This window comes from Alosa pseudoharengus, unplaced genomic scaffold, assembly GCF_046254945.1.
Source record: "Alosa pseudoharengus isolate Yale_2024_CS ecotype anadromous, Long Island Sound unplaced genomic scaffold, YU_APseudo_1.1 YU_APseudo_1.1_scf_15, whole genome shotgun sequence".
Taxonomy (NCBI): domain Eukaryota; kingdom Metazoa; phylum Chordata; class Actinopteri; order Clupeiformes; family Clupeidae; genus Alosa; species Alosa pseudoharengus.
This window is the reverse complement of record NW_027468620.1, coordinates 15,866,025-15,938,113: the sequence shown is the minus strand read 5'-3', so window position 1 is coordinate 15,938,113 and position 72,089 is coordinate 15,866,025. Positions and strand designations below refer to the sequence as shown.

The window sequence follows — 72,089 nt, the reverse complement described above, 5'->3', positions numbered from 1 at the left end:
TTTAAATATTATTATGTTGTTTTTTATTTATGTGTCGCTTTGGACAAAGGCGTCTGCTAAATCCATAACCATAACCATAAAAAAGAATTGATGTCCTATTTTTTTTTTTTAATTAAGGCATTAAGACAAAAGGCAAAATATGTTTTTTATTCCTCCCTTTAGCCAATTTCAGCATGGGTGTCTTAACTTTTGCACAGCACTGTATAAACTATATAGACTTCTCTTTCATGCCATTACACTGTATTGGTGCTGTGCAAGTCGAATTGAGTGCCTGTCACTTTAATGCCGTGACGGCCCGTGACGCTGGCTTGATTCTCACGATTTTAAGCTAACTTAGTAGCGTTGTTGTGCATGGTGCATAAGAATATGTGGATGAAATTAATTATGTTTCCCATGTCATTTGGTAAAATAAATTTGAAGAAAATCTATCTTGGATTATAGCAGATAAGTGTCTTGTATCATATCTATAATTTTGGTGAGCTCTACAGGAATTACAAACTATCTCAAATGTAAATGCTTGTGTATCCTATTACTCAAATTCAATTAAACCCACCAATAGGCTAGCTAGACCTTAGTTACACAGCCTAGGTATGTTCGCAACAGGGCTTGAAAGCATTGCATGTATCACAAACAAAAACAAAACAATGCGTGGAATTTATCTGGGAATAGGCTACTGAAGGTAGGGGCGAGCTATCTCGCTAGCTGTTTAATTTGGTTCCTTGGTTAACATAATGTAGGCTATGCTACGTTTTTTTGCACAAAATTGCGTCTGCTAATAAACTTAAACATAAACACAAACAATCGTGATCTCCTGTGGAATCCCTGACTGCGCCTTCAATGTTAGCCTACTATTATTTGTTGACATGAAACCTGAACGAACGGCAGCTGTTCCTGAAGTTCACTTGTCTATTTTTTTGTTTAATTAGGCAACTTCTTTTGCAGTGGCGCTTGAATTCCAGGAGCGGCGCTGCGCCGCTGATGAATACATTGTAGGGGAAACACTGATATAGCCACCTTCTTTGTTGTTCACCATAGTAGGACTGTCGTCATCCTGTTAAGCCCGCCTTAAGACTCTAACAAAATAGAGCGCTGTGATTGGATGACTTCCACGGCGTCATCCAATAGAAATTCCTATGGTTTGCTACTAGACGTACAGGCTGAGCAAATTAATTTGCCGCCGCTAGGGTGCGTCTTGATTTCTAGGCTAGTTCTAAGGGTTAATTGGCTTGTATGTTTATAACACAGACTAAAAAAAAGAGCATAACATAATTCAACAAAATTGATGGGTCAAATGAACCCAACTAAAGAATTTAATGTAAACCATTATTGGGTCAAAAGGACATGCCCATTTTCTGGGTCACTGTAACCCAACATCCCTGTCAGACTAACCCAATATCTGGATTGATCAAGCTACCCACAAGTTGGGTTAAATTACCAACCCAGCTTGTTGGGTCATTCTAACCCAACATGTTTGCAATTTGGGTCGTTTCCAACCCAGTGTTTTCTTCAGAGGCTCTCAACCCCACTGGCACCTCTGGAGGCGTGAATCTAGTGCACAAAGTAGCAACCTCCTAGAGACATTACACATTAACAAAAAAAAGGGGAACATGTAGCATTCAAATAATGTACATAGACTGAGGCAGAGCTTCAGTGGTCCACTGCTATTTTTTTTAACCCAGCTAGACACGCCCCTTTTCAAGACAATATAAAGATGATGCGTGTTATTAGTATGAGCAGAACTGCACATGTAGCAAACACACATATCAAAAGATTTAATCACCAAGACAAGGTAATTGTTTTCTTTGAATTAATTAATTTGTAACTTTTTTAATATAACTCAAATAATGCAAATAATTCATATGCAGTTTTGCCATTTTCTTAAGGTGTGCAGGCTAAGACAAAAAAAGAATAATTATAATGATAACAATAATAATAATATGAAGAATAATAGTAATAATAATAATAATAAAAATAATAATAAAAAATAATACATGTCAAAGACATGTCAACGTTTTAACATTTATGTCACTCATTATGGACTTCTATGTGAATTTAGCCCAGACATGAGAAACATTTGGACAGTCCTTGCTTCACTGTTCATGTAAGTATGAAATAAAAGGTGTAAGAAATTGCACTCTTTACTTTAGCAAATAAATATGAAAATATAAAAATGTATTAAGTTGGTTTAACAGTTTCAAGGTTGAAGCTTGTCTGCATTTTAATTGAATGAGAGTTTTGTAATATATGTATTTCTAACTGTTTATAATTAGTAGCCTACTGTATGTTACAGTCCTTTTATCAAACCATCTTTTTTTTTTTTTTTTAAATCTACATTTTTTAAACCTCTCTTTTGCAAAAATAAAAAAAAAGCCTTTTTCTAATTTTTTTCATCTGACAGTGCATTTCAGAATGATTGCTGCTGCAATGGACAACAAGACTTCAATGACAAAGCAGATCCACCCCAATCTAACGCCCCTGACTGGATGGCATCCATTGAAGACAGAAAGCTGGTCTCTCACATCACCATCCCTGGGAGCCATGACACCATGGCCCATTCCGGAGGTCCAGCGGTGATATGCCAGGCCTGGACTCTGAAAGATCAGCTCATGGTCGGCATACGCTATCTTGATATCAGGATGAATGGTCGTTCTGAAATTGTGCATGGAATATCTAAACAGAAAGCTCATTTTGCTGATGTGATAAAAATTACCCAGGAGTTCCTGAAAGAACACAAGAATGAAACTGTTCTCATAAGGGTAAAACCAGAATGGCCTTACAAAAAAAGGGTTAAAAAGGGAGTTCAAACAGTTATTCAAGGTTATGACAACATCATTATTAAGTCAAACATACCAACAATGGGTGAAGCTAGAGGCAAAATTGTGCTTGTACAGAAGGAGCAGTTTGACCTTGGCATTCCAATTCACGGTACTGATAAGGCAGGGGATTACAAGGTTGTTGATATTGATAAGAAAAAGGACAAAATTCTGATTCATTTGAAAGAGGCCATGAATCAATGTGGTAGGGATAAAGTAATACTGTCTTACTCAAGTGGCACAGGGTTTGGCACAATAAAGGGTATGTTATTATCACCTAAACGTGTAGCCAGGGAAGTTGATCCTTGGCTCTATAACTATCTGGAGGATCTGGAGAAGAATATTTTGCGAGAGGAATCTTGTTTTGGAGTCATTGCTATGGACTTCCCTGGCTTTGACCTCATACAAACTGTGATTAAGCTAAATCGTTGAACCATATATAAGCATAATTGTAAAGTCATTCTATGACTTCGATTTGAAGCCTTTGTATGCTGTATAAAATATTAAGTCCATATTCAGGAGTGTAAACTGCTTCACAAAACCTGTTGTATACATACAAAGCAAGTTGCATGGATAATCTACAAAACATTTTTTTAACAACTGAAACATGACAATCAAACAACTTCAGAAGCAATAAAGTGTTACATTAAGTATTTGTGGAATGCATAAATATAAACATTAGTAATTAAATCACACAGAATTGAGTGTTGATTTTGACCTCATGACAGTAGTCCGGGCCATGAATTAAAAATTCTGTAACCCTGTAGGCACTTTTGAGGAAAAGTTGCCATACATGATTTTTTGAAAGTTCAATGTCTTCTGAATTTAAATCCACTGTATAACATTGAAATAAAGGTTTTTACAATTGTTATTGAAACAATATGTGTATTGGCCATAGGCGAGACACTACAGGTGAATAGGGTAACATTATTAACGTAGGCCTATAGCTAATACCAGGAAACTTTCCTAGTTTGTTACTTACATTGATACATATTGGCGCGCGGTGTTGGTGATCACATTTTATCAGCGGATGTAGAGATGGAGGGCTATCAAACACAGTTCAGGTGCCAAGCGATTGATAATGTCAGCTCGAGATCAGAACTTCAGATGCAGAGGGAGACATTGCTGCGTCCTGACACTTATGAGTAGGCCTACGTGTTCTAGCCTACTCATGTTCTGGGAAGCTTTGAAGACCTGCTGTACATGAGCATTACCAATGGACTTGAGCCCTAGTAGCCTACAGGCCAATGTAGGCTATATGCTGTTGAAATTAATAAATGGATAAACGGATAAATTAGGCTCACTGTTGTGTCTTCGTTTAGCCTAATGAAACCTAGTCTAGCGTAAAGCGCTAAATAAGCAAAAATGCCATGTCAAACAGTGCTTGGGGTAGCCTGTATAGCCCGGTATAGCCAAGACTGACGTCGATGGGGAATTATTTGCTATGGTATGGCATGGCCATATTCAAATATAGGCTACTGTAGATATGTTCAACATAGGCTGAAACTGTGTTTAACGTGCCTTCTCCCAAAAAGTTTTAGTTATTAATCTCTAAAGTAATGAGTCAAAATAAAACAACTTCAGGCGGAGGCGGCGCTCTCTTCCACCATCTAGCCTGGCCCAGCTAGATGGTGTTCTCCCCCCGGTGCTCGTGGTTCAGTCCAACCATAGGGCAAAAAAGAAAATTAGAAAATTGACGCATCATTTCATTTTTTAACTTCTGAACAGAAAACCCTAACTGTGCTCAATTGAAAATCAAAATAAGCAACAATAACCCATTTACTGTGCCGTCCTAAAGAATGGATAACGGATTTTTAAGCCTATTTTTATATTTTTTCGTGTGAATTCTGCAAATGGAACATAGCACTGCAAAGCGTTACACGGACCGTTTCTATATGGAAATGAGTCATTGTCTATGTATGCAAACTTCAAAATGAATGTTTCATTTTGTTGACATTACATACAAAAATTTTACTAGGATAATTTATATCTCTTTTCATTATTCATTAAATAAAAAAATGCTGTCAGTAGTCTTAAAATATTGATTTTCGGCTTAACATAAAATGTTATGTAAGGGATAACGGCCGCCGAGGTGTCCTGTTATACGGAATTAATGGACGAGGGCGAGGGGCAAAAACTCCCCGACGCGCAGCCCAAGTCCATTAATTCCGTATAACTGGACACACCTCGAAGGCCGTTATCCCGCTTATCACCCGGTTGCCACTGTAAATAAACACGCGGTTCTGTTTAAAAAGAAGCTCACTAGTTCAGCTTGTTGTACAACTTTAGCATGGACAGTTAGCTTGTTTACAGTTGATTCCATTGTTGGGAAGCCTGCAACCAAAAGATTCTAGAGCGCTGCAACCGTCGTCCTACTATGGTTGTTATAGTTACCATTCATAAGCATTGATATGGAACGGTGTCCTGTTATTCAGAATTAAAGGCCACCCGCCAGCCAATCAGAAAAGAGTATTTATTCTCTCCGGGTGATAAAGCCTATTATTCAAGCTATGGATAGCCTATATAAACAAAACCCGCTGTAAAAGCCTTCAGAATATCCAATGGGTTGATATTTCTTATCATCCTCATGTAATAGCCAGATGTCAGATCCATGGTGGAGAAAAATACATTCTGGTATGGGCGGGCAAACAGGGTATAATCGTGCCAACGACTCCAGGCCTGGTGGGTGCGTTAGCAGAGTGCGAATTACCCCACCATAATTGGGGGGTACTGCTCCTTCACTTCTTCTGACCATCATGATCCATTACCATATCAATCCCCACCGTGATCGCCAAGTGCAACATGTGTTGTGCAACACACATACAAGGTCTAAACATGCGACAAACTGATAATCAGTAGGCTACAGAATATCTCATCGTTTTTATACTGTATATCCAAAAGAGAACTGTTTTGATCAACTCTGCCCTCTGCCCTCATCGTGTCGTCTCCCTGCGGTCTGCTCACGGCTTTTATCCTGTGCCTTTCCTGTCTGCTGGGTACCCCTTTACTTAACACATATGAACAGTGTATAAAAACCTAACTGCACCTACACTTTTAATGTAATTGTTTGTAGATAGAAAATAGTTTCGTTAAGATATCAGGGTTCTCGGATGAAACTACATTTGTCAAACTAAAAATAGGAAATAATAGAATGTAAAAACAATACCAACCAATTAAAAACAAATTCAATAGCACCTATTTAGCCTAGGCTACTTGGGTCTTTTTATGTTTCCACAGGTTTCACTGATATTATGTAGGCTTAGCTACATCAGACCCTCTGTGTAATATAAAAACACAGGATCTGTGCCAAACTAATTTCAAAAGGGCACAATAATTTATTCAAGATATAATGATAATGGACACCTAGGCTATGGAGTTCATCTCCTTGGAAATGACAATCGATTTTACCTCACCACAATGTAAAGGTTTATTTAAATAGAGAATTACCTTGGTAACTAACCAAGGTCCACTTTACTAGCCTCAGTGGGTAAGTAAGTAGCAGGTAAGTACAGTAGCCAGTAATTCAATGTATGAAGAGGTGACATGAGCTATGAAAGAACAAGCACGTTTATAAATGAAGGTTGTAAAATAACACATTTTCAACAAGCTAGACGTCAGTTAGCAACTTACATTTAGGCCTACCCATGCACGTCAGCAGCAAACCGAATTTAGCCTACTGGAGGAATTTACTTAGCGTTTTGTCATTCAATGTTGACACTTGCTCAGTTGCTTCTAGCGCCACGGTGGTTAAAAATGGTACGGTCCACAATAGGGGTTTCTGAAATCGCTTTACATTAAAATATTTCTACAGTGAAAACAGGAGTTGACTTGTATTGTAACTGTAATTATATTTTTTCAAAAAATATCGGACCCCCCCAAAAATATTTCTGTCTCTTTGGGGGGTACTGGGTCTTCATTGGGGGGTATAGTACCCCCCAGTACCCCCTGTAATTCGAACTATGTGCGTTAGTTCCAAACGTGTATCAATCCTTCAGTCTAGAATGAACTCACACACCAATGTTGCCGATGCAATTTATTAGTCCAGTCAGTGAAAATGCAAAGTGCTCCCAAAGTGCAAAACGTTTTCGGTCCAACTCAGACCATCCTCAGCGAAAACAATCGAAGAGGCGAAACGCCCTTAAATAGATTGCGTCTAGTTGACGCTAGATCTATCAATCAACTAGCCTAGTTTAGTTGAAGTGTGGTTGGCACTCTCTTAAAAGGCACTGTCCACCTAATAGGTGGTTGACATAGGTACAACATACATAGCCTAGATAATACAATGTGAGGTGAGAAATATAAAATAAAAAATGATATTGGAATGGAAATAACGAAAAATACACAAATAATAATGTTGGAACAAGAATGCAGATATGGAATATTCAACGGGATTTGAAATTACAATTTAAATACAAAGTTACCATAATGGTGTATAATGGAGTATGTTACAAGTATGTATGTATAAGGAAGGACTATTTAGTTCAGAGGAAACATGTCAGCAAGTCAAACTCGTCGTTTAAACCACTAGGATGCAGAGTTTTTAGATAAAAAATCCACCGCGCTTCAAGTTGGAGGAGAGCATGTGCTGCACAGCTCCTCCTGCGGGTGGAAAAGACTCTATCGATGCCCAAGAATTTTAAATCAGACACCGAGTGATTGGCCTCAGAAAAGTGTCGTGCAACTGGTGATTTCAGATCCTTTCTGTTGATAGCGCTACGGTGCTCATTGATACGAATCCTGAGTTGCCTGCACGTGCACCCCGTATACTGTAAACCACAAGGGCAATACAATAAATATATGACATTGACCGAGTTGCAGGTTATGAATTTCCTAATGTCATATTTTTTTCCCAGTGGAGAAGCTGGTGAAAGTCTTGTGTACATAGCCTAATTACATGAAGTGAAATTGCGACATGGGAAAAAAAACAGTCATGTCATCAAAGCGCTCACGTGGACGTTTGGAATGATCAAAAGTATCAGAGTGTACCAACTTATCCTTAAGGTTAGATGACCTAGAGTGAGTGAACAGCGGATCACTGGGGAAGAGCTCTGCGCATTTAGGGCCAGATGTACTAACGCTTTTGCGCCCACTTCTGGCGTATTTGTTTCGCAATGTGCGTGTAAAATCATTGCTAGGTATCAGTGTTGCGCGGGTTTGGTCACAAGCGGCCCGCGGTTGCCCGATATTTTAATCAACCCGACCGCAACTCGGACCGCGAATATTAATTAGGACAAAATTATACCCGACCCGCGATCCGACCCGCTTATTTACAAAATGTGTGCTTTTGGTTATAGGCTGCATGCAGTGTGACAGTAGGCCATTTCTGTAAAAACAAACAAATTTATTTACGAAACTTGATGCAGTAGAACTACACGCAGTAAGCATGCAGGACATAATGTTTGCGCAGGAGAAAGAATGAGAATAAGAGCGCAAGCACGCACGCAACGCACAAAGGATAAGAACACTAGGATAAGATTTGAAGGCCATGGACATACATCTTTCTTTCGAAAACAGAAATGGTGAGGCGAGGTAGGCAAGAGAGATACATTGCTGGTCAAAACGTTAGCGTAAGAACTGGTTTATAATGCTGAATGAAACACAAAGCTTTACTAAAGCACATCCACTGTTTAAAGTCACAAACACAACGAACTAAGGTAACTTTTATGCATGCGCGAACCTATACATACCGGTAGATATGGCTGTGTAGTCTGTGCCATAACATTTATTCCTGCAGGCTGCCCGTTTTGGCTGTCATACTTTTAAATGGCTTCGCAAGAAGTAGGCCTAGACCATAACCATAGCCTATATCGCTTTTCCTGAAGGGGTGTCTTTATTATTTTAACTCGCGTCTTGCTTCTTTACTGTTGACTTTACTGTATTGATGCTTTACTGTATTGATGCTAGCTTTCTCGTGATATTTTAAGTAGGCCTATTTGTAGAAAATATATATTTAATTAATTTTAACTGACCCGCCCGCAAATGACCCGAATATCATTAAAATATTTTGTTTATGACTCATAACCGCGGGTGACCGCGGTCATCCGCGGGCGACCGCTTAATTTCGGGCAGACCGCGCAACACTGCTAGGTATGTACAAACAGGCCGCAATGATGTAAAAGCGCAAACTGCCTGTCGCGGGAGCTGAGAGTGGCAGATTGAGTTTGTCATGTCATGCATATGCATTCTTGGGAGGATCCAGGGTAAAGTGGAAGTTTAGCGTAAAAAGATGGGAGGGGAAGAGTAAATAGCGCCTATGTATTCCGCGGTATGTACAAAGACTGCTCCTGCAGCCAGGCCCGTCGCTAGAAGGCAAGCAAACCAAGCAATTGCTTGGGGCCCCGAGCTGGCCAGGGGCCCCAAGACAACGACTGGTTAAAGATAAAATGCAACGACAAACTGTGAGCGCCCCTTTGATAGTCAATGCAGTAAAGTGCAACGACACTGTTACCGACAATACCGGGATCCCCCTCAAGGGGGCCCCTCTCAGTAGTCGCTGACAGCAGCCAGCCCTCTGCTGCTGCCGCGAAAATATAAAACAGGCAGTCATGATGAAGCGGAGTTATGCGTCCGGAAGCCAGAAGAGAAAGGAAGAGGATGACAATAAAAAACAAGATAGTGGTAAGTGATAAATTACACTGGATAAAATAGCTTTACTTGTCTTGTACAAATGGTGTAATGTCGCAGCAGGAAGGCTAGCCTAGCAAAAAATGTTTATGTTAACTACCTGCCTGACGGCCCATGCTGCTTGTAACAAACTAGAACAGTTAGCGCAACTTTTTTTTTCGACGGACGGAATATGGTTACATACTGTAATATGTTTATTAATAGGATAAGGAAGACGCAGATCTGTTCCAGAATCACTGTTTATCGTATATAATGACATAACATTGCTATAGCTTTGTAATAGGTTTTGATGAAAGTGGCATAGCTTCTCTGCTATACTAACTATTCGACCGTGATAATCTATTTACCAAATGGGGGTTAGGAAAACCACACGATAAATTCCGTGCATCAAAGCAGACTGGAACATTCATGTCTAGTAGTATTCATGCACGCCAGCTGTTTACTGTCTTTAAAGCATCAGGTGCGTCTGTCTAATTCTCAAACAGCAGAATGCTTAAATGCTATGTTAAGCTACAAGTAGGCCTAGGTCAATGTATAACATTAGCTTGGGATGTTTTTACAGTAAGCATTGGTAGTTGTGAAAGCAGCTGCATCCCTTCTAAACATCAAAATATGGAAATGCTAACATATCTTTTCTTTCTCCCTCAAGGTGCTTTGCTTAAATTTCTCAGCCCTCAGGCTCTTCCTAAGGATACCTCCACTGATGAAGATGGCCTGAAAGGTTAATCTTATGTGTGTGTGTGTGTGTGTGTGTGTGTGTGTGTGTGTGTACTTGTATTTATGTTGGATTTTCAAATTGCTATACAACCTGCACTCTTTATAGTTTGAACAATGCATCCTTTTTCTGCATAAGATGGCAGTGTTTTATTTTCTCACTTTGTGAGAACTGAAAAATGTTAATGTGAGTGTGTGTGTTTAAGTATGTTGGATTTAGTTATTGTGCACTTTTTTACATTTATATTGGATTTTGTGGTGGAACATGTGGTGTTTTTGCAAATGTTCAAATGTTCAAAACTAATGCACAGTATATATATATGCAACTGCAGTATTGCACTGTCAAAAGTTTGTATTTATATAAACTGTGGGTGAACTTAAACTGTATGGCTATGCGGTGGTTCCTGTAGGCTTTGCGTGCGGTGGGGGGGGGGGGCCTCCATGTCCATTTTGCTTGGGGCCCCCAAATTCCTTGAAACGGCCCTGCCTGCAGCGCACGTCTATTCTGCGCCTAAATACGTGCGCCTTGTAAAAGCAGGTGTTAATCCAAATTGAAGTTCAATGCTTCAATAAGAGAACCTTTCAAAGACAACAGAATCGCTATTTAGAGCACCAGTTTTGAAAGTCTTTGTAGGCTACTATAAAAAGCAACATTAACTTTCGTTGGCCTTTCGAATGTCTTACTTTCACTTTCACGTCATTCACTTAAACATTCCTACTTGCTAGATTTGACCAATCTTCCATAGCCTACGTTCACAAGTAGTTTGAGTAGAACTACTGATCTTCATTATCTCCCTGCTTGTTTACATCATGTAGGCTATAGTATTATTTCATGATCGTTTGATTCTTTTTAATGCTGTCATCAGTTTACTTCATTCAACTGGGCTTGTATAGGCGCTGCCATTCAGTTGTGGTCTTGACTTGGGTCTGACAGCGTTCGCAGTCTGCGGTGTGTCCATGACGCGGATACCGCTACGTTCGCAAATGTACGTACATCTGGCCCTCAGTGTCAGTCTGGAGAACATGCCAGTGATGTTAGATGATCACTGGAACACACTGCAACTCACAGCCTCCATTACAGGTGTGACCATAGAAGTTGTGTTCTGTAATACGTTACCCCTCTGTACCTTGTCATTCCTAAGAAACTCATCCAGGCGTGCCTGGACTTCACAGGTAGTTCACTCACTCTGAGGCTTACTGAAAAACATCATTGAGAGCTCTCTATCAGGGCAATGCCTAATGAACATGGCGGCGACTTCTACAGTCTGCAGCCACAACGCCCTGCTGTCATGTCCCAAAGACTGCTCTGCTACCTCAGCTGCCTTCCTACTGTAATCCAGTACTCAAGAGGTTGCTCATTGACATACGGCGTAGTGGAATAAAAATCAGCAAGAGGCATGCCCGAATGCACTGTCGAAATGCTGTCTGAGAATGCAAAAGACAGCATCCACGTTAGGCTACCTGAATCAGACACCTGCACATTATTACGAAGCCAGATCCAAATTACATCCCTGGCACGGCCCATCAGTCTGATAAGCAGCTCATCCACAGAGTCCCTCCCAGTGCAGGCACCCCTGTTCAGATACATTCTCATTAATCCCTCCCACTCACTCAGAGAGTATTTATCACTACCATAAAGAAAGGCGGTTCCTTCCTCTCAGACTTGACTAAACTTGTATTAGGGCCACATGAAGAGAAAATATTTTTGAAAATTCCGAGATAAAAGTCAAAATTTTCGAGATGAAAGATCAACATTTTTGAGAAACAAAGTCAGAAATAATTTCTGAGATTAAATTCAGAATTTCTGAGAAAAACAGTCAACATTTTTCAGATAAAAGTCAAATATTTTGAGATAAAAGTCAGAATTTTCGAGACAAAAATCAAAATTTTTGAGAAACAAAGTAAGAAATAATTTCTGAGATTAAAGTCAGAATTTCTGAGAAGAAAAGTAAAAAAGTTTGACATAAAAGTCAAAATTCTGACTTTAATCTCAAAAATTCTCAAAAGGTTATCTGAGGATAGAAAAGTTTCCATGACAACAGCACAACACCCAAAAGATAATTTTTTAGGATAAAAAGTCGAACATTTTGAGAATAAAAGTCAAAATTTTCGAGAAAAAAAGTCAGACATTTTGACTTTAAAGTCAGAAATTCTGACTTTTTATCTTGAAAATGTTGACTTTAATGTCTTTTGGGTGTTGTGCTGTTGTCATGGAAACTTTTCTATCCTCAGAAAACCTCCCTCTTACTTTGCTTAATTTTCTTGTTAAAGGTCCAGTATGTAGGAAATAATGGAAAATAAACTGTAACCATTCCAAAAATGATCACCATATGTTGTCAGAGAGTGAGGAAACACGATGAATTGACGTAATGGCTTATTTGACAACATTACTCTAACCCGTGAAACCCCGTAAAACCCATGAAAAAAAATCAGTTACGGGGCGGAATCTCTTGGAATTTTCGTTTATGTTTTGAACGATTAATTCTAGAATAGCGTATTAATAATGGGCTGGCGCGTCCTCCTATTTGGGTTGCCAAATTAGCCAACTGTCAACAGCTGTCAGTTGTAGTCATGAACGCCTACAAGAGGCAGGCAAATTTCCAAAATTAAAACAAGAAACAAATTAAGTGGACATCGGAGGAGCTTCCTGAGATGGTGACGTCTTCGTCAAACTAAGAATATCAAGTCTGACGCAGAGCTGGCCATATTTCTCCACAAGAGGTAGCCTATGCTAAACTTCATCTGCATCGCTAACTTCAGCTAAATATGTTACGTTGGTTAGAGAGGTATTTTTTGTTTTCACTGTTTCCATAATGTGTAGCTGGGTCATGGCTGGAGAAACGTTAAAGCAGCTGCAGGTCAACTAACGTTAGCTAAGTCTTCATTACATCTGGCAACCCAGAAGAGCCTTGCGTCTGGTAGTCTTGAGAACGTTCACCAGTGTTTTGATTTTGGCCTACAGAACGTTCGTAAACAATCCTACAAATCGCACCAAATATACATGTGAAGCTATGGTCACACCCCAATAACTGTCCGCAACTGCCATATTCTTCAGACTGCAATCAGCAAAACTAGATGTACCGCAGAGCGGTACAAAATATGACCGCCGCCCAGTCCAGCACATGTTTTCCACAAAAATAAGTCACGCTGAAAGGCATATATGATTCTAACTGTCTCACTGAATTGCATTATGCACACTCAATTCTCACTGGTATCTGCTAGACAACAAGTACCAAAACATGATTAGTTCATATATTTCACATGTAATATACATTTTATACAACCCCACCCCCATCTTGCCTGTTCATAATTCTGAGAAATTCTTGAATTGTGTGCATGTGTGCGTGTACAAGTTTATGTTTATGTGTGTGTGGGTGTGTGGGTGTGTGTGTGTGCGTGCATGTGTGTGTTTGCCTGTTTATGTGCCTGTGTGTGTGCATGCGTATATATGTCTACTGTGTGAGTATGTGTCATACGTAGGATTACTGTGAATGTATGTGTGTGCGTGTGTATCTGTTTATGCACATGTGTGCATATGGAATGGGTTTACATGACCCCTGGAGGCAAACATACGCAAAAAATTGGTCATCCTAGGCCCTACGGTTCTCAAGATATTCACAGAAAACTGTGTCTGCCCTACCCTCCTTTCGGGGGGTCCAGTCCAGCGGGGGGGCAACAGATCAAAACGAAAAGCGATGGTTCCATGCTATCCATGTGGGGTTACATGCCCACCAAGTTTTGTGTACCCCGGTCTTTCAGTGTCCCGGGAATCCTTGTTGGTGTACGGTCACTAAATGTACACATAAATTATTTTATTGTAAGGCCCCCCATGGATGAAAGTCCACGAAACTTGGCATGCATTCGGAGGGTGTCATAATGATCCTACACTTTCAATTTCGTGCAGTTTTGACCATGTCAGCCAGAGATATTGTGATGAAAACACCTAATGTTTTGCTTTTTAATTTTTAACTAGGTGGCGCTATACATGAAATAAGTGGTAATGGGATAGGTTGACATGCCCCTTTAAGACCAACATACAAAAAAAAGGTGGACCTCCTAGGCCCTACGGTTCTCGAGATATTCACAGAAAACTGTCTCCGGCCACCTACAGGCCAGTTGGTGTATAGTAACATAAATTAATTTATTGTGTGGCCCCCCATGAACGGAATTCCACGAAACTTGGCGTGCATTCAGAGGGTGTCATAATGATCCTACACTTCCAATTTCGTCAAGTTTTGACTATGTTAGGTCACAGATACCTGCGATTACAATACCTCATTTTTACTTTTTTGTGTTTAACTAGGTGGCGCTATAAATGAAATGAGTGGTTATGGAATGGGTTGACATGGCCCTTTGAGATCAACATACAAAAAAAAATGGTCCTCCTAAACCCTACGGTTCTCGAGATATTCACAGAAAACTGTGTCTGCCCTACCCTCCTTTCGGGGGTCCAGTCAGGCCCGTCGCTAGAAGGCAAGCAAACCAAGCAATTGCTTGGGGCCCCGAGCTGGCCAGGGGCCCCAAGACAACGACTGGTTAAAGATAAAATGCAACGACAAACTGTGAGCGCCCCTTTGATAGTCAATGCAGTAAAGTGCAACGACACTGTTACCGGCAATACCGGGATCCCCCTCAAGGGGGCCCCTCTCAGTAGTCGCTGACAGCAGCCAGCCCTCTGCTGCTGCCGCGAAAATATAAAACAGGCAGTCATGATGAAGCGGAGTTATGCGTCCGGAAGCCAGAAGAGAAAGGAAGAGGATGACAATAAAAAACAAGATAGTGGTAAGTGATAAATTACACTGGATAAAATAGCTTTACTTGTCTTGTACAAATGGTGTAATGTCGCAGCAGGAAGGCTAGCCTAGCAAAAAATGTTTATGTTAACTACCTGCCTGACGGCCCATGCTGCTTGTAACAAACTAGAACAGTTAGCGCAACTTTTTTTTTCGAACGGACGGAATATGGTTACATACTGTAATATGTTTATTAACAGGATAAGGAAGACGCAGATCTGTTCCAGAATCACTGTTTATCGTATATAATGACATAACATTGCTATAGCTTTGTAATAGGTTTTGATGAAAGTGGCATAGCTTCTCTGCTATACTAACTATTCGACCGTGATAATCTATTTACCAAATGGGGGTTAGGAAAACCACACGATAAATTCCGTGCATCAAAGCAGACTGGAACATTCATGTCTAGTAGTATTCATGCACGCCAGCTGTTTACTGTCTTTAAAGCATCAGGTGCGTCTGTCTAATTCTCAAACAGCAGAATGCTTAAATGCTATGTTAAGCTACAAGTAGGCCTAGGTCAATGTATAACATTAGCTTGGGATGTTTTTACAGTAAGCATTGGTAGTTGTGAAAGCAGCTGCATCCCTTCTAAACATCAAAATATGGAAATGCTAACATATCTTTTCTTTCTCCCTCAAGGTGCTTTGCTTAAATTTCTCAGCCCTCAGGCTCTTCCTAAGGATACCTCCACTGATGAAGGTTAATCTTAACTGAAAGGTTAATCTTATGTGTGTGTGTGTGTGTGTGTGTGTGTGTACTTGTATTTATGTTGGATTTTCAAATTGCTATACAACCTGCACTCTTTATAGTTTGAACAATGCATCCTTTTTCTGCATAAGATGGCAGTGTTTTATTTTCTCACTTTGTGAGAACTGAAAAATGTTAATGTGAGTGTGTGTGTTTAAGTATGTTGGATTTAGTTATTGTGCACTTTTTTACATTTATATTGGATTTTGTGGTGGAACATGTGGTGTTTTTGCAAATGTTCAAATGTTCAAAACTAATGCACAGTATATATATATGCAACTGCAGTATTGCACTGTCAAAATTTTGTATTTATATAAAGTGTGGGTGAACTTAAACTGTATGGCTATGCGGTGGTTCCTGTAGGCTTTGCGTGCGGTGTGGGGGGGGGGGGGGGGCCCCCCTTTCCCTTTTGCTCGGGGCCCCCAAATTCCTTGAAACGGCCCTGGGTCCAGTCCAGCGGGGGGGCTACGAGATCAAAACGAAAACAGGAGGTTCCATGCTATCCATGTGGGGTTACATGCCCACCAAGTTTCGTGTACCCCGGTCTTACAGTGTCCCGGGAATCCTTGACGGAAATTTGGACATGTGAAAAAGAAAAAAAAAAAAAAAAAAAATCTGACTAAACCTATATGACCGCCGCTTCGCTGCGTGGCGGTCATAATAAAGAGCAAACAAATGTCCATGACAAGTTAGAATTAAACTCATTCAAGTGTTTATGAAACATACATGCACCAACACACTACATGCTCAGTGTCTATTTCACAATGGCTTTTTCTGTTCAGAAGTACAGACCTTTTTGAATATTTACTACACTATCACTCTGACTGATCAGATGTGGAGCCAGTGGCGTAACTATAGTAGGTGCAGCAAGTGCAGTCGCACCTGGGCCCGTGACCTCCCGGGGCCCGTCGCTACCCCCGCCCTGCCTCCTTTTTTAAATTTTTTTTAAGAACTTTAGAATGTTAGAGCACGGAGAGTGAAGCGTCACTTTGACGATCTATCGGAAGATGAGCGCTTAAACGATGCAGAGAGATACTTCAAAGTGCAGGTATTTAATGCAACTCTGGACATCATAATCAGTAAGCTCTCCCAAAGATTTGCAAGTAGCCTATGCGGGAAACTTGTCATGTGTTTGAGTCTTTACGTCCTATGACCCTTCAACTCGCAGGTGATGATGAACTGCTTGAAAAGGCAAGACGTTTGTCAGACCATTATAGCAGGGACATTGCACCGACATCCCCAACACAACTCCTCTCATTCAGGTCTTGCTTTAAAGCAGAGATTTCACAGAAGTCATCTATTTTTCAACTTGCCAAAATGCTGGTAGATTATGACAGTGTAACATCCACATTCGGGGAAGTGTGTAGCCTACTCGTGTTGTTTCTGACATTGCCTGTGACTGTGGCAACAGCTAAGCGATCTTTTTCCAAACTCAAACTTATTAAGACCTATACCTAAGGAACAGCATGGGGCAGGAGAGGCTCCGTGGGTTAGCTATCCTGTCCATTGAAAATACGAGAGCCAGAGCATTAAATATTGAGAACATCGTTGACGATTTTGCACAACGAAAGGTTCGTAAGATGGCCTTCTTCTATTGGCCTAATTCACGCATATTGGGGATTGTATGCATATGAATGATTTTATTTGGTTTCTGGACGGTTAAATAAGTTAGGCTACATTAAGTTTTGTTTCTGCGCAGTGCGAGTTTATAAGCAAGCAATCTACGCTTGCAGTTTCAGCAGAGGGTTGAAGAGGCGCATTGAGTGTTCCCATAATTCCATGCGAGTTGATGTTAATGCAGTAATATTAGATTACCCTGGCCTGCAGGCTGTCAATAAAATGATTTTTAAATGTTTTCACATGTAATGGATATGTAGTCGTGTGTTTTTTATTTGAAATTGTAATCTGTAACTACTAAACTACTTCGGTGCCTCAGGCCCTTTGCATAAATAATTGAAGTCACCCTTAATGTGTATTGCATGTATCAGAGCTAATTCATCCTGGGCCTACGTTTATTAGTATGGGGTCCGCGTAGCGCTCTCGCACCTGGGCCCACCATTGGCTTGTTACGCCACTGTGTGGAACACATGATCTCCATATTCAAGTAGGCTATACTAGCAATTATGAAAGAAGACATAAGCTAGCCTACTTGCAATTTTGTATATTTTTGAGGCTTCTACATTGGTGTTATTTTTGCACAATTGGCACTAGGCCTACCAGCACCCGCCGCAATTTCAACTTACCTTCGAGTAACTATTTTGATACGCTCACAGAGTCCTGGCCCTGAGCCAAAATTGGAGGGGTGGGGCCTGACAAGAGCTGTTATTGGATCAGTCCAGTGTCAGTATGGAAAATTACCCAATGGGCCCCTGACTGTACTTCTTTTGGGCTGGTCGTTGGCCAAACAAATTAAATTATATATAGCCTATTTTATCCGTCTAAAAGGTGCGTCGGCCCACCTGGAAAATGCCCGGTATGTCAGATGTCCAGTCCGTCCCTGACGGTAGCCTACTGTTGGCCATTGACATCTAGACAAGGCCGATGAGGCTGTGATTAAAATTCGGGACTGGAGCTGTCCCTGACGGGACAAATCAAAATCACCCGGACAATGTCCCGGACAATTCGGGACGGTTGACAACCCTAACAACACCCGCCCCCGCGTGTGTTCTTAACCTATCTGCATGAGTATCAATCTTTATGATGCTCCACACACCAGACACAGATATGTGAACAAGTATATCCATTATACGGACCTATTGCAGACTTGATAACACCCGCCCCGTGTGTGCTCTTAACCTATCAGCGTGAGTATCAATCTTGATGATGCTCCACGCAGCTGGCGCAGATATGGGAACAGGTGTACCCATCATACGGACCTATTGTGGACTTGACAACACCCGCCCCGGACTTAAATGCTGTCTGGGGTAGCTTTGTCTACCCCAGTTTTGCCTCAGTTGACCCCACATGCAGCAACACATTTGGCTATTTCTTGCCTTTGCCTACAGTCCATAATACTCTGGCAAGCACACACCTTTGCACACCCCCACACCTCGCTACTTACATGCACAATCATAGGTACTCCAAATGATAATGCAAAAGGCTACAGTTCATTCAGTCCTACCTTCCACAATAATTCTACCCATGGTAGTGCCTCCTCATTGAGCTCCTGTTCTGAGACAGGAAATAATGAAACACACCACAATGAAACATGCCATCCACCCAGTTCCTGCACAAGACAGACTGAGGGTGTTTTACAGCAGATACTTTATTGTGGCAGAATATGGCAGCATCAAAGAATGCCAGCAGGAGTCTATATGCCCCTCTCATGCTCCAGCATACAAATCCTTTCTACCAACCTAAAGTGTTGACCTCACCCTTTAGAAGCAGACATTGAGCTGCGTGCCTTCTGTCCAAAAGGCAGGACCAGCTGTGGTTACACACATTATGTCTATAAAGAACTGTTTGTCTGTTTGAGGGTCAAGCAGAGGGCCATGCACTGTCAAAGCACACTGACTTGTGGAAGCTATCATCAGGCTACAGGCCCCATCACTTAAGAGCTGTGTTGTAGCATCTTGGAATAGTGTCTTTATTGAACATATCTGTCTAAGTGCAAGTGTCACCAGGTGGGGGGCGCCTGTGTGGCCACCTCTTTCACAAACTACTCTGAGGAGCAACCATGGACCTCCAAATATGTCAGGACACTCAAATGATTTAAAAAAATTGTTTATTAGAAAAGGTATTTAAAAGAGTCTTATGGTCACAAGAGTGACGTGGTCCTTCAGTAGAATCCCTCTGCGTGGCCACAAGGGGTCTGCAGTCAATCCAGACCTAACTCGGTTCAGTCGCCGGCAGGTTAGAGAAGTATGAGTGGACCCGCCACGGCCGCTGTCGTGCCTCAGATTGTTCCCAACTGGCAGGAGGTGGAGTTAGCCCATGAGCCGGTGCCCCTCCTGTCTGTCGCTGCTGTAACAGGGCAGATAATTAGCTGCTAGGTGGTGGTTGACTTGCCAATCCTACCAGTCCATATAGTATGTCACAGCACAGCACACAGTCACCACAGGTAATTGCACACAAGACCTCTCCTGTGTATATTAATCACTGCACAATATATAGCTCACAGTCACCACAAACAGTTGCACACCCCACCTTCCCTCTATATAATAATCACTGCACAATATACAACACAGTCACCACAAAAGAGACTACTACGTGGGAGGGCTATAGGCTACTAGCTAGTTCAATATGACAGCAACGCATTGGACCACAGTTCATTCAAAACGAGGACAGGGCAGCAAAGCCGGTGGAGGCCGGAGGGAGGAGTTAGACACTGGTGTTTTTAGTTAATAGGTTTCAGGAGGAGAGCAAAGTTTCAGTCAAGGCACAAACAATTTCACCGTCATAGAGAGGGAGGTTACAGTAGTCCAATCAGAGGGTTTTTTTAGTTTCAGTCACTGGAATATCAAAGTTCTTAGTAGCCGGAAAAGTTGTTACAGTCACGGGAATGTTTATAGTTACGGCACCAGAGGCAACGTTTCGTCACAAGCAGCTGATTCCCAGTGGCAATGATAATTCCTTTACGTTATGACAGCACAGCACAGGACACAACATATGCAGCCGCCTCTGTTCCTCCGAAGCGAATGGTGGTGGACAGAAGGCACTAAGCTCTAAGGGAAGGCACGAGTAGGACGAGTCCATGACCTTAGGAATATATGCCGGGTTCGGTCGTAATGAGATTTTAGAATCTCCTGGGCCAAACTGCAGGCATGATGGATGCACCGATAAGGCGTGTAAATCACCAACTCGCTTGGCTGAAACGCCAAAAGCAGTGCTGTCTTAAGTGAAAGCATCTTCACATCCACCTCCAATAAGGGTTCGAAAGGAGGTCCCGATAAAGCTTCCAGCACCAGTGGCAAATCCCATCCGGGAGACAATGATTTAGTCACCGGGCGTAAGCGGCGCGCTCCGCGCATGAAACAACAGACCAGGGGATGCTGTCCCACTGTCTTACCGTTTAAACCCACATGACACGCAGATATAGCGGTCAGATATACTTATACAGATATACTATCGTGGAGAACGCTTTTCCCTTGTCAAGGAGAGTTTGTAGGAACGTTAACACAATCCCTACAGAACACTGAAAGGGCACTTCACCAGTAGAAGTGCACCATTTTTCAAATACACGCCACTTAGCATCAAACAAAGTACGCGTGGATGGAGCTCTTGCACTCTGAATAGTCATGATAACATTTTCAGGTAGACCACAAGACGTCAAATTCAACCCCTCACGGGCCAAGCCCAGAGGGCCAGGCGCTCTGGATGGGGGTGAAAGATTTCCCCTTGTGCTTGAGACAGTAGGTCTCTGCGCAACGGTAGTGGCCACGGGTGTGCGTAAAGCATCTGTGTTATCTCCGCTAACCAGTGTTTCTGAGGCCAATTCGGAGCTACCAGAATGACCGTGAAGTTCTCATCCCTCACCCTGGCTAGGGTGGGGGGTATTAGAGCTAACGGAGGGAATGCATAAAGGAGAGTGCGCGGCCACGCGTGTGCTAGCGCATCCACTCCCAGCGGGGCTTCCGTGTCGTTCAGAGAGAAATACAGGGGACATTGTGCGTTCTCTCTGGAGGCGAACAGGTCCACTAACGGGCGACCGTAGCGTGACCAGATCTGTTTCACGATCTCTGGGTGGAGTGTCCATTCCCCGTAACGGGGGTGACCCCTCGATAGCAAATCCGCCCCTTGATTCATTACTCTGGGCACATGTGTTGCCCTGAGAGAGAGAAGGTTGGCATCGCTCCAAATTATCAGTTTGTGTGCCAGCCTGTGTAGTTGTGGAGAGCGTAAGCCTCCCTGCTTGTTGATGTAAGCCACTACAGTCGTGTTGTCCGTTCTGACCAGGACATGAGTATTGTGTACATACGGCAGAAAATGCCTCAGAGCCAGGAAGACTGCAATTAGCTCGAGATTCCATTGGCCATTCACAGATCTCCCTTCGTGGGTGGCACCCCATCCCCACAGAGATGCATCGGTGGTGATCACCTTCCTGCCGCAAATTGTGCCCAGTGGCACTCCCTGCGTCAGGAAGTGTGGCCGTTTCCACTGACATAGCGTCATCGCGCAGTCTGCTGACACAAAGATACAGCGGTGTGAGTGAGCTCGAGGGTCTAAACCGAGTGTTGTTACCCAGCGTTGAAATCCCCTCATATATAGCCTGCCTAGGTGAAGAGTGACCAGTGCTGATGCCATCAGACCCAGCAGTCTGTGGCAATTCCGTAATGTCACATATTTTCCCCTGCAAAACAAAGCGAGACATGCACGCATCGCCTCTGTCCTGTCTAGAGACAAGCGAGCCCTCATCGTGACCGAGTCTAGGGACAGGCCAATAAAATGTATTGATTGTGTAGGAGTCAGTACACTTTTCTTTAAGTTGAACTTGAACCCCAGCAATGACAGGTGTGTCATTAGGTGTTTGGTATGTGCGACTGCTTCCTGTTGCGACCTCGCAGCTAGGAGGCAGTCGTCCAGGTATGTTGCCAGACAAATTCCGTTTGTCCTGAGTGGTCCCATCGCAGCCTCCGTACATTTGATGAAGACACGTGGGCTGAGTGACAGGCCAAAGGGCAGGACTAACTACTCGTACGCCACGCTCCTGTAGGCAAATCTGAGATATTTTCTGTGAGGGGGGTAAATTCGCAGATGAAAATATGTGTCGGCTAGATCGAGGCTGGAGCTGGAGGTCTGGGTTGAGCAGTGGGACGCTTTGGGATCCTGTAGCTGGGCGGAGGACGAGCTACCGCCTGAGCGAAGGAAGGTCGAGGAGTCGGAGCGGGGGGCGTACCCCATATGTGAGATACCAAACGAATGCTTGAAAGAGAACAGCAACTCTGCGAGGGGTGAACGTTTTCACCCCCCTGAAATCCGATGTTGCAGTGCTCACAAGAGCGGATTCCAGCCAACTTGTTCGTCAGAGCCACCGGTGCAGATTCTTGCAGATTTCACTCACGACAGGCCTGTCTGCAGTCCAGCCACACTTCTGTGGCAGCTCGGCTATCCTCTGCGTTCCCCCAACGACATCCTCTCGACTGCAAATGGAGGCTTAAAAGTCCAAGCATACACCCCGTGCACCAATCACCAACCCGTTTATCTCCCGCTACACACCTGAACCCACTTTGTAAATAAAGTGCATCCAGACTTAGTACCCGTGTAAACCCAGGTTTCCCTGTTTTGGTTCCCTCCCCCATTTTTCCCTTACTTATTCTACCCCGTGACACCAGCAGGGCTTTGTGCGATACCTTTGCCCACATTTGTAGCCTGCATTGGTACCCTGATCTGTGCTTTCAACTTACCGCACGTGACTGGTGCTCAGTGTGTGTCACGTCTTGTCTCAGTCTCTAATGATTGAAATTAATGAAATTAGTCTCTAATTTCCCTCACGGGATCAAAAGAGTATATATACTTAATGTCAAGTGTGCTCAATATGGGCTACTGGAGCCTGTCAATTCACACTGACTGGTCTGTGTTGTCAGCCTCACGCCAGCACGCCAGCTATCACTGTTAGGGCCAAAGAAAGTTGTACAACAAAAGTCAACTTCTTTTTAAACAAAACCGCTTGTTTCCTTGCGGAAGCGGTTCTCGGCGGAGGCCTCGGCCTCGTACATTAACTTTGTATAATGGAACACCTGATGTGCTGTACCGGTCTTTTCTCTCACTCCCAGTATGCACCAGAGAAACACAGAGGAAGTAAGGCCTACAATGTCACAAGGACCGTGTAGTCACTGTCCTCAAAAAGCACCCCCAATTTAGAGGTGTAGAAATGCCTATTAAGGTTAAGGTTCACCAACCTTAACTATGCCTACTCAATAATCACGATCTTCAACTCCCCCTGCCACAATTCTAGCCTACATTCCAGTGATTTTAGTTGTGTCCAGTTTTCATGGAACCACATGAGCCCTCTCCTGTAAATGACTTAAATATGCACTTGAGCCTTTCGGCCCAGAAATCAATGGGAAAAAATTGATCTAGTTTTTCATTTTAGAGGTGAATGTATGAGACTGTTACCTGAACCTTTGTGGGATCTCTCAACTGGGCTCCCTAAGATAGATTGCTGATTGGCATTGAATGCATCAGGACAGAGATAGGCTATCATAGCAGAGGAAATGTGTGTAACAGACCTTACAGAAAAAAAATGGTCAATGAAGTGATTAGTGTGTGTGTGTGTGTGTTTCAGTGTGTAGTGAGCCTTTATGTTTGGGTTCCGGAAACTAGTGTTACCCTGTTTTTTTTTTTTTTATTATTTTTTTTTTGGGGGGGGGGGGGGTGTAAAAAGAGGCTTTTTATATCTTGTATAATGCTTATATTGTTAAAACATATATTACACTTGTATTATATTTATATTATATTTCATATCTAACAATGCTGGATGCAGGGTGTGTTTGAATCCCCCCCTCTCTCTTTCTCTCTCTCTTTCTCTCTCTCTCTGTGTGTGTGTTTGTTTCAAGGTGTGGTGGGTCTGCATGTTTGGAGGTGAAAACAGGAACTGGCATAAAGTAGAGAAAACTAGAGAGCATAGGGGAAAGAGACCGCTCTAGTTTATAAGAGTAATTTCACAGCCAGCCTGTCCTCTCCAGCATGCTAATATTCTCCTCTTTGGACTGCAAGTCTCTCCTCAGCACACCCTCATTCTCATACACACACACACACACGCACACATACATACACACACACGCACGCACGCACACACACACACACAGAAATACACACGCGCACGCACGCACACACACACACACAGACATACACCATACACGCACGCACACACACACACACGCACACACACACACACTACTCCATTCACACATGCTTTTGTTTCAACTGTTTTACCTTGGTAAATTAGAGGAGAATCATAGACTATTAAGCTTTGCAGTGAGAAAGACACAGGATGCAGAACTGACAGAGAAGGACATCTTTGAGTTTAAAACCATATACTGTAGATTCCGACGACAATTCTGACTTTCTAATAACAAGGTCCTCTTAGCTGGTTCAAGTTATGCTGACTTCGGAATGGCTACGGCAATATTTAGAACTTTCACTAATCTGCCTCTGAAAATAAAATGGAATGGTTTCAAAACAGATGGCGTTTATGCCTACAGACAACAGATCAACTAGGCCAGTGCTCATTCACCTCAATTCTGGGACCATCCTGAGATAGAGCTCTGCTGAGAGTTCTGTCTTGGTACAACGCTGCCCTCTTGCGGTCAGAAAATAATAACACTGTACACTACACAAGATGTCAAACTAAGCATTTTAATAGCATTTTCAAACTATTAGTTAGGCAGATTAAACATGGAACAAGACGAAAGGTTTCCCAGTAAACTGTAGGTGTAGGCTTTGTTCCTTACTCCACTGGAAAAAAAGTTTGCCACCTCCACAATTATGACATCTTTGCTTGAAGTTAAACATTTGCTAAGGGTAGTTGTACAGTTTATTCTATTATTACAATACTTTAATGCACCAAACCATTTTTGGCAGCATATTAAATAGTGCTTTTAATATAGTATTTAGAGGTTTATAATTCAACACTAATCACAGTACAATACTGACATACAAACTGAATTACATTGAGGCAACAGGGTGAAATAAGATGACATCATGTTAAAATTTTTATGCTTGACCGACAAAAGTAATAGTTCCCAAATCTGAAAAGTTCTGAGGTGGCACAGGGTTTTTGTTCCTTACTGGAAAGCTGACATGCCCTTTCAACAGTGGTGTAGCTCTGGTCAATCAAAGTATAATATATATATATATATATATATATATATATATATATATATATATATATATATATATATATATATATATATCAGGCTTGTGCAAAATTCCAGGGTAATGCTTTAAGATAATAACATGTGCTTATTAGGTATTAACAGTGCCTAATAAGCAGTTAACAATTCATTACTAACAGTTAGTTAACTGTTGTTATCCTTTAATAACATGAACTAACTGTTAACATGCGGCTTGTAAGTGTTAATAAGCAGCCTTTTAAGTTACTTACAAGCATATTTGTTAAAGCAACACCATATGCGATACCTTTGCCCACATTTGTAGCCTGCATTGGTACCCTGATCTGTGCTTTCAACTTACCGCACGTGACTGGTGCTCAGTGTGTGTCACGTCTTGTCTCAGTCTCTAATGATTGAAATTAATGAAATTAGTCTCTAATTTCCCTCACGGGATCAAAAGAGTATATATACTTAATGTCAAGTGTGCTCAATATGGGCTACTGGAGCCTGTCAATTCACACTGACTGGTCTGTGTTGTCAGCCTCACGCCAGCACGCCAGCTATCACTGTTAGGGCCAAAGAAAGTTGTACAACAAAAGTCAACTTCTTTTTAAACAAAACCGCTTGTTTCCTTGCGGAAGCGGTTCTCGGCGGAGGCCTCGGCCTCGTACATTAACTTTGTATAATGGAACACCTGATGTGCTGTACCGGTCTTTTCTCTCACTCCCAGTATGCACCAGAGAAACACAGAGGAAGTAAGGCCTACAATGTCACAAGGACCGTGTAGTCACTGTCCTCAAAAAGCACCCCCAATTTAGAGGTGTAGAAATGCCTATTAAGGTTAAGGTTCACCAACCTTAACTATGCCTACTCAATAATCACGATCTTCAACTCCCCCTGCCACAATTCTAGCCTACATTCCAGTGATTTTAGTTGTGTCCAGTTTTCATGGAACCACATGAGCCCTCTCCTGTAAATGACTTAAATATGCACTTGAGCCTTTCGGCCCAGAAATCAATGGGAAAAAATTGATCTAGTTTTTCATTTTAGAGGTGAATGTATGAGACTGTTACCTGAACCTTTGTGGGATCTCTCAACTGGGCTCCCTAAGATAGATTGCTGATTGGCATTGAATGCATCAGGACAGAGATAGGCTATCATAGCAGAGGAAATGTGTGTAACAGACCTTACAGAAAAAAAATGGTCAATGAAGTGATTAGTGTGTGTGTGTGTGTGTTTCAGTGTGTAGTGAGCCTTTATGTTTGGGTTCCGGAAACTAGTGTTACCCTGTTTTTATTTTTTTTATTATTTTTTTTTGGGGGGGGGGGGGGTGTAAAAAGAGGCTTTTTATATCTTGTATAATGCTTATATTGTTAAAACATATATTACACTTGTATTATATTTATATTATATTTCATATCTAACAATGCTGGATGCAGGGTGTGTTTGAATCCCCCCCTCTCTCTTTCTCTCTCTCTTTCTCTCTCTCTCTGTGTGTGTGTTTGTTTCAAGGTGTGGTGGGTCTGCATGTTTGGAGGTGAAAACAGGAACTGGCATAAAGTAGAGAAAACTAGAGAGCATAGGGGAAAGAGACCGCTCTAGTTTATAAGAGTAATTTCACAGCCAGCCTGTCCTCTCCAGCATGCTAATATTCTCCTCTTTGGACTGCAAGTCTCTCCTCAGCACACCCTCATTCTCATACACACACACACACACGCACACATACATACACACACACGCACGCACGCACACACACACACACAGAAATACACACGCGCACGCACGCACACACACACACACAGACATACACCATACACGCACGCACACACACACACACGCACACACACACACACTACTCCATTCACACATGCTTTTGTTTCAACTGTTTTACCTTGGTAAATTAGAGGAGAATCATAGACTATTAAGCTTTGCAGTGAGAAAGACACAGGATGCAGAACTGACAGAGAAGGACATCTTTGAGTTTAAAACCATATACTGTAGATTCCGACGACAATTCTGACTTTCTAATAACAAGGTCCTCTTAGCTGGTTCAAGTTATGCTGACTTCGGAATGGCTACGGCAATATTTAGAACTTTCACTAATCTGCCTCTGAAAATAAAATGGAATGGTTTCAAAACAGATGGCGTTTATGCCTACAGACAACAGATCAACTAGGCCAGTGCTCATTCACCTCAATTCTGGGACCATCCTGAGATAGAGCTCTGCTGAGAGTTCTGTCTTGGTACAACGCTGCCCTCTTGCGGTCAGAAAATAATAACACTGTACACTACACAAGATGTCAAACTAAGCATTTTAATAGCATTTTCAAACTATTAGTTAGGCAGATTAAACATGGAACAAGACGAAAGGTTTCCCAGTAAACTGTAGGTGTAGGCTTTGTTCCTTACTCCACTGGAAAAAAAGTTTGCCACCTCCACAATTATGACATCTTTGCTTGAAGTTAAACATTTGCTAAGGGTAGTTGTACAGTTTATTCTATTATTACAATACTTTAATGCACCAAACCATTTTTGGCAGCATATTAAATAGTGCTTTTAATATAGTATTTAGAGGTTTATAATTCAACACTAATCACAGTACAATACTGACATACAAACTGAATTACATTGAGGCAACAGGGTGAAATAAGATGACATCATGTTAAAATTTTTATGCTTGACCGACAAAAGTAATAGTTCCCAAATCTGAAAAGTTCTGAGGTGGCACAGGGTTTTTGTTCCTTACTGGAAAGCTGACATGCCCTTTCAACAGTGGTGTAGCTCTGGTCAATCAAAGTATAATATATATATATATATATATATATATATATATATATATATATATATATCAGGCTTGTGCAAAATTCCAGGGTAATGCTTTAAGATAATAACATGTGCTTATTAGGTATTAACAGTGCCTAATAAGCAGTTAACAATTCATTACTAACAGTTAGTTAACTGTTGTTATCCTTTAATAACATGAACTAACTGTTAACATGCGGCTTGTAAGTGTTAATAAGCAGCCTTTTAAGTTACTTACAAGCATATTTGTTAAAGCAACACCAAAGAGTTTTTTGTACCTTAAAATAATGTTTCCAAAATCTTTTCAGTGGTTCATCAACTCGTAATTGAGTGAACAGCACTTTCCGCATTCGCTTCGCGGCCCTCTATCGGCTATAACCGCACTATGTAAGTTTGCCGGATCGGGTAGCGATCTAGTTCGATGGATTGAGACATGAGAAACTACAAATTTGACTTGCATCTGATGTCGCAATACATCCTACTTTCATAAAATCATGCAACATATTCTACATTGTCTGTAGACATTGTTATTTGCAAAGCTGGTGCTGGATAAACAAATAGTCAGTGCGACAGAGGAAAAGTTCTTTGGTGTTGCTTTAACAGTTGTAAGTGTTAACAAGCAGCTTGTTAATGCTTGTTAATAAGACAAAGAGGTGGATAACTAATACGCTTATAAGACCTTTCTTACCTATTTGTAGTAAATTTTGCAGCCCCCCAATTTAAAGCGAGGACCATGTAGCCTAAAGCTCCACAAGCCTGACCTTCTATCTCTATATCTTAGCTTAATTTAGCTGTGAGAAATGCCCCTTCAAAATTGCTGCAGGAATCGAAACCCCGGTCTCCTGCGTCATAGAGTGCCCTGTTACTGGCGCAGGCTGCAAAATTGACTACAAATAGGTAAGAAAGTTCTTATAAGCGTATTAGTTATCCACCTCTTTGTCTTATACACCATTAACAAGCATTAACAAGCTGCTTGTTAACTTTTTGTTACTTTTAAACTTTTCAATTTCATTAGCATCTAAACATGCTGGGCCCTATCATGACATTCTAAAGTGCATCGTCACTCGTCAAAAGTCTATTCAAATTTAGTAGGATGTCCAGTTCACATTGGGAGGGGTTTCGTTCTCAAAAGTGGAGCGCATGGCGTAACAAGGTGTTCCTAGGTCTTTTAATCAGTCATATGGGTGTGTTTGGGGCGTAACATCATTTTAAACCAATGAGAATGACATCTGTCATTCCCTTTAACGGCGCAACGCGCGAAATGTCAAATAAATGCATTGGTATTTTGGCATTCAACGGCGCATTTGAAGGAGGCTGCTTGCAAGACCGTATGGAATAGTTATTCTTAAACCATGCTTTACTAAAACCTAGCATAGCCTTCACGCATTTGCACTCGTCTATTATTTGAACTCATTGGCAAAGTGAAACTAACTTCACCAAGGAGTCAGTCAACGACAAGACAGTTATATGCAGTTACTTTCACTATTGACTGACAATGGGTTACCATAGAAAACATAGGCTGGAAAAAGCAACACTTACCCTAATGTTGCTCAAATGACTAAATAAAACAACATTTATCCTGCAGAGGAGTTGCTTATATCTCGTGACAGTGCGTCTTCAGCTGTGCTCCATACTTGTCTCTCGCCTCTCCCCTAATCACTTTTAACCGTCATTACCAATTTGCAAATGATGGTGAATAACTACTCATCATGAGATGTACAGTATTTCGTAATATCTTTATTCTAATTATTTTTACCATTGTAATCGTGCAATTTGTAATGCTTTGCATGGACGTGCGCTGGTGTGCGTTCATGAATGATAGAAGGATGGTGCGTGCACCTGCCAATATGACTGTTGACATGCGCTCTTAAAATAGCATATGAACAACTCGCCATTGACTTCTGACCAGGTTTAGGTGGTGTATGATAGCGATTTTTAGACAATGCGCCAGGTCCCTCCCTAGGTTGTTAATTGCCACACCCCTGGGCGCAATGCTTAAAAAATAAAGGTGCAAAATAACGAATTCAACTTCGCGCCGGTGAATAACGAACTTTACGCCATGCGCTGGTGACCGAAAATACAGCCCGCTATATCTAATTTTTTTCCTGGACATATCTGTGAAAGTATGATTTAATAATACTTGCATATTTATATCGAAGATAAACTATTTTCGTCTCATGAATAGTTTTCACGTTTTTGTATTCATGTATGCCATTAAAAATGTATTTTGTGTGAGATTTTCTGGAATCTGGCAATATAAGAATCATGTGCTAAATACATCACCTGTTTGGTATGTTATGACTATGAAAAAGTGTATATGATCCAATAATCGTACTCTAAGTACATTTTAAAATCAAATTGAATAATACATGATCAATCAATCTATTGATACTGAACTATCAAACTACTTTAAACTGAGCAGAACATGTTGATCATTTCAAGCAAAGATATGTGAGCATTTTCTAAATGGAATCAAAGATCATGTGATGTCAATCTTCCTTGATGTCAAACTTCCTTTAGTGCAGTAGAATGGGGAACAAACAACACTTGTCGAAACTTGTCTATGATCACAATTTCAAGCTGCTGTTTATTGGGAACTGTCTTCCGCTGTCACTCAAACTCTGTTTTAAATCTATTCATCCATGTAAATTCTTTCTAAAATAATTCTCATCTTTATTTACGTGTGTATTTGTGTGGTGTTGCACTATGACAGGACCTTCAGCAGAACTCCATCTCAGGGTGCTGCTAAATTATAGTATTTGCCATTGGTCAATTACCTAAAGCACTAAATGTAGTGGCAATTTTAAAGTCAGCATAACTTGAGTAGACACGTACTGTTTATTATTCAAGTGAAGTAGTTGATGAGTTTAAAAAAAAAAAAAAACTTCTGTTACAACAAAGATGGAATGCGCATTTTTAAAGGCAATAGTTGACCTTTGTCTGATTAGAGTTATCATGTAATTGATCCTGTCATAATTCCAAACCTCATGCAAATAATTTTCATGCAAACAAGAGGTGTGATTTAAAAGACGAAAAAGGGCTTGAGTAGAACATCTCAACACTCAAAAAAAAGAGATGATACTTAAGACAAGTAAACCTTCGGTATGTTTGTTGGGTATGGAGTTGAGTATAAAGTTGTTTGTTGGGTATGGAGTTGAGTATAAAGTTGTTTGTTGGGTATGTTTGTTGGGTATGGAGTTGAGTATAAAGTTGTTTTACATCCTCTTCAAAGTTTAAAATTAAATGAGTTATTTGGGTATTAAAAACATGCCGTTTCTGTTAGCTAGCAGAAGCATTCCTGTATTATGGACTGAAATGTGGAGTTTGGATTTGTGTCGTATGTTATGCTTGTGCAGTCTGGTCAGGTCAGGCTATTTCCTCAGTTTCACCAGCTATCAGGGGACATGGCACTGAAATTGGGCACTCATGGTACTCTTGTTAAGGGCACTGTTAACAGATTGGATATATATAAACCTGTGCAGTAACAGAAATCAAAAAGAGCCACTATTGTCCACTATTGGACTGAGCCATTACTACCCTAATAAGTACTACTACTAATAAGGCATCAGTGTAAAATTTCCCTTTCAGTTTTACAAATAATTAGCCTGGAAAATCCAGACCCTGATAATCTAGAAAGATTAAGGGTCTGGCCACGAACAATGTAATGGCCCAACTCGAGGGGCGGCACCAAGCATGCATTTGAAAATCTCACTGCACGCAATTGGATAACACTAGACCAATGTTTACTCTGAATGATTCCGGACTTCGACACAATTGGATAACACTATGATCGATCAATGTTTTCAACGTTGCAGCGCTGTCGTCATTAGTTTAGCTCGCCTCTGGCCCACCTATATCAGATACGATTTGATTGGTTCCACGGGATGCAAGGGGAAAAAGTAACATGCATCCTTGCTCATTGCCAGAGTGTCTCGCAGAGACAAATCCATTGTGCTCTTGCGAGAACTCTGGATTTCCAGGGTAACAAATAATCAAATCAAAAACAAACAGTGAAAAGAGGCATCATTTTAGATAGCAGGTGTTTTTTGCAGATTTCTGGAAGTCTCTTGAATGAAGTATAAATCAGTTCAAAAAGAGATCAACACAATCACACCCTTAGATCCACATCTATCATCATCCTCTCTCTGAACTATGTAAGTTCTATAGTTCGGCAAGATTAATATGTCTAGCATGTGTAAAAGTTTCAGTTCCTAGCAATAATGGCTTTTCTGAGACGAGCCCAGAACCGGATATTGCTTAGAACGTTTCCCTTCCACTTGAGGTAGGTGTTCTTTTTCAGATACTTATGAAGTCCAAACAGTCTCCTTATTTTCTTATCTTCCACATCTTCCAAGATGATGATGATGATGCTGGCATTTCGCCTGAAGACAAGCCAGGATTGTGCCAGTTCAAACTCAAACTGACACCAGGAGCTGTCTAGGAAGTGCTGAGACACCACCACAATGACTTTCCGGCTACCCATGATGCCTTCATCCACTATATTGGAGGTAATCGACTTTCCTGCTTGGAAATCTCGCTCATGCAGGCAAAGCTGAATTGGAGGATGTCCTTTCTCAAGGTTTTCCACAAGCTCATCCAACACCCAGGTTTCATCCTTGCTTGAGTAGATCACAAAGGCATCATAGGAGCATTCTTGTTGTCTAGACATTCTGTAGCCTCTTAGCAATATGAAGCAGTAATGTATATAGAACTGGTACTTATACAACAATGCAGACAATAGGAGTACAATTATAGCTGCTAATATGGACACGGTTATTATCACTCTCTTTATGTGAACACAGTGTGTGGGGTCAAAGTTAATCACTCTGGAGTTCATGGATGAGGCTTTGCATGACATTAGATGAGGATCTTTTAGAACTGACTGATGATTAATGATCCAGGAAATAAATTCAGTCTGAGTACAGGAACATTCTATGGGATTGAAGGACAAATCAAATACCGAAAGATCTGCAGGGAGATTCTGAAGAACGTTTGGAGAGATGCCGGCTATGTGGTTATTATCTGCATGCAAAGACTTTAGTTTCGATAAACTAGGACCTGTGAGAAAGTCCATTGTGGTCAGTTTGTTCCCACTAAGAATCAAATGTTTTAAATGATGTAGATCCTGGAATGAAGTCAAGGGTATGTCTTCAATGGCACAATTTGTAATGTCCAGGAGCTCTAGAGCTGTGAGATTTAAAAATAATTGACCAAAAATGCCTTTTGCAAAGCTGTTGCCAGCAATTTTCAATTCTTTCAGACTGCTCAAACCATAAAAAATAACTATGCTTTTGAAGGTAATTTGTGAGTGGGAAAGGTCGAGAGTTTTTAAATTCTTAAGGTCTTGCATAACAGCTGATTCATTTTCAACTTCTACTTCTGTGCCATGAAGATCCAATATTTCTAGAGATGCTTGATTTGAAAGTCCAAGGAGTCTAATTCTAATCTTCGCATTCTCACTCAGATTTAGATACCTGAGTTTAGGGACATCAAAAAATTCATCATCACAGCAATTCATTATCAAATTATTATTACTTAGATCAATGTAGTCTAGACTAGGCAAATTAGCAAAGCTTATAAATTCTGGTGGATGTATATTGTCATTGATGACCAGTTTCTTTAAATTGTGTTGATGAGACAGTAGAACATCTGGTAGTATGGCCATTTTACCTTTAACAATAACAATCTCTTTGAGGTTTGGAAAATAAAAATGTTCCTTGTTAATTATGCCAACGCGGTTCAGAACAATTTTTGTAGAATTACTCATGCAACCAAGGATACGACTGGGTAGATTGAAATAGAAGGACTGATGAAAATATATCTCCTCGAAGTTTATGAAACAAAGGTTTTCCAAAGAATCTGGATTTATTTGGATCCTTCCCGTCTCCAAGAAATGTCCTATTTTCAACTTCTTCACATTCAAACCCCTAAGACCCCCAAGAGCTTCTCTTGTACTTGTGGATGAGGTTGTGTCAAATAAATTGATCTCTCGGAGATAAAGGCCATTACATGCTCCAGTTTCTATGAAGGATATTGGGTTTCCGGACAGTATTAAAGTTAAATTGTTACTCATCTGACGCAAAACAGAAGTGTGAACAGCTCTGATGACAGATATGTTGTTTGTATGAAGGTCCAGTAATGTGAAGTCCTTGAAACTAACAGCATACGTTGGAAGGGCCAAAGAAAATAATCTGTTTGTTCCAACTTTTAATTCCTTTAGGCTTGTTAAATTCTGTAAATTAAGACTGTACATGGAGAGCAGACCGATGTCGACTAGAACAAGCGTGTATATTTTTTCCAAAACATTAATGCTGTTTCTTCCAAAATATTTCACTGGATTTCCAGTGAGAATCAAAACAGACAAATTCCTCATATTAAAGAACGCCTCATTGTCAATGTGTTGGATGTGACATCTGTTCGAAAAAGAGACACAAAAACACAGGACAGTGTCACATAATCTTCACATTGTGTTTACAGTGTCAGTTCAAATAATCATGTCTAAGAAATGAAGTAAAACAAAGAAGCCCTCTTTTTACCTTGTGAGATCAAGATGTTGTAGTAATGGTAATCTCGGGAACATGTGTCTCTGCAATGTTGTGAGGTAATTAAAACTGAAGTCCAAATGTTGTGTGGAGGGAGGGATACTGGTTGGTATGTAGCTCAGGTTTCTCCTGAAGCATGAGTATTGGAGACTGGGGATGACCTGAAAACAAGAGAACATTTTTAAAGTCTACACATATGCTGTCACAGAATTAGGCATGTTATGCAAACATTACTATACCTCCAGGCATGCCTCCATATCCTCATTCATTTTGACTGCCCTTACAGTAGTAATAATCATCCACATGACTGGAAGTGTAATTCTGTGTACTCGGAGAGACGTCATTTTGATAAAAGCCTTCATTTGTTTGGACAATACATGACATAGGCTTTCCTGAAATAGCAATGAGGAACAAAAACCACGTGCCACTGATTGTGTGACTTCTCAGACATGAGAACAAAGGAACTATGACTCTTGTAACTGTCAGTGAAATGTAAATATACGCTTTTTAACTGTTACACTGTCACTAGTCTGACGTAATCTTATTTTACCTCATTTCTAAATGTTCAGTTTGGGAAAACTGAAAAAAAAAAAACATGTCTCATGTTATATGTATGTTACAGAGCTCACTATTGTGTGCATGTGTTGCTATAATTTCATTCACTGAACTGTCAGCAAGCAGGGGGGAACAAATCACATAATGTTCAGAAATTCTTTCTTACTATTGGGAGCTTTCTGTTACTCTTTGTTTTGAGTCAATATAGGTTTATTTGTACAATAGAGACCATTTAAAACAACAGCTGTTGACCAAGGGTGCTCTATGAGCCAGTGTAAGTGTAAGATTGCAGAACAGATTAAACAGGCATAAGACCGGCCCCAGCTGTGGCGCAACTGGCTGCGGCACCTGCACTGTATGCCGGCGACCCGGGTTCGATTCCCGTCCCTTGGTCCTTTCCGGATCCCACCCTGCTCTCTCTCCCACTCACTTCCTGTCATTCTCCAGTGTTCTATCAATAAAGGCATAAAAAGGCCAAAAAATATATACTTAAAAAAGGGCATAAGACCAAGGGAAGGGATGAAAAAGCAACCCCCCAATGAATAAAAATGAGTTCTGCTGCAGCCAAAATATCCATTCTGTTGATACAATTTCTAATTTCTGCCACATTACACATTGTGTGGAGTGTTACCCCTTTTCAACTTAAGAGGGCAGTGTTGCAATAGGACCCCCTCAGCAGAGATCCATCTCATTTCTGTTCTCATAACTGAGATGAATGACCACAGGCTTTATCTGTTGTTGTTTACCTATGGTTATGAAAACCACTAAATATCACAGAGCCATTCTGAGGTCAGCTTAAGTAGAACCAGCGAAGAAGATCTTTTTCTGTATCAGAAGTCCAGAATTTTAGTTGAAATCTTTGATTTTAATCTATGTCTTTACAATTGGTAAAATTGCTTTTCAAGATGGAGTGTTTAAAGGTGCTCTAAGCAATGTTGGGTAACGTCACTTCTGTTGACGTTCAAACAAAACAGAGAGCTAATTCGTTACTCCTTTATGGGGTTAGAATTGTCTTTAAAATATTTGTATGTACTCGAAAAGACACGCACAAATAGATGTGTATATATAAATACACAAATACAAATGACATACAAATACAGAAAGTAATTTGTACAAATATATGTATATTTGTAAATATATTTTTGACGTTTGTAAATAAATATGTTTGTGTGTTGGAGGCATTGGATTCTGCATCTGTGGATCGCATTTGTGGATGATGTAATTTTGAGACAGTCTTATCCCACAGCGTCCACAAACAAATACCCCCAAATTCGCGGGGGAATACACCCTCCCCTGCATAACAAGTAGATGGCAGTGTGAGAATTTGGGGGTATTTATCTTTTTCAAGTATGTACAAATCTTTTAGAGACAATTCTACCCCTATACTCCCCCTCCCTCCCGTGCAATTGAACCTCTCCCCTTAAAGGAAAATTCCGGTTTTTAGCACTTTAAGGCCCTTTTCTGGTTTGTTTTGGATGAACTAGAGTGGTGGACACCGAAATTTTGACGATTGGTCCTGTCCGACTTTTCTGACTCGTTTTGAATCGCATTTTCACTTCTCAGGGTGGCTGGCAATGGGCATACTGTAGTAGGCTACTCAAACATGTCCTAAAACAACCCTTAACGTTCGTTTTCAAAACTGTGCAACTCACCGAGTGGTTAGTGGTGTTCGTTGATGTTCCAAAACAAGTAGCGTAGCGAAATACAGTTTCTGTCGTCTTTTATTTGGCATTTTGTAAAATCCCATTGATTTCTGTCATTGCACGTTGATATTAGCCTACTGCGCCACCGTCTATGCTTCAGGTTCAAATACGAATCATACATTGCGCCGATATATTTGCTTTTAATAGTCAATGAACTCCACTAACCACTCGGTGAGTTGCACAGTTTTGAAAACGAACGTTAAGGGTTGTTTTAGGACATGTTTGAGTAGCCTACTACAGTATGCCCATTGCCAGCCACCCTGAGAAGTGAAAAGGCGATTCAAAACGAGTCAGAAAGTCGAGACAGGACCAATCGTCAAAATTTCGGTGTCCACCACTCTAGTTCATCCAAAACAAACCAGAAAAGGGCCTTAAAGGACAATTCCGGCGCAAAATGAACCTAGGGGTTAATAACACATTTGTACGAGTTCGACCGTTCGCTGGGATTTATTTTCATGCTAGTCGAATGTGACCAGTTTTATTGCAAACTGCTAATTAGTGTTTAACGCTAGCCTTCGGGGCACACGTACAGTAGAAAGAAATCGCTATTTCTATACCACTAACAAGGCTCAAAATAGCACCACACTTACACAGTAGCATAATGAGGGTTTCTACATGTAAACCGAAGCATTGAGAACTTTGTAAGTGTACAGGCAGTTTATTAAAAAGAAACACATTACCGTTCACGTCTGGTTCACATACAGGCAGGCGCCTTGGGAAAACGAAACTCTGGGATGTGAAGTGAATCTCATGTGAAACGTTGTTGCTGAAAGAAAGGACTGTGCAAAAGAGAAGCACTGAACGCAACAGGAGACATAAGAGATGGCAGGCTATTTGAACGAATTTGAAGACATCGAGGATGAACCCTTATTGGACGTCGGAATATAGCCTACCAACGAAGAGCTGCGGAGCTCCGTGAAAGGGCTATGAGAGAGAGAGAGCTACCTGTAGTCAATGCTGCACACAGCCTCGCACTTCTAGAAACTGTAGGCTACCTGCGGACATTGTGAAGCTATAGCCACCGAAGAGGAGTGCCTGTGTTGCATGGAGTGGGACCTGTTGCGTCGCGACCCCCAAGAGACGCAGTGTTTTGTAGAGTCTGAAGATTCCCCCTCATTGATAAACAGGGCTGTAGTTGAAACTTTTTTCCATGTCCCGAAAAGAAATTGGAGGCGGCGATCCATACCAGAGAGACCAGATGGACATCCACTAAGTAAGTACACTATACAAGTTATGTTACATCGGAGCTTATTTCTGATAGGCCTATATTGAGCAAATTACATGATTTTAGTTCACATCGCCTGCCTGTATATGTGAACAACCAGACGTGAACGGTAATGTGTTTCTTTTTAATAAACTGCCTGTACACTTACAAAGTTCTCAATGCTTCGGTTTACATGTAGAGACCCTCATAATGCTACTGTTTAAGTGTGGTGCTATTGTGAGCCTTGTTAGTGGTATAGAAATAGCGATTTCTTTCTACTGTACGTGTGCCCCGAAGGCTAGCGTTAAAAGCTAATTAGCGGTTTGCAATAAAACTGGTCACATTCGACTAGCATGAAAATAAATCCCAGCGAACGGTCGAACTCGTACAAATGTGTTATTAACCCCCAGGTTCATTTTGCGCCGGAATTGTCCTTTAAAGTGCTAAAAACCGGAATTTTCCTTTAAACGCGCATCTCATTGGAGATTGTTGTTTTTTATGGTTCAGGTTGGATCAAGTTGTTTTTGTTGCCTTTTTGGAGCCTGGACTTTCCACAGAGACAGAATGTTTTAGCTTAGAAACCGTGCAACATTGCTTAGAGCACATTTAAGCAACTTTATTTGGAAAGGGAGTGGTTTGTTCTTCCATTAAGTCAAGTAATGTTTGATATCCTATTAGGGGTGTAACGGTAGCTTAGGTTCGGTTACTTTTTGGCAAGTCTGTAAGAACTGCTAGCCTAACATTCACTGACAATATTGCTGGTGTTCAACATATATAAGCAGGATTAGTAATTTAAAAAATCCAGGTCAAAAACTTTTTTTCTAAAGAAAAAACCCCCATCATCAACATTATAATGGGTTATCATCTGGACACCTACATGTTCTAAAACTCTCACAAAGGAAAAACCTGCCAAGTTTCATATGGTCATCTGCAATCCCCGTCCCTGGCCGTCGAGTCATACCAGGCGGTGCTCTGATAGGCCTACTGTCTGATACTTCCCCCTTTCTCATGCTCCCCCTTTGCTAAAGCTAAGACCATGTCTGTCTGTGTTTAGTGCAGTTCTGCTTTTCAATATTCAACAGCACCACAATGATTTGGCCAATATTTACAGATTTCACAACCTGATCAGTAAAGAAAAGAGTGTGAAGGTTGCACTAGCAGAGCAAAAGCAGCTGTATATAAAATGCTACAGAGTTGAAATGAGGACAAATTATTGGTGCGTGTCTTGCTGGCACATCTGTGACCAGGACATCAAGTGGTGTTTTGAAAGCCACGGTATCGATGGTAATGTTGGTATACCATGATGAAAGACGAACGAACCACATCCAACAGGACAATGCAAGAGGAAGCTGTCTGAAAGGAATATATGTGTGCTAAGACGGATTGTATTACAAAAAAAAACCCATACCACTACAGCTGCCCAACTCACAGCAGAATAAAATGTGCATCTTGACTCTCCCGTTGCCACCAAAGCGAAGGTGCCTGTTTCTAACTGTGTTTTGTTTTTAACTGTGTCTTTAATAAGTTTTGTAAAGTCTCTGGCAACATGTAAGATAACCTTGCACAAGAAGCCAGTGTGTGTGCTAGCTGTCATGGCAGAGTGAGTGTTTCGATAGCACAGTGAATTTCTTTAAGTATATTTTTGTGACAGGAAGCAAGTATTATAAGTCTATAATATAAATGGCGTTTACAAACGGAAGTTCGGGAGGAGCATGACTGAATTTGCCACACCTCCTTCAATCAGATAAGTTATTTATTCGCAGTCTGCCTCTATTTGGCGAAGTTGCAGCATCGGCGTCACTCCACTTGCACAAAGGAGAGCTACTCTGCGGATCATATCTTTGATTAGAGCAGAGTTGGATGTAGTATCGATTGCCCTCGTTTCGCAAGGAAAGCAGACCTGCATCGCCTTCTCCAACAATCAGTTTATCTTTCCTCTCCTACTATAGCCGATCAACCTAGCACTAGCGCCGCAGCTTTTCTACGGAATTACGGAATGTGAACTAGTGAACCCTCCTTTATTCATGTTTTTTTAAATGCTATTTCAAAAGAGAGAAAATTGACAGGGCCTGTGCTGTGCAGCTGTCTAAGGTTTGGATTGACATATTTAATCTGTCACTAACCCAGGCAGCTGTCTCCGCATGCTTTAAAACCACCTCCAACGTGGCGGTGCCAAAACACTCCGCGGCAACACATCTAAATGACTTCCGTCCAGTTGTACTCAACCCCATCATCATGAAGTGCTTCAAGAGGATGGTCCTGGCCCACCTCAAGACCTGCTTACCACCATCACTGGACCCCTTCCAATTCGCATACCGTCAGAACAGGAGCACGGAGGATGGCATCTCTACTGCACTTCACTCTGCCCTGTCCCACCTTGACAATAGCAACACCTATGCGAGAATGCTGTTCATTGACTTTAGTTCTGAATTCAACACCATCATCCCCTCCAAACTGATCAGCAAACTCAGTGAACTGAGCATCAATACCTCCTTCTGTAACTGGATTCTGGACTTCCTAACCAACAGACTTGGTCTGTTAGGTTAGATAACCACACCTCCTCAACCATCACCCTGGACACCGGTGTACCACAGGGATGTGTGCTGAGCCCTCTCCTTTAATCCCTCTTCACTACGACTGCACACCTGTACATAGCTCTAACACCATTACCACCACGCTATGGTGATTGGTCTCATCAGCAACAACGATGAGACGGCCAATAGGGAGGAGGTCCAGCACCTAACATCATGGTGAACTGACAACAACCTGGCTCTCAACACCAAGAAGACCAAAGAGCTCATTGTGGACTTCAGGAAGTCTAAAGCTAGCACACACACATATTCTCATCAATGGGACTGAGGTGGAACGTGTCACCAGCTTCAAGTTTCTGGGTGTCCACATCTCTGAGGACTTCTCTTGGACCCTCAACACCTCTATCCTGATCAAGAAGGCTCACCAGCTTCTCTTCTTCCTGAGGAGACTTAAGAAGGACCACCTGTCTCCTCACATCCTGGTGAACTTCTACCGCTGCAACATTGAGAGCATCCATACCAACTGTGTCACAGTTTGGTTTGGCAACTGCTCTGCCTCCGTAGCAAGTTAACACAGCTGATCATGGTATAGCCTAGGCCTATTTCAGATAGATTGCTGCTATGTCTTGTCTGTTAACAACTCATTGTCATCATCGTGAAGCGCGTAGGTTATCTCGCGGTTATGGAAATACCATGCACTATGCCATTTATATAGCTAGAATAATACATGTTTCCAATGATATAATGTTTCTATAGTACAAAATGTTATTTCACTCTGTTTTTACGTGGGTAAGGCCACCACACATCCAAATAACTGCCCTGCAGTGTCACTGTCTCACCGTGTCACCTGCATAAAATATAGTAGCCTAGGCTATAAACACAGATATGTGTGCATTTACTTAGAATACATGGCCTGCTGCCTGGTCGGAATGACAGCTTTATTCGTCCCTCCATAGACATTCAGCAATAGGGCTGTTTTGCATCATTTAATTACAAACAAACATGCAATGTGAAAGTCTGGGATTGGGGAGAGCACTAATATGCCTAGTCTAAGCTACTGAATAAGCATGAAGTCGAAAACTGAGTTTTCAGTTATCACCTTAATGTCAGTCAGCTAATTCTAACTGGGGCTATGTGTGGTGTTCTTGTACAGGTAACTGATATTCAAATCCTGAAAATTGCATAAATGGACAGAGTAGGAACAAAGGTTGCCCTTAAAATCTGAATGATTTCCAATAGACAACACTCTTGTGTCAGAATTTCACATGTGCTACCCTTATCCGCCAGTATAATGTCCAGAGCCATTTTGTTCTGTAAGGCTACTTTGTGAATGGCATATAATTCTTCATTAATTGCGGATAGGGCTTCTATAGTATCATTGGCAATCTTGTCCATAACAGAAGGTAACTCTGTATCCGTTAAGAAATGTTGGGTCGGAGCGGCATAACAACTCCCTTCCCTGTTTGAGGGCAAACATGCATGTTTCCCGCAAACAAATATAGTCCCATTCATGGCCATCTTGACAGCCAACATCTGGTTGTGGTCCGGCAGTGGGAGTACGTCTGATATGAAAACCATCATTGTCAGGATCACGGTTGTCATCCACTCTGTGCATCCTGGGGTCACTCCCATGTCGCTATGATCACTGCTGGTGTCGTCGTCAAACGGCTGTTAGTGGTTGTGGTCACGGACAGTAGTTTCTGAAATGACAAACAAAAAAGAGCGGCAGTATACTAATGCTCACAGAAAATTGGAAAAAAGCATGCAAATTAAGTTGAAAACAAGAATCTATCAAATTATAATAGGGTCATATTATTTGATCAAATAGCCTAAGGTTCAGCATCATGTCATTTCTAGGACAGGACTCAAGGTTTAGCCATGGTCGTCTGAGACTGCATCAGTTGCTAACAACGTGTGGAATGGCCCTTCCCAATTAGCTTCAAAGACTACTCTGAGTGGGTCGTTAATCATCGCCCAATGGCCAGGTAGGGAGTGTCCCCCGTCAAGATGCTTGTGACACTCCATTGTCAACTGATGGCCTGCTGTTTTGAATGTTTCAGCCAATTCAGAACAATATGCACTCAAAGCATCTGATCCCAAATGTACTATCGCAGTACACAAAACAAGTGCAGACATAGGTTTTCCAGTCACGACTTCAAGCGGGCCAAGCCCTGTCTCTTTGTTGTTGGTAGGACTCACACTGCACACAACCGGTGGCACAAACCAAGGAAAACCTTCCTGGTGGCCTTTATCATAACTTTCCTTCAAAAAATGATTCATTCTCTCAACTCCTGTAGAGGATTGTGGGTGATGAAAACCATAGGACGACCATTGGGTGCCCAGCACCCTGCCAACCTCTGCACAAACAGCTGCAGTAAAACCCAGGCTATCCATTTTAGGCAGCGTCTGACATGCTTGCCCAATCCACATTTTAGAAGGCTCAACAGAAGTGGTCACATGTTGTATCTGGTTAGAGATCATTTCCTCGCCTTCAACATCACAAACAGATTGGATGTGGTTTGTAACCGGCAGAATTTGTTCATTTAAACAAGTTGGCATCGGCTCAGATCTCGCACATTGGGCACTCCTTATTTCATCCTGAGTCTTCTCCACCTTTAGCGACTTCTCCTTCTCTGCTAAAGCAGATATTTCAGCCTTAAGCTCAGACAATTCTCTCTTGAGCGCATCAACCCTTTCTGCCGCCTCCTTCTTCTCGGCAGCCTCGCGCCTAAGCATGGCTTGATTCAAGATGACTAAAGACAATGGCAGCTTATTTCTATCGGATAGACGTTGCATTTTCCCCCATGCTCGCTGCAAATCGGCCATAGGCCACAAATTATCATCATCATTCACAATGCCATATTTCATTTCAATCCTTTTCTCGGTCTTCTCCATCCTGAGATGACCGTTCAAAAAATCTCTCACCGTTGTAACTATTTCATCTTCACTAACTTGGGGCGGTGCCATCCCACCTTTCTCAGTTGTAGGGATCTGGCTGGCACAGGCCCTGTTCCTTTTACTGAACATTGTGTTAGTTAGTTAGATGTTAAAATGAAATGATAGGTATCCAACAAGATGTTACTGGTAGGCTACGTAGCCTACTTCAAGCATCACTGCTTAGATGTTAACATTAAAACAAATTGTGTTTCCCAACTTGTGACGCGTATAACAGAAATGACATTTCACACTTCAAACTGAGCTGCATTCTCGGCCAGTCTGAAAACTGCGCTTGATTCCCTCAGGCAATTCAAAACGCTGTGCCCTGATCAATAATCTCCTGTCTGATTAGTGCTGTAAAACGCACGCAGGTTGCAGCCCAGCGAGAAATATTATCCGGCACATGAAAGACTCCGCCAAAAACACTATGTGGATACAACAGTAACTACAAAACTCTATCATAGAATGAACATTCCTAATGATAGCCTCTAACTAAGCGACCGCTATAGTTAGCCCGTGCACTATTAAATTTCTCCTGTCTTGCTGCGTACAATATGCCCGTCCAGCCTCGGCTGACGCCACACCAAATCCGTTCAGGATAAGACTTGTACGCAGTCTTACAGCCCAGCGCAAAATATTAACAAGCACGTAAAAAACTGTGCACTATCAAATTTCTCCTGCCTCGCAGCGAACAATATGCCTGCCTAGCCTCAGCTATGCACCACACCAAACCCAGTCATTCTTTGTTGCAGCCTCACACCCTGCACCATAGAACTACAGAATAAGACTTGAAACGCTGTCTTACAGCGCAGCGGGAAATACTAACAAGCACATAAAACAGTAGCTACAAACTCTAACTTAGCCTTAAGCTACAGTTAGCCTCTAATTTAGTCAGTCACCACTACTAAATTAGCCAAGAGATAAAAATCTATCTCAAAACATCCACAAAATGAAAAATACAGAATGCAAAGCTCAAAATGCTTAAATAGGCCTACAACGTCAAAATAGTTGTATGTACACACAAAACATGCAGGACTGTTGGCTTCTAGACAGCTGCAGGCAAAACTTTTTCTTGCTCAACACACTGGTACTCTAGTCAAACTGTAACCCAAAAACAGCAAATTTCTGTTCTTTTTTGTAGCGTGAATAATTAAAAACGACTCACCGTTGAAACAGGCTGTTGTCCTCTTCAGGATGAATCTTGTTTTTTCCTTATTTCACGTACAAGTGGGTGGACAACACCAACTGAAGAATGCTATTGAAATTGTTTTCTTAATTCCAAATGGAGACACCGTTGACCGAGTAGATTCCAGTGTAGTTAAGAGCAGGTAAAACTTGAGGCTGGCTTGCGAAAGAATAGTTCTTTATTCTGGATGTAACAACAGAGCTCTGGTAACCCTGTTGTACGCACAGCACAGCACAGTGTTGCAAGGTGAAGCCAAGGTAATGAACTGAAAGCAAAAATCTGGGAAACTCCTGGCTAATTATAATACCAGAATATACATTCATGTCTGGGGTCAAATTGGAGGGGGGGAAGCGGGTAGTGATATAGCCTTATTCAATTAAGATGTCTCTTGTGGGGGGACAATTAGTTAGGTATACCATTTGCTATTGTAAGGTGACAACATTCTGTCTGCTTACAATAAACGTCCTGTCCCGCAGTTTCTGCAGTATTAAACAAAGACATACAGAAAACCACTAAAATCTAACAGATGAAAAACACTCTTTAATAATAGGCCTACTATAAATAAATAAACCGCTAATGAAGTTACCTTTGACCATCGCATTTATTGCTAAAAGTAATTGGCTGAGCAATGGAGGTTAATATGTTCTATGTTTTGTCCAAATTATGTAGCTATGTCTATCGTTGTTGCATTTGAAGAAAACTGGAATATTTCATTCGTCCTCCTTTTCAATCGTCCCGGTTGTACTTTGAGAGATCCTAGTGATGTGGCACATAATTTAGTTCCTCATCAGTTCTCATGAAAGCCTGCCTTCTGCCTGTTTAACAATAGCACAGTCACAACCCTGATACATGAAGCTTTTGTCAGGTGTCCCTCTGCTTATTTGCAAATGGCTGCCTTGACAGTATACCGGTTTACACTGTCAGTCTTGTGGATGATTCTTACTAGTCTATGTGGAGCCAAGGTAATAAAAGACCCGGGAGATTGCTTAGAGGTATAGTATCATGTCTCGTTCAGATGGAATAAATAGTGCCTAATTCTGTCTCAATGTTTATACATAAACTTTAAAAACTCTCTCTTGTTTTCAGGTCATCCCCAGTCTCCAATACTCATGCTTCAGGAGAAACCTGAGCTACATACCAACCAGTATCCCTCCCTCCACACAACATTTGGACTTCAGTTTTAATTACCTCACAACACTGCAGAGACACATGTTCCCGAGATTGCCATTTTTACAACATCTTGATCTCACAAGGTAAAAGAAGAGCTTTGTTTTACTTAAAGATGCCCTGCCACACATATTTCATTACTTTGTGGTAATGTCTGAAGTTCTACCATGGACTCTGTAACATTCTTTGTTGAAAACAAGTTACCTTGTTTCAAGCCATTCTAGCGTGGTATAGAGCATCACAGTCCCGCCCCTCCTCCGAGAGAGCTTAGTTTCCGGAAGTAAATTTCCCATTCATTTCTCCCATTGACGTTTTGGAAAAATCCGTATCTAAAGAGTTTTAGAGCATGTCTTAGGCTAATCAGCTACGGCGTAACTCATAAGCATACAACATATCATTTCGAGTGAAAAAACAAATAGAAAGTCCAAAAAAAGTCAAAGGTACAAGACTGTGTACATATTTTAATTTCCGAGCGAAGGAACTACTCATCCCATAAACCACCGGGCCTCACTGAAAAATATATAAGCAGCACGAACCAGCGCGAAACCATTCATTTCCAACCAGCGACAGCAGCGAACCCTCTCCTCCAAACAATGATTGTTATATAGTTAATAGCAGTTATTTCAGGAGTAATCGTGTCAATAATAGTGTTTTGGTATTGAATGTTATATTTACCATCGTGTATTTTATATCGTGTGTGTGAAAGCGGTTAACGTTAACGTTAGCAACATTGTGCAGTGCTTCGTATCTGACTGCCATCCTGATGCATGGACCGGTGCATGGTCTGCTCTTGGACCACCATATTCAGTTTATTAACTTGAATTATTACACAAAATGTTAATTAAATGTACGAAGAAGTATTTCTAGGTTAATGATTGATATAGCTCGTACAGTATGAAGGCTACAGTAGCCTAGCTAATGTTAACTAGCATTACCAACCTCCCTGCAAAACTCACCACACAACTTCGTAGGTTTGATAGGTCTTGTTCCTCATGCTGGCCCATACAAAACCCACAAGCTGACCCTCGACACACAACAGTCAATAATGTGACCCGATTTAAAGTGGTTTTAACCCCTTTGGACACTCTTGATTTCGTCCTTGAAACTGAAATATTCACGGGCCGGGAGCATGGACGGTTTGCTAACCATTTTACTGCAGTGTCTACCTGGTGGTAGCATCCAGCTTTGCTATCAGCTAGCTAGCTAGTTCAAAAGTTTAAGTTCTTAATGGGGATATACAGGGCTTTTTATGCCTCGTCTAAGTTGATGTTTCATATAAACAACAATTCATGTTCATAGAAACAACAAGGTCACTAAAACATAATATATTTCATACCTGTGTTGCAGCATGTAGGCTAATGTTAGCAGCATTATAATGACATTCTAATGTCTGAAAGGCTAATGATTAGCTAGCCTACCTGAAAAGTTAAGTGTTCAAACTAGCATTTACAGTGTTCTATTTGATGGTGTATTGGCCCTGACTAAGTTCGTGTGATATATAAACCACAATCCTTGTTGATACAAGTACCAATGTTCGTCTAGAAAGTTTTTATTCACACTAAGATTTTCGCCATAGGCAGTAAAAGACTCCGCCATCTTGTCAATAATTTTCGCTGATTCAGGTTTCAAACTATGACTGAACGGCCTTTCCACCAATCAGAGGCATCACTGTGGGATTGTGGGATTGTTCAGGATTGTGGGTAATGAAGTACTTATCCAAGACATCGCGAATAAAAGACATTTATCTCAAAACGAGGTTAGTGCCCCGTGAACTTTTGGCGTCTATATGAGCATACACAATCGCTTAGTACAGCCGTAGCTGGTTTTGAGTCTACCATGTGCAGTTAAGTTTTTATGGCTTATACCCAAATTGTCAATGGAGAAATTGCATTGAATTCTTACTTCCGGAAACTCCTGTGGGCGGGACGGTGATGCTCTATTTAAAGCCTGCACGAAGACTCAGCTTAATTTGCGCCAGTTCTCATTAATATTCTGCTTGACTCTGCTTGACTCTGATTGGCTAACAGCTAGTAGGTTTCGTCCATTACATGACAACTAATTTTAACTTCATGGCATGAACTTAGCTTGGCTAGCGAGTGCTAGCATTGTCTAAATGTGCATAAATAAAACCTGCTAGGCTAGCGAGTGCATTAAACATGTATAACATTAGACTTTCTAGCGCTGACAGTTTTAGTTACAGACTGCACTGGTCGTAGACTGCAGCGATGGTAGCTGTTATCAACTAATTTTAGCTTCATGGCATGAACTTTGCTTGGCTAGCGAGTGCTAGCATTGTCTAAATGTGCATAAATAAAACCTGTTACGCTAGCGAGTTCATTAAACCTGTATAATATAGCACTTCCTTGAGTTGACAATAACGTTTTACTTACGGGCACTGGTCGTAGACTACTGCGATGGTAGCCTACTGCTCCAGGCTTCAACAGCAACCTTTTTGCGAAGCCTGTAGCATTGTTCCAAAAAATAAACTGAAGCCTTTTGATCCTCAAGTCTGGGTTCTTGGGCAAAATGCATTGTTGAAGTTCTATTCGTGCATAGCGCACAAGTCCGTTGGCATTCAGCCATCCTTGCATAGGCCTACTAAAACTGTCATAGAGCTGAACGAATTTTGTGGGCACGGTCTCAACTGGGCGAACTCATGAATAGTAATGAACTCATCAATTCCACGTCAATCTGAAGAGCTTTTGCAATTGGCCTAATTTCTCTGCTTATTTCTTTTCAGTGGCTAGAGCTGACAGAGAAGGTAGCTGTTTGTTTTCACATTCACGACATAGCACAAACACATAACACCTAACATGATAAAAAAAATGTTTTGTGTGGCAGGGCACCTTTAATTCCTTAGGCAGAATTATACTGATGCAGAAATATACACATTGACAATGCGGATTTATGCACACTGTGAACCCAATTATGTGTTTTCATGGTTTAAAATGGTGGTTTAAATTATTGTTTTCTGCTTTTCTTTTGGACAGATGTCACATACAAAACATTGACAATGAGGCCTTCTTTAATGTAAGGAATTTGTCTGTTTTGGTTCTCACTGGAAATCCACTCAAATATTTTGGAAGAAGCAGCATTAATGTTTTGGAAAAAATTCACAAGCTTGTTCTAGTAGAAATCGGTCTGCTTTCACTGGATAGTCTGAATTTACAGAATTTAACAAGCCTAAAGGAGTTGAAACTTGGAACAAACAGAATATTATGTGTGGCCCTTCCAACGTATAGTGTCACTTTCAAAGGTTTCACTTTACTGGACCTTCATGGAAACAACATATCTGTTATCAGAGCTGATGACACCTCTGTTTTGCGTCAGATGGGTAGCAATGTAACTTTGATATTGTCCAGAAACCCTATATCCTTCATAGAAACAGGAGCATTTGCAGGCCTTTATCTTAAAGAGATCAATCTCTTTGACACCTTCATCTCGTCCACAGTTGTTAGAGATATTACTGGAGGTCTCAGTGGTTTAAACGTGATAAGATTGAAAATTGGAAATTTCGAGGAAAGCACCTGGAAAGAAACAGTAGGCCTACCTCTAGATTACATTTGTGTCATATACTTTCAAGAGATATATTTACATCAATCTAATCCTTCTCACCTACCAAGTCACATTCTTCGTTGCATGGCTAATTGTTCAAAAATCTATCTGAGTCGAGTTGTATTAGAAACTTGGGAACATTTTCATTTTCAAAACCTCAAAGAAATGATTGTGGCCAATGGAAAAATGTTCACCCTACCAGGACTCCAACTCTCTCACCAACACAGCTTAAGAAGACTAGTCATCAATAACAATTATCGCCTTTTATTATTTCAAAAATTAGTTGATTTACCCAGTCTTGAGTACCTTGATCTAAGTAGGAATGTACTGACCATAGATTGTTGTGATTTAGAATTTGTTGGCACTCCTAATCTCCGGTATCTAAACCTGAGTGTGAATTCAGCAGTAACAATTAGAATATTTGGACTTTTAAATCATCCAACTCTTGAAGTATTGGATATCCATAACACAAAAGTAATATTTGAAAATGACTGCAGTGATACTATGGAAAATCTTAGGTATTTGAAATATATGGACCTATCCTATTCACAAATTACATTTAATACCAAACTTTTTCATGGCTTAAGCAGTCTGAAAGAATTGAAAATGGCTGGCAACAGCTTTGCAAAAGGCATCTTTAGCCAATTATTTTTAAATCTCACAACTTTGGAGGTCCTGGACCTTTCAAATTGTGCCATTGAAAACATACCCTTAAATTCTTTCCATGATCTACATCATTTAAAACATTTGATTTTTAGTGGGAACAAATTGATCACAATGGACTTTCTCACAGGTCCTAGTTTATCGAAACTAAAGTTTTTGCATGCAGATAATAACCACATAGCTGGCATCTCTCCAAGTGTTCTTCAGAATATCCCTGCGGATCTTTCGGTATTTGATTTGTCCTTCAATCCCATAGAATGTTCCTGTACTCAGACTGAATTTATTTCCTGGATTATTAATCATCAGTCAGTTCTAAAAGATCCTCAACTAATGTCGTGCAAATCCTCATCCATGAACTCCAGAGTGATTAACTTTGACCCCACACACTGTGTTCACAGAAACAGAGTGATAATAACTGTGTCCATATTAGCAGCTGTAACTGTATTCCTATTGTCTGCATTGTTGTATAAGTACCAGTTCTATATACATTACTGCTTCATATTGCTAAGAGGCTACAGAATGTCTAGAGAACAAGAATGCTCTTATGATGCCTTTGTGATCTACTCTCGCAACGATGAAACCTGGGTGTTGGATGAGCTTGTGGAAAACCTTGAGAAAGGACATCCTCCAGTTCAGCTTTGCCTGCATGAGCGAGATTTCCAAGCAGGAAAGTCGATTACCTCCAATATAGTGGATGAAGGCATCATGGGTAGCCGGAAAGTCATTGTGGTGGTGTCTCAGCATTTCCTAGACAGCTCCTGGTGTCAGTTTGAGTTTGAACTGGCACAATCCTGGCTTGTGTTGAGGCGAAATGCCAGCATCATCATCATCATTCTGGAAGATGTGGAAGATAAGAAAATAAAGAGACTGTTTGGACTTTATAAGTATCTGAAAAAGAACACCTACCTCAAGTGGAAGGCGAATGCACTAAGCAATACGCGGTTCTGGGCACGTCTCAGAAAAGCCATTATTGCTAAGAACTGAAATTTGTACTAACTTTGACTTACAAATGCTTGAGTCATAGTAATCTTGCCAAACTAACTTACATAGATTAGACAGGTTGAGACTTGTTGATCTAAGGGTGTGTTTGTTTGTTTTGATCTCTTTTTGATTTTCATTGATAACTCATTCAAGAGACTTCCATACATCTAAAGCCACCTCTTATCTAAAATGATGCATGTTTTCACTGTTTGTTTTTTTGCCATGATTATTTTTAAGACTGAAATGAAAATGTTACCCTGATGCCTTATTTGTGATGGGGAGAGGTTGGGGTAGGATAGTAAAGACTCAGTCCTTTTGAAAAAGTGCATACAGTATAAAACACTCTATGATTAGATTAGATTAGATTAGATTCAACTTCATTGTCATTGGGCAGAGTACAAGTACAACCCCAAATCAGAAAAAGTTGGGACATTGTGTAAAATGCAAAAACATAAAAATAAAAATTTGCATTTGCAAATCTATAAATCTCGAAAACCCATATTTAACTGCTAACAGGACGTAGACAACATAAAAAATTAGGAAAATTATCATGGATGTTCATTTTAAATTTGATGGTAGCAACATGTTTCAAAAAAAGTTGGGACAGGGGTATATTTACCACTGTCTGGCGTCACTTCTTCATTTAACACAATTCTGTAAATGCACCTAACCCCTCACTGCTCCCCGAGTGCCGCTGTAGCAAGCAGCTCACTGCTCTGGGTTAGTGTATGCTTCACCTCACTGTGTCTTCACTGTGTGCTGAGTGCTGATGATATCCACATGTCCCAACTACCAACCTGGTCTAGCGCCACCAGCTGACCAAACAGGATATGTGCCAGACATTGACAACACCTTGGTTAATTGGTTGGAAACTTTCAAAAATACTGGATATTATTATTATGATATTTACATGCCTAAATAATAAACCAACTGGCAATAGAAGTTTTTTTATTATTATTATTTATTTTGGATATTGATATCAGATTCATTAGATTAATTCATTTTAGGTGCATGTCAACTGTTATCTGCATTGCACTGCATATCACAAAATATATACATGTAAATGAATTACTTGGAAGCATATCATTGTACCCTACATATTTGTGGTGTAGCGCCACCTATTGACTACCATCAGTGTAAAACGTCAAACCCAACAAAAGGTGAGTAAGTGCTTCCAATGTATAAAACATGCAAAAACAAATAGCACATACATCAGACATTTGCGTTTGACAAACGCACCACATGTCGGTGTATTGTTGGACTCCGAAATGTCACGGGTCGCGGTACGCAGGTGCATCTGGCCCGCCATTTCCACTTGCGCCTATATTTGCAAATTAATTGGGTTTCGCAGCAAAGTCAATGGTTTGTAGCCTGGTCCTACCAGACTCTCGTACATTTCATAATGTACAGAGAGTCTGGCCACTTTCCATTGCCAAGTGTTAACTTCCTTGAAGGCAAGTACTCTGTTGAAGTTTAAAACTATTGGATCTGCCATAACCAATCGCTAACGTTTGGTCGTGATGTATGTCTGGCTCAAACTAGCGCACAACCTCAACGTCACCATTCTCAGCCACTCCCTCTGTTAACTGATTGGATCTGCAGATTTTTGCAGGAGAAAACCCGCAAATATACCGCAGACCCAGACGACGTACTGAAGGGAAATGCAAATTGAGTGGAAGTACATAGGAGGGCGGAGCCAGGCTAAATGGTTTGTGTCTAGACCACAGATCCCACTGAGTGAGTCAGTGCTAACTCGCCTCATTACTGTGAACCTCCTGAGATGGAGCTCTGCTGAAGGTCATGGTGCAACACCACAAAAATATATAATTAAATAAATCTAATGAATTAACATGGATGAAAAGATCTATTTTATTTCATATACACAGGAGAGGTGTTAAATTTCTAGTGCTATAGGTAGGGGATTTCCCAGAACGACCAATCAACAACCAAGCCTATTCACCATCAAAAACAGAGAGTGGATTACAGCATCAGACAGCTCCCAACAAACAGTACCTTGTTGCAACTTTAGACACATGTTATTCTGTATGTGGTTTGGCCCACTGCACGAAAGGAAGTTTGACATTAAGGAAGATTGACGTCATGTGTAAACCTCTCACATATCTTTGCTTGAAATGAAACACATCCTAAAGGAAGTTATACAGTTGTAAGTATTAATGTCACAGCGGAAAAGCATCTAAATGGAAAAGAGTTCTCAAAATAGCTTATGCCGTCTGACTTATGTTCTGTTTTCTGATAGTTTACAAAACATGTTATGTGCAGGCTGGTACTGTTTGCAAAATGTTCCCCTAAGTATAAAGTTAATTTGAATGAGTTAATAAACTAGATGTACCGCATAGTGGTACAAAATATGACCGCCGCTCAGTCCTGTACATCCTCTCGGAGAAAATAAATTACTTGTCAATTTGTCTCCATCTCCTACTCCATCCCCTACTCTTGCAACTTGTATGTGTGTGAGTGTGTGCGTGCCTGTGTGTGTGTGTTTGTATGTGTGGATGTGTGTGTTTGTGTGTGCATGCGTGTGTGTTTGTGTGTGTGGATGTGTATGTGCATCCGTGTGTGTGTGTGTGTGTGTATGTCAATTTGTCTTCATCTCCTATAGAGCCTAACCGATATGGGATTTTGAAGGCTGATACCGATTTCGATATTTGAGTTTTTCAAAAACTGATAACCGATATATCGGCCAATGTAAAAATGTTCTCCCATAACATCGAGTTTCCTAATGAAACTCTTCATATACAGTAATTTATTTGTTTTAAGAAATAAAAGTGTATAGAATAGAAAGAATAGTAAGAATAAAATAGGTCTTTGTTCTGTGATAACCACATTGCCACAAATTAACCTACATTGTGAGCAGTTTATGGTTAATGACTCTCCCTTTATCCAAGCAAAACATTTTACAAGTATGATCAGTTACTTTACTTTACTTTTAGCCTTTATAGCCTAAACCATGCTCTTCCTTACTTGAAACACCTTTCTTGAAATGCAAGAAATTGAAGACCGAAACTAGGGTGTAGTAGTGGGTGTTTGGGAATGAATGTTATCTCAGATGCTTACATTTTTTTCTTGTAGACTTTTTGTGGTCCTAATGCAACATTTTGCAAAGCACTGACAGGGCCACCAAGGACTCTGAGCGAGTCAACAGCAGAAAAACCTAGCAAGCAGAAATGTCCCAGCCCGGTGTTTAGGATGCATCATAGACAAGTATCTTCAAGTTCCATGTATATCTTCCTCAGCAAACCATCACATTATCTCCTCCTGTCTATGTATTTCCTCCACTACCATTTTCCTCTTTTCTCCTGCAGAAGCCTTGCTCCACAAGGGTTTACTAACGTCCACCCCTAGACCCCCGTGCCCATGCTGCACATGGCCCATTATATCCCTATGCCTCAATGCGGATTGAGCTTGCTTAACTGCCGGTTCTGGGTTCCACTTCCTCCCTGCATTAACTGTGGGTGCAACTCTCCTCACCACTGGGTCCTTGGACTGACTGAGTAAGAGTAATTTCCAATCTAGCCTTAGCGTACTTAAATTCCTCTGTCAGACTTACTTATGTGGTCGGATTCAGAGAAGGTAGTTTACTTCATTGAACTTACTGTTCCTTGGGAAGACAGAGTGGAAAAGGCCAATGAGCTGAAGAGAGCGAAATACACCGAAATAGCAGAGGAGGCAGCCAAGCGAGGTTGGAGTGCACGATTAAGGCCTATTGAAATTGGCGCACAAGGGTTTGTGGCCAGACCTGCTATTGGCTTGCTGTCTTAATTGGGCATTTGTGGACAAAGTCTAAGGCAGGTGGTTAGTAACATGTCCTTGGCAGCAGAACGAGCAAGCGAATGGTTGTGGGTAAGGAGAAGTTACCCTTCCTGGGGTGCAAGCTACTGTAAGGTAAGCTAACTGGCTCATTTGTTTTGTGTTTGTGACGGACCATGCTTAGGTCGATAGTGGTTGGTTAGGGTTTTTAGGGTTATGGTTCAGTCCACATCAACGGGACGGACCAACCTAACCAACCTAGACCATAAGAGTATTTGGATATTTTATTGTGGTAATATGGTGGCAACATGGGGCGTAAGCTAAGGTAAGGGAAGGTAAGCGGTGAGCGGCCCAATGCAAACGTCATTTCTGTGCTCTCAATCATGATTGTTACAGTTGTGATAACAGTTTTATTCACCACAAGATTATTTTTCACCCCTCAGTTCCTGTATTTACGCTCTGGATTCCTGAATCTGCGCTCAATTTCATTATTTATGCACTCACAAAATTAAGACAGCTAACTCACGCCATAGAATAAGTCAGTAAACACTGGTCGTAGTGTTATCCAGTTGCGTGCAGTGATATTTTTAAATGCATGCTTGGTGCCGCCCCTCGAATTGGGCACTTTTCATAGTCAGACCCTAAATCTTTCTAGATTTGGATTGGTCTGGATTTATAGGCTAGCCAAACAAATCCATGAATGATTAAGAAACATCAGAACACCCCTTTTGAACAATGCGCCCAACTTTTGATCACAAAATTATGCTGTTTAATTAGCGAATGTGGACTTTAACACTGCGTCGCTGACCAGTTTTTCCGATTGTTAAATTAGAGCCCAATATGGTCCATTTAACATTATGCTCCATTTCCCCAATGTAAGCAGGGATGAACTGATAATGGAACATAACCAATCATAAAACTATATTTGATATGGACAGATTTCATCCATCCACAACAAAGAATAGAAAATAAAAAACGGATAAAATGTTGGAGCTAAATTGGCTGACGAAATTATATTGAAAAATTGTTAACATTCAATAACCATCAAACTCAAGGTACTTTTTTGTTCCTTTGTTTGAGAGACCCTCGTGAGGTGGCATGTGGTTTACATGTAGTTCCTCATCAGTTCTCATGAAAGCCTGCCTTCTGTTTGTTTAACAATAGCAGAGACACAACCCTGATACATGAAGCTTTTGTCAGGTGTCCCTCTGTTCATTTGTAATGGCCGCCTTGACAGTATACCGGTTTGCACTGTTGGACTTCATTATTCTGTGTACAGCCAAGATAATAAAAGACCCGGGAGATTGCTTAGAGGTATAGTAACATGTCTTATTCAGATGGTATAAATAGTGCCTAATTCTGTCTCACTGTATATGCATTGACTTTAAAAACTCACTCTTGTTTTCAGGTCATCCCAGTCTCCAATACTCATGCTTCAGGAGAAACCTGAGCTACATACCAACCAGTATCCCTCCCTCCACACAACATTTGGACTTCAGTTTTAATTACCTCACAACACTGCAGAGACACATGTTCCCGAGATTACCATTTCTACAACATCTTGATCTCACAAGGTAAAAGGAGGGTTTTTCTCTTTTTTTATTTCTTATGATTATCTAAACTGACACTGTAAGCACAATGACAAGAGTATGTGACACTGTCCTGTGCTTTTGTATTGACAGACCATGTTCAGAAATGATGCACACTGTGAACCCAATTATGTGTTTTCATGGTTTAAAATGGTGTTTTAAATTATTTTTGCTTTTCTTTTGGACAGATGTCACATCCAAAACATTGACAATGAGGCCTTCTTTAATGTAAGGAATTTGTCTGTTTTGATCCTCACTGGAAATCCACTCAAATATTTTGGAAAAAACAGCATTAATGTTTTGGAAAAAATACACAAGCTTGTTCTAGTAGACATTGGTCTGCTCTCCTTAGACAGTCTGAATTTACAGAGTTTAACAAGCCTAAAAGAATTAAAAGTTGGAACAAACAGATTATTTTCTTTAGCCCTTCCATCTTATGCTGTTAGTTTCAAGGACTTCACATTACTGGACCTTCATAAAAACAACATATCTACAATCAGAACTGTTGACACTTCTGTTTTGCGTCAGATGAGTAGCAATTTAACTTTAATATTGTCCAGAAACCCAATATCCTTCATAGAAACTGGAGCATTTAATGGCCTTTATCTGGGAGAGATCAATCTACTTGACACAATCTCATCCACAACTGCAAGAGAAGCTCTTGGAGGTCTTAGTGGATTGAAAGTGAAGAAGTTGAAAATAGGACATTTCCTGGCAATGGGAAAGATCCAAATGAATTCAGATTCCCTGACCAGCCTTTGTTTCATAAAGTTCCAAGAGATATATTTTTGTCAATCCTTTTTTTTTTAACTATGCAGTCACATCGTCCTTTGCATGATTAATTCTACAAAAATCTCTCTGAGATATGTTGGAATAAATACCTGGGAACATTCTTATTTTCCAAACCTCAAAGAGATTGTTGTGGTTGAAGGTCATATGGGCTCACTACCGAATCTTCTACTGTCTCATCAACACAAATTAAAGAAATTGGTCATCAATGACAATCAATATTTATCAATATTGAAAAGCTTTGCTGATTTGCCTAGTCTAGAATACATTGATCTGAGTCATAATAATTTGATAATGTCTTGCTGTAATGCTGAATTTATTGGTGTTCCTAAACTCCGGTATCTAAATCTGAGTGAAAATGCAAGGGTAACAATTAGAAGCTTGGGACTTTTTAATTATTCATCTCTAGAAATATTGGATCTTCATGGAACAGAAGTTGAAGTTGCAGATAATTGGGTTATTATGCACAACATTAGGAATTTAACATTTTTTGACCTTTCCTACACACAATTTACCTTTGACAGTAATGCTATTTTTTATGGCCTGTGCAGTCTGAAAGAACTGAAAATGGCTGGCAACAGCATTGAAAAAGACATTTTTGGCAAATTATTTTCAAATCTCTCAACTTTGGAGGTACTGGACATTTCAAATTGTGGCCTTAAAGACATACCCTTCACTTCTTTCCAAGATTTACATAATTTGAGACACCTAACCCTAAGTGGAAACAAACTGACCACAGTGGACTTTCTCACCTGTCCCTGTCTGTCTAAACTAACCTCCATTCATGTAGACAATAACCACATAGCCAGCATCTCTTTAAACGTTCTTCAGAATCTCCCTGCAAATCTTTTAGTAGTTGATTTGTCCTTCAATCCCATAGAATGCTCCTGTACTCAGACTGAATTTATTTCCTGGATAATTAATCATCAGTCAGTTCTAAAAGATCCTCAACTAATGTCATGCAAATTCTCACCCATAAACTCCAGAGTGATTAACTTTGACCCCACACACTGTGTTCACACGAACAGAGTGATAATAATTGCATCCTTATTTGCGGCTGTAATTGTACTCCTATTTTCTGCATTGTTGTATAAGTACCAGTTCCATATACATTACTGCTTCATATTGCTAAGAGGCTACAGAATGTCTAGACAACAAGAATGCTCTTATGATGCCTTTGTAATCTACTCAAGCAAGGATGAAGCCTGGGTGTTGGATGAGCTTGTGGAAAACCTTGAGAAAGGACATCCTCCAATTCAGCTTTGCCTGCATGAGCGAGATTTCCAAGCAGGAAAGTCGATTACCTCCAATATAGTGGATGAAGGCATCATGGGTAGCCGGAAAGTCATTGTGGTGGTGTCTCAGCACTTCCTAGACAGCTCCTGGTGTCAGTTTGAGTTTGAACTGGCACAATCCTGGCTTGTGTTCGGGCGAAATGCCAGCATCATCATCATAATTCTGGAAGATGTGGAAGATAAGAAAATAAAGAGACTGTTTGGACTTCATAAGTATCTGAAAAAGAACACCTACCTCAAGTGGAAGGGGAATGCTCTAAGCAATATCCGGTTCTGGGCTCGTCTCAGAAAAGCCATTATTGCTAGGAACTGAAATTTGTTCTAACTTTTACACATGCTAGACATATTAATCTTGCCGAACTATAGAACTTACATAGTTCAGAGAGAGGTTGATGATAGGTGTGGATCTAAGGGTGTGATTGTGTTGATCTCTTTTTGAACTGATTAATACCTCATTCAAAAGACTTCCATAAATCTGCAAAAACCACCTGCCATCTAAAATGATGCTTTTTTTTCACTGTTTGTTTTTGCCATGATTATTTGCAAGACTGAAAGGGACATTTTACACTGATGCCTTATTTGTCGTGAAAAGAGGTTGAGGTAGACTAGTAATGGGTCAGTCCTTTTGAAATGTAGACATAGAACAGTATAATTCAGTACAATATAAAATGCAAGACTCTATGTAAATTCCTGCTACTGACTGATTTCTGTTACTGCCCAGGCTTATACATATCCACACTGTTAACAGTTTCCTCAGCCATATAGCATGGAGTAGAGTTCCCTCTTTCAGTGGCATGTCCCCTGATACTGTAGCTGTAGACGCTGAGGAAATAGCGTGACCTGACCATACTGCAGAAGCATAACATACGACACAAATACAAACTCCAAATAACTTAAACCTTGAAGAGGATGTAAAAGAACTTCATACTCAACTCCATACGCAACAAACATACTGAAGGTTTATTTGTTTGAAGTATCATCTTTTTTTCTTAGAGTGTTGAGATGTTCTACGAAAGCCTACCCTTTTTCATCTTTTGAATCATTCCTCTTGTTTGCATGAAAATTCTTTATACGAGATTTGGAATAATGGAAAGATCAATTACAACTGAAATCAGACAAAGGTCAACTCATATAGGCTTGCCTTTAAAAATGCTCTTTCCATCTTTGCCACAAGATTTAATGCTTTTGGTAATTGACCAACGGCAAATGCTGTCGTTTAGCAGACAAAGTCAATAGATCTCACTAAGATATCAGAATAAATGCTCAATCGGCTTGCCATACACCTCAGCACTGTGAACCTCATTAGATGGAGCTCAGATGAAGGTCCTGTTAGTGCAACACCAAAACACGTAGATAAAGTATTATCTAGACAGAATTAAAGGTTGTAGCAGCGATTTCAGGCCCAAAAAAGGCCCAAACATAAATTATCACATTCATCTAATCTTTCCTAAAAATCTGCTAGCTGCCTGCCCCATAAGCAGGCCTTCAAAAAAACGCATCTCTGTAGGCAGCCTAGGCTCTGAGATCTGTACACGAAAACAATTGCTACCAACAAGTGTTGGCAACCACTCAAAGGCAAAAATAAAGTGTTCCAACCAATAACCGACGAGATGCGCGTTTAGGAGAGTTTCAATTGCACGGGAGGGAGGGGGGAGGGAGTAGCGAGCTAGCTCTCTGTTTTGTTTGAACATCAACAGAAGTGACAGTACCCTGCCATCGCTGATACAACCGTTAACATGGATGAATAGATTTAAAACAGAGAGTTCCCAATAAACATCAGCGTGAAATTGTGATCGATCATAGACAAGTTTCGATAAGTGTTGTTTGTTCCCTGTTCTAGTCTGTACTAGAGGAAGTTTGACTTCAAGGAAGATTGACGTCACATGGGGGTGAGGTCACAGAGGATGGGGGTGTGTGTGCCAGCTTTAGACTTCCAGTAGTCCACAATGAGCTCTTTGGTCTTTTTGGTGTTGAGAGCCAGGTTGTTGTCGGTGCACCACGTTGTTAGGTGTTCGACCCCATCCTTGTAGGCCATCTCATCGTTGTTGCTGATGAGACCATTCACCGTTGTGTCGTCTGCAAACTTTACAATGGTGTTAGAGCCATGTGCAGTTGTAGGTGAAGAGGGAGTAAAGGGTGAGGGTTGAGGAGGTGTGGTTATCAAAGACTGCAGTCTGTTGGTTAGGAAGTCCAGAACCCAGTTACAAAGGGAGGTAATGATGCCCAGATCAGTTTGGAGGGGATGATGGTGTTGAAAGCTGAACTGAAGTCAATGAACAGAATGGAGTTGTTTTTGTCGAGATGGTAAAGCGTTTCTGAGTAATCTGACTCTGAAATTGCAGCACATTTCTACATGGTCTGCAACTTTGGACTTAAATTCTAACGTAATAGCACCCCAAAAATAATGAATTTGCATTCCATACCTAAAAATTAAACGTTGGTCAAAGCATGCACAGATCAGCTTTGCCTTGGGCTACATGACATCTGAACATGCAAGCACAAGTTTATTCAGGTCACAAATGCAGAGGAGAATGAGGCACATTCTTCATCCAATGGTTTAGTGAGAAGAATTAAGCAAACCATAATGAATAACATATTTACGCACGCTATTGTAATAGAGTGAAGTAAGGTGATGTTCAATGAAGTTTTCACAAACTGATTGACTTTCAGAGAGCTGTTGAAATGTGACTTCATTAAATGAGTTGATAATTTAGGAATGACAGAAAATTAGAAATTGCAGTAAAATAGTCACAGTTTCTTCATGGCAAGTCTGAGAAGTTCCAAAGTGGCACATTCTTTTTGTTTCTGATTGGTTCTCAAGAAATCCTCCATTCTGCTTGATAACTGAAGGGTTTTATGTTGTCAGTGCTCAATGGCAGTGCTCTTATGGTAGTAGACTGTTACTTACTGGTGATGCATTTATAGCTTAATTTGTACTTACAATATAATATATCTGGGTTTACCATTTCCCCTGTTAGCAAGGATAGCTAGTCTAATTAATAAACATGAACTGATGATGAAACATAATCACTCATAAAACTATATTTAATCTGGACAGTCTTGATACAGCCACAAGAGATCTCACCGAAATAAAAGTAAAAAACGGATAACAACTTGAAGTTAATATATTGAAAATTGTTTAACATTAAATCATTGCTCATCAGCTACATTGGATGGTTTTATTACAGTAAATGTTTCAAGAAAAAAAATCAAAGAATGATGAGAAGTAGCCAACACAGAGAACAATGTTGCTTTGCTTTGGAAGTAGACTACCAATCACAGTCAGAGTGGAAGTAGTATAACAGAGTACTTTGGTTCCTGCGTTTGAGAGATTTCAGTGAAGTGACACATAATTTAGTTCCTCATCAGTTCTCATGAAAGCCTGCCTTCTGCCTGTTTAACAATAGCACGGACACAACCCTGATACATGAAGCTTTTGTCAGGTGTCCCTCTGCTTATTTGCAAATGGCTGCCTTGACAGTATACCGGTTTACACTGTCAGTCTTGTGGATGATTCTTACGTCTTAAGTCTAATGTGCAGTCAAGATAATAAAACACCTAGGAGATTGCTTAGAGATATAGTAACGTCTGGTAACATGCACGTCCCTGGTAATATGTTTATTATCAGCTGCACAACCCTAGTTCAACTTAAACATAGCACTTATCAAATGCTACAGAAAAGGAAGGGCGGAGAGTGAGGGCAGTGTGTAATTTCTCAGAAATAATGACGCATCTGCACTTTTTTCAACTGTTTGGCTAAACAGCCCAAATATATAACTTAAAAAAAGTTAATTAGCAACTAAACAAATATAGATAAAGATGTCATCAACCACACAAGCCACATGAGCCCCAATGCTCTTGTCAGTGGCTGGAGATGTGTTGCATTTGCAGCTGTAGCCTTTCACACTCTTTTGCAGGGTTAGTGTGCAGAGTTTGTGGCAGAATCTGCTGTGCCGAGTGTGGCACGCTACTTCTCAGCATTTTCTAAAACTGTTCACATTTGCATTTGGATATACTCTAAAAAGTACACTGTTGACAAACAATTCCAAATTCAATTCAGTGCTAGTTACATTTTGTCATCTTTGTGGAAACTTTAACTAGAACTGTATATTGTTTTGTGTGGCGTGCCCATTTGGAAAATGTCTGTAGAATATATATCCACTGTAGGCCTATATGTTTTGTAACGACCCTGTCAGGTCTCCTGTTGCCCCGCCTACTTTTATGCCTGTGCTTTCTCTCTCTTTGTGGCAGGTGATTGAGGCCCGGGTGTGCATACAGTACGCTCCAGAATTATTGGCACCTCTAAAGCTAAAGTTGACTTAAAAAACGGTATAAAAAATAATCTGTTGGTGATTTATTGCAATCTCACAATGAAAAAAACCTTGAAGGGAAGCAAATTTATTTTGAGAAAAAGGAAAATCTCATAAAGAAATAAATATTTTTTAACAAAAACATGTTGCTCACAATTATTGACACCCCTGAAAAATATTTTATACAAAACCTAACAGAAGCATTTTCCTATCTAGTTTCAATGTATTTAAGTTAATCAGAGTGTCTGTGAACTTTCAGAAGTAGTTCATGACTTTTTTTTCACTATGGTATGAAAATAAAGTCACACAGAGGGTAAATCCTCTAGTCATCGGAAAGACAAGATAATACATTAAACTTAAATAAAAAGAAAGTGTGTTGACATTTGTATGTCAGAGAATGTCTATGAAAACTAGATACTTTGTTGAAAATGCCTATATTTACAGTTAAAACAATGATTAAAAGGTTCTAATCATCTGGAAATGTGAGAAACATGCTTGGACAAAGACCCATGGTTATCTTGCCCCCACGTACAGTATAGAACCACTGTTGGAGAGTTACAGACAAATGTATCATCTTGGGGTCACCAAGTCCCCAAAAAAATCTTCAAAAGTGACCTCACTGCTAATTATTTAGAGGGCATGCCAGGTAAAAGCCTGTCCAGTCATTTAATTATCAATGTAAACAGCAGGAGTTACTGAATGGTACAGTGACTTTGTCCGGAGGTGTGGTCTATTGTTAGATAAAAGACTTTAGGTGTGTTTGGCATACATAGAAGAATGACAATACTGAAAAGAACCCCATGCCTAATGAGAATTATGGTGGAGGGGCTGTGCTATTGTGGGGCTGCTTTTATTCCCAAAAGGCTTTGGGAACCTAATTAAGGTGCATGGTATCATGAACACCAAGAAAAACCTAAACATTTTCAAAGGAAATCTGCAATCTCTGCCAAGACACTAAAGGTTGGTCATGATTAGATCATTCATCAGGTCAATGAACCAAAACAAACGTCCAGATCAAAACAAATATGGTTTGCTGAACACAAAATCAAGCTTCGGACATTGCCATCTCAGTCCCCTGATCTAAACTCCATAGAAAAACAGTGGGGTGAGTCAAAGAGGAAAATGCACAAGTTTGGACCTAGGAATCTGGACGACCTGGGAAGATTTTGTAAAGACGAACGGTCTTAAATCCCTTGCTTTGTATTCTCCAACCTTTATGGGGTGTCATAGGAGCATATTACAAGCTGTTTATTGGCCAAGGGAGGCTTAAGAAGGTATTACAAGCAGAGGTGCCAATAATAGTGAGCGATGTGTTTTTGTTAAAAATATTTATTTCTTTATGAGATTTTCCTTTTTTTCTAAATAAATTTGCTTCCCTTCAAGGTTAGATTTTTCCTATTGTTTTTCATTGTGAGATTACAATAAATCACCAAAAGATTATTTTCATACCGTTTTTAGTCAACTTTAGCAGAGGTGCCAATAATTCTGAAGTGTACTGTAGGTGTGCAAAATGGATAAAAAACCTGCTCTGCCCATGCGCGGGGTTCTCCCCATAAATAGAAAGCTAGATACTGCATTGGGGAATGTATGTAAATAGCGCCGCCATCTTGGTGGGGGCAACAATCACTGGAGGCCAATGTATCTCTGATTGGAAATCAGACAGGTGTCTCTCTGCTGGCAAGTGTTGCCCATAGACAGTAAGGTGTTTGCCCCGAGCAATATGGCGGCATTCACAAATGCCACAGAACTCAGAGGACAATGCGGTATCTAGCTTTCTAATGTCTATGGTTCTCCCTTCCTCTCACCTTTTGGCTTTTGATTTCTGTTATGCCTGACACCCCTAGACACGGATTTGCATTACACTTTTATTTGAGCTTTCACCATACTGACTTTCTTGATTATACTCTTTAATAAATTACTTGTTCCTCCCACTCTATGTCTCATGCTTGAGCCGGCATGTTACAGTTTACTGTATATGTCCACTTTTATCATACATGCAATAACAGCATGTTAACACATACTTCATATACTTTAAAAATGTTTAAATACGGGCCTGGCCGTGACGCAACTGGCTGGGGCACCTGCACCGTACGCCGGCGACCCGGGTTCGATTCCCGCCCTGTGGTCCCTTTCGGATCCCTCCCGACTCTCTCCCACTCACTTCCTCTCATTCTCCACTATCCTCTCGCATTAAAACCCAAAAAATATACAAAAAAAAAATGTTTAAGCTGACTTTCTATGTTTACTGTAATACGTTATGTGGCCGTATCAATACTGCATCAGTATTTTTGTGACCTATAAAACCGTTAAGACATACAGAGAGAGAAGCTTGTTCTGGGTGCAGGCTGGCTTTTTGTGTGACACTATTTTCAGTTTTGGTCTCAAGTTCTGTTTAATGCATGCTGTACGACCCTTTCAAAGTATGTTGTCATATCCTTTCACTCTAAAAAATGCTGGGTTATTTCTGCACCCAATTACTGGGCTGTGGCAGTTTGACCATTTAGTGGGTTATGTTAGCCCATGCTGGGTTATTTTCCATAACCCAGCCACAGGGTTGGTGGTTTGGAACTCAATCTCCAACAGATACATGGTATTCTACCCACTGTCTGGGTCACTTAACTACCAGTAGCCTAAGTAATGGGTTAACTCACTGAGCATTTTAAGGTCATCATCTCAAGACAGAGAAAAATAAAAATGTCATGCACATTAAGTCACCTTTCTTTTGTATAGGCCTACTGAAAATTGTGAACTGAACAAATTCTTTGAGAGTTAAATACCATTCTAAGGAATGAGCATGTGTGTGCAGTGTCTAGTTGTAAAGAAATAGTTTTGGCTTTGTCTAGCTTTCATTTGGTGAATTTTGCTGATAAAAAGACACTTTCAACAAGTTGTTGACTGTTTGTGTGGGTACCTGATCTGCATGGGTTACCAGATCTGCATGATACGTCATAATAGATGATGTGTCGCCACCTCATTCGTCCAAAGTCGAGAGTAGAATTCGGCTGGGTTAGATGCGTAGCTGACAAGCGATGCCTGAGGTTAAAGTTTTAATATTTAAAGTGGACCCTTTCACAGCAACAGTGGTGTGATTGGCTGGTTTGTGTGATGTCACCTACGGCTGCAAACAACGCTGTCTGATTAACCCTGCTGTAATCGAGGGAAAATAAGCTAACTTTAGGTTATACTTTGATCTATTTTTATGTTTCTTAAGTGTAACGCTATTGCATTGCTGTTTGACAGTTGTGAAATCAACCGTAAACTAGCTCATATTTGCGAGTTATTTAGCTAATGCTATTGTATTGCTGTTTGACAGTAGTGAAATCAACCGTAAACTAGCTCATATGCTAGTGCAGGGGTCGGGAACCTGTGGCTCTTTTGGGAACTGCATCTGGCTCTCGGACAAACCTGCCATTTGTTTACTCAATAAGTCATGAATAAATTTGGTACTGTATTAAATTAAAAATGGACCTACTGAAATCAAAATGTTAAAATAGTGTTCGAAATATAATATATGTTCATGTAGTTTAATCCATTCCATGTCTGTTCTCTACCGCTGAGGTTCACGGTTTCGTCGATGTAGCCTGCTACAGATATGAAAAAGGCGTTTTTTTATTGGACAATGCTGTGCCGAGATAACATTCCATCCGCTGATGCTTTACTTAAAAATTCAGCTAGCTAACGGTTGTATCAGAGAATGTCTAATAGACGGGCTCTGGTTGTATCCAAAACAAAGAAAATGTGTTTCCCTTTAATTTTTATGTGTGCGCTTGCTGTAGGGTAGATAAGGAAAATGTCCAAAAGGAAACGTCAGTGACCACAGCTTGCGAGCGCGACCACAAGTGCCTGAAATGGGGAAGTTTCCATAACGCGAATTGAACTGCCCGTATATATCGCACACTGCAACGTTCGGTTCCACTTGCATATGAGAAATCTTTCTCACATATGAAAAATATAAAGACAAACCTGCGCTCACGTTTAAGGGCAATTCCGCGCAAAACTGTCACATCTGTAACGCCAACACAATTAGTTGGCATTATGGATATATGACAGTTTTGCGTGGAGTTGCCCTTAAATGATGACAGCCTCAATTCTTGCATGAAACTTCACCTCACTGAATATGAGCCAGCCATGCAGACTCCAAGGCCATCACCAAATCTAATCTCTGGTACAGTAGGCCTAATGTTCAATTTCGCCAAATGACTTGTCATGTCATGAAAATTGAGTGTTGTGTTGTTGACTATGATGTTACTTTGCATACCAAAAGAACACTGGGAAAATAGGGGGTGGTGTTTAGCCTACATGGGAAGCCTAAGGCCTTTAGTTCTGTCATTCCACTTTACATTTCAAGTTACTTGCACATTACTTTTAAAACTAGTAGAAAATGTATTAAAAAATCCTCTGTTGAATGAAAGTTAATGTACGTTAAATATCTAAACTTTTTCTTGTAACCGTCTTTATGTGGCTCTTCTGAGATTAAAAAAAAAAAAATTGGTAAAAGTGGCTCTCCAGGCAAAAAAGGTTCCCGACCCCTGTGCTAGTGGAACATCATAACGAAGTAACTGCAGCAGAAGTTTATTCTTCCTGCCGCTCTCAGAGTAGCACTTGCATTGTCAAAAGCAATCCTCAGCCAAAAGCTATATTTTCTGAAAGACGACTCTTGGATATCACCTTGAATTTTTGTCATGGGAAACAGCAGATCACCACCCTCCAGCAAACAACAACTCTCCACCGATCAAGGTAAGTGTCATTGAAGTACTTGAATTTACCATAACAATTGCTTGATAACATTTTGAAGTTACACAACTGTCACTTCCCCTCATGAAAACAACGTTAATCAGTCCTTTGGTCTTTAACATAAAGTAATGTTACCCTAGCATATTTCAGGAGAAGAAATGTAAGTCTAACAGTGGCTAACAGTCTGCGCGTAACGTACATTTATGAATGGGTTTCCAACTCTCGGTCAGAGTGATGGCCATTTTATGTTCTGTGTGTTTTGCAACTTATTAGTTGTAGTCTCCCTCTGTTTGCAGACATTGTGTTGTGAGGACTGCTGCCCTGAGCACGCTGAGTGCATTGTCGAATATTCAAATGTGTGCCACTTCCATATGGAAGAAGTTCCCAGCCTGCAAAAGAGTTCACTCACCAGGTAGACACACACACACATACGGGGCCGGTTCTGGAAGGGTAGCAACGTGAGCAACTGCACTGGGCCCAGTCTGGAGGGAGACCCAGAACATTTTTTAAAAATTCAAAATGACACCTTATGCGTGATGTCGCTCCCCGACCCAGAATAGTGTACTGTAGGACCGGCCCTGCACACATACACATAAACACAAAAAATGCACAAGTAGAATCACATATAGCTTTATGTGTACATTGTGTCTGTAACTGTTTAGTTTATCGCCTCTTTTCATGTGTCTGTTTGATTGTGTAGTGGGCTCCATCAACCGTCCATGGCAAAGTCGGTCTGTCCTGATGGCACTATCTATGATGGCTAATACCGACAGGACCCCCGTCATGGCCCCCTCAGACCTGTGGCCATCTTTGCCTCGGAGATGAAGACAGTGTCCCAGGCATTCGTGATTTTGGTCGGAAAAGCTCTGGAAGAGTAGTCTCCTCCATGCTATTGATGTTTGTTTTAAGTCTTGTTTTTGATGTTAATTTCCCCCACCCATGTTCTTCTATTTGAGTTGCTCCAAATGTGCCATCTTAGCCTGGCGGGCCATCCTATATCATTGACATGTATAGTCTGGCATCGAATCATTCACCTCGCTTAATCCAAGGGGCGGGCAGAGAATTGTCTTTCAAACTGCCTAGGCATGCAATAGGCCAGCGCTACGACCATATCCGTATCCGGTCGGCAAAACGGCAAATACATCCTTCTTCGAAAGGAATGACTTAAGTGCATTGTGCTTATCTACTTTCAAAGAAAAGCACAAGTCCAACTCCTCCAAAGTTGACGCCAACGCCGATTCAAACAACCGCTCTTCGTTTGCCATAGCCACCTTCCTTGTTGTTCACCGTCGCAGGATGTCGTTATCCTGTTAAGCCCGCCTTAAGACTCTCTAACGAAATAGAGCGCTGTGATTGGCCGTCATCCACGGTGTTAAGCCAATAGAAATTCCTATGGTTCGATACTAGACGTACAAGCTGAGCAAATTAATTTGCCGCCGCTAGGGTGCGTCTAGATTTCTAGGCTAGTGCCATCTATGAATTGGGTACAAAAGCCCCAACTCCCTTCATAGTATTTGTCATGGCCACTTTGGAGGCTGAAAAGGTTTCTTTTTTGCGTGTTATATAAGAAAGCGACTGGGAGATGATAGCAATAATTTTAGTTGTGTTTCAAGACTAGTTTTAGCCATGTGGCCCCTCTTGGCATTAAAACAAAGACACCCTCCCCTCCCCCAATGAAATGCTAATGTACTGGTTCCATGGGCTATCAGATCCACAAGACAAAGGCTGTTACCTTGCTATACTGAATCCATGTGTCATGAAATGTAAATATATTCATGTTTGGTATCATTGTAATAGTCTCAGTATAAGGATTGTATTGATTTAATTGTAAGAATGTTTGGAACGTTCTATAAGTGATATTTCTGATGTATAGGATATCTCTCCTCATGCTATTCAGATAAGACTGGGTAGGTGTGAGTAGGTGTGTCTGATGCCAAGTGGAGAACCAACCACGTGGGATTGTTTTGCCGCCAATTTCTTCCTTTGTTTAACCCATACAAAAGTGACTAACTTGCATTGTAAGACTAAGACTAACGAGAACTAGATAGAGAACTGAAGAAGAGAGAGAGAGGTTGATCCACAGAGGCCATGGCCTACAGAGACCATAGACCATTTTCTTACCCTCTCTGCTTGTAACAGAATAAACCTGATTCCTGAGTGTTCCTGAAGTTTGCCAGTCTAAGTTAATATTAAGTAATTATTCACCACAATTACTTTCATGGAGGTTCCAACCGTGAGATTAAAATTTTGGATTTAATTGGATTCAAATTTTGCTAAGATCTTCATCATCCTGGTTGACAGCACTCTTAAGGTGAGCATTTGTGTTTTCTGGTGGTGAGATTCTGGTAAGTAAGTCCCATAGTCATCCTAATGAGGATTGACAGTTGACCTCTTGGAGGATATTGGGCTCCCACTCTGGAAGCCATATTGGGCGTTAGAGCACTCTGCTCTGTAAATGGCCATACGTACTGACGAGTGGTCTCAGTGAGATCTAGTTGGGCTTCTCTGAAGCCATATTTTGGGCGTTAGAGCAGTCATGCTCTGTAAATGGCCATAGTACTGACAAGTATACAAGTGGTCTCAGTGAGATCTAGTTTTGGGTAGTTGGAGAAAAGGGCCACTCTCCTGTAAATGCTACTATATTGGGGAATGCTTGCCTAGGGTCTCTCACCTGAAACAATAGGATAAGAATGTGTTGCTGGTCATAATGGATGTATGAAAAGGATCTTTAGATTACAAATTTATATATATATATATATATACATATATATATATATATATATATTTTTTAAATCACAGTTTGAAGTAGCCTATAAAGATGTTGAACCGAAAGCATAATATTAATAGTTGGCCGTCGAATGACGTTTTCCACCGTTTAAAGTAAGACATTGGAGTTGTATACTGTGTTGTTCAAACTGATAAATTACAACTAGTTTGAAATTGGATTGATAATGCAACTTTTTAAATTATGGAGACTTATGATGGATGATCAGGATCAAGGACTTCAATACCTTTATTTTATGTTCCATAGTATCAAGTAGTTTTTCTTTTTCCTGTAACTTTTATTTCCCAGCTGAAATGGATTGCTGTTTAAAATGTTTTAGGTCTACTTGATGAAATACAATTTATTTTGAGTCTGATCTAATGATTCCTATTTTTTTCTTCAGAAAGACCATTGTTTTGGTTTCAACCATTTTTCTTTCCTTTATTTATTTTGTCTTTTGAGGGACACCTTTTGGGGTTTAACATTTTTAAGACATATTTTTATTTTTGCTTGTATGCCAATGGGAAATGTTTGCTACATGTTTACGCCTTGTTTGATGTGGGCAAATGTTCAATTTAGTGGATGCATACCCACAACTTGAGTTCTTTATGTTTGGAATTACCTTTTATTTGTTTTTAGTTTTGTATTTTCTTTTTTCTTCATTCATATTGGGATCAGAATTTGTTATAGTTAAGAAACTATAAAAAGGGGGAGATAGATGGTATTGACTTGAAATACTTTCTTCCCTAAGTTTACTGGTTTTATTCCTTAAATTGTCATTTTTAAATGCTTAATGTTTTGTTTTACTGACCCTCACTTCTAATGCAAAATCTCTTTAAAAGACAGAGATACCCTACCCACGTGAGTCTGTGGATTTTTCTTTTAAACATCTAAACTTAACCAAAAGTTTATTTATTTTCTTTATATTGGCCTTTTGCCAATAGATGCAAACCTATTCATTCTCTGTTTGGAGGTTAATAGCCCGGAAGTGTTAAAAAAAAATTTGACCAGGTGCTGCTATGTTAGAAGACCCATAGGTGTGACTGTCTCCAATTGAGAAACTGAAAACATTAGCATACTTTTGTTGACTTGTGAAACTGCATTCACAAGACACTGCTTGACTCTGTTTACACTCATGCTAATGTCTCTCCAAGTTGTTGTGAAACCACTCTCCAGTATCTCCAGATCTCTTTCATGCCAGAAGGGACAAAGGGAGGTGTGACATGCCTTTGTCTTCGACCACAGACCACTAAGCAAACATCTCAGAAGATCCTTTCATGGACCAGACAACTCCGCCCTGGGCTTAGGTACAGCCCAGAGCAGCAGCAGTGGCCAGTCATTGGACGAGACAAGACTGGACGACGCTCAGGAACCACAGGTCCAACGGAGCCTGTGGCAGAACCAACTGCCATCAACCAACCAACCAACTGCCATCAACCAACCAACAAAACTGGACTGACTGGAAGCAACGAAAGGGGGTGCCGAAATGTCTGGTAACATGCACGTCCCTGATAATATGTTTATTATCAGCTGCACAACCCTAG

At 40.7% G+C, this 72,089-nt stretch overlaps 4 protein-coding genes and 1 pseudogene across 4 annotated transcripts; 4 read left to right on the top strand and 1 right to left on the bottom strand.

The window, feature by feature from the left end:
* Positions 1 to 1,751: 1,751 nt before the first annotated feature.
* On the top strand, positions 1,752 to 3,693 carry LOC143124299 (1-phosphatidylinositol phosphodiesterase-like). The gene is made up of 3 exons (XM_076285725.1): positions 1,752 to 1,789; positions 2,057 to 2,101; positions 2,399 to 3,693. Exons 2-3 carry the CDS (start codon positions 2,064 to 2,066, stop codon positions 3,243 to 3,245), a joined length of 885 nt encoding a protein of 294 aa, XP_076141840.1. The 5' UTR covers positions 1,752 to 1,789; positions 2,057 to 2,063; the 3' UTR covers positions 3,246 to 3,693.
* Positions 3,694 to 32,256: 28,563 nt separating this feature from the next.
* Positions 32,257 to 35,149, bottom strand: LOC143124293 (toll-like receptor 4). Its single transcript, XM_076285720.1, has 3 exons — positions 35,054 to 35,149; positions 34,809 to 34,975; positions 32,257 to 34,685 (listed from the first exon to the last, which is right to left on the bottom strand). The coding sequence occupies exons 1-3, from the start codon at positions 35,117 to 35,119 to the stop codon at positions 32,477 to 32,479; spliced, it is 2,442 nt and encodes an 813-aa protein (XP_076141835.1). The 5' UTR covers positions 35,120 to 35,149; the 3' UTR covers positions 32,257 to 32,476.
* A 10,663-nt stretch (positions 35,150 to 45,812) lies between these two features.
* On the top strand, positions 45,813 to 49,884 carry LOC143124772 (toll-like receptor 4). Its single transcript, XM_076286478.1, has 4 exons — positions 45,813 to 45,892; positions 46,017 to 46,183; positions 49,088 to 49,637; positions 49,855 to 49,884. The coding sequence occupies exons 1-4, from the start codon at positions 45,818 to 45,820 to the stop codon at positions 49,882 to 49,884; spliced, it is 822 nt and encodes a 273-aa protein (XP_076142593.1). The 5' UTR covers positions 45,813 to 45,817.
* Positions 49,885 to 50,079: 195 nt separating this feature from the next.
* Positions 50,080 to 51,299, top strand: LOC143124771 (toll-like receptor 4). The gene has a single exon (XM_076286476.1). The coding sequence runs from the start codon at positions 50,157 to 50,159 to the stop codon at positions 51,297 to 51,299; it is 1,143 nt and encodes a 380-aa protein (XP_076142591.1). The 5' UTR covers positions 50,080 to 50,156.
* A 4,073-nt stretch (positions 51,300 to 55,372) lies between these two features.
* Positions 55,373 to 59,233, top strand: LOC143124770 (toll-like receptor 4; annotated as a pseudogene).
* The last annotated feature ends 12,856 nt before the right edge of the window (positions 59,234 to 72,089 follow it).

Coding starts and splice junctions, on each gene's coding strand:
- LOC143124299 (XM_076285725.1), top strand. CDS start 2,064: ATGAGAAACATTTGGACAGTCCTTGCTTCACTGTTCAT. Junction 2,102..2,398: donor GTCCTTGCTTCACTGTTCAT/GTAAGTATGAAA, acceptor TTCATCTGACAG/TGCATTTCAGAATGATTGCT.
- LOC143124293 (XM_076285720.1), bottom strand. CDS start 35,119: ATGTGGATGATTATTACTACTGTAAGGGCAGTCAAAATGAATGAGGAT. Junction 34,976..35,053: donor ATATGGAGGCATGCCTGGAG/GTATAGTAATGT, acceptor TCTTGTTTTCAG/GTCATCCCCAGTCTCCAATA. Junction 34,686..34,808: donor CAACATCTTGATCTCACAAG/GTAAAAAGAGGG, acceptor TTTTTCGAACAG/ATGTCACATCCAACACATTG.
- LOC143124772 (XM_076286478.1), top strand. CDS start 45,818: ATGGCTGCCTTGACAGTATACCGGTTTACACTGTCAGTCTTGTGGATG. Junction 46,184..49,087: donor CAACATCTTGATCTCACAAG/GTAAAAGAAGAG, acceptor TCTTTTGGACAG/ATGTCACATACAAAACATTG. Junction 49,638..49,854: donor AAAGCACCTGGAAAGAAACA/GTAGGCCTACCT, acceptor TCACCCTACCAG/GACTCCAACTCTCTCACCAA.
- LOC143124771 (XM_076286476.1), top strand. CDS start 50,157: ATGGAAAATCTTAGGTATTTGAAATATATGGACCTATCCTATTCACAA.